Source organism: Xenopus tropicalis, chromosome 5 (genome assembly GCF_000004195.4).
Source record: "Xenopus tropicalis strain Nigerian chromosome 5, UCB_Xtro_10.0, whole genome shotgun sequence".
Taxonomy (NCBI): domain Eukaryota; kingdom Metazoa; phylum Chordata; class Amphibia; order Anura; family Pipidae; genus Xenopus; species Xenopus tropicalis.
The window spans coordinates 128080676-128149492 of record NC_030681.2 but is presented as its reverse complement, the minus strand read 5'-3'; the positions used below and the strand labels follow the sequence as shown (position 1 = coordinate 128149492).

Sequence of the window (68817 nt, the reverse complement as noted above, 5' to 3'; positions counted from 1 at the left end):
CAGTGTGCCTGTGGCAGGATCATTGACTTAACCCTGTGCAAGTAAGCGTTACAGAAAGAAAAGGGCTATAACTGCTGGTGCTTGTCATATACAGGGTTAAGTCAATTTCTGTGACAGCAAAGAGAGACCAGACACAGGCTGTTTAGCTACCTACAGATATCATGGAGTTTGTTTCCCACTAGCAGCAGTGTGCCAGGTCCCCTAGTCTCTAAATTGGTAATATTTGATGGATGTGTTAATAACATTACTCGGTAGTATCAGCTGACAAAAGCCTGCAGGAAATATTTCTATATAAGTGATATAGGGTACGTTGCACACCGCGCAGAATGAATGGGCCGCCTTTGCAAGTTACATACATAGTTACATAGGGTTGAAAAAAGACCAGAGTCCATCAAGTTCAACCCATCCAAGTAAACCCAGCACATATTGCCATTTGGTATTTGCATTGGCTGTTCTGTTGCTAACTGTGCTGAGCTGGGACAGCTGGAGCAAAATCTATTCTTTGCAGGGAGTGCCAGGCAAACATTATGTGCCGCTGGGAATTTGGCTGCTTGAATGACTACAGCACAGTTAAACTATAATACACTTGAATGTAAGACAATTGACTTTAATGGTTTGTTTCTATTATTTTCTATGATATTAGCTGTCAGGCGTTGCTAATATCATGGGTGCCCCCTACTGATTCATTTGGGCACAGGTTGGACAGACCTTCAGAAGCTTAAATTACTGCAGGAAGTATCTCCTCGCACTTCTGCGTTCGGTCCTATCGCTTAAGGTAATAGAAATGAGCAGAGGAGCGTTGGGAGATGCTTCCTGAATCCTTAATGTAAGCTTCTGAGGATTGGTCCAGCCTCTGCCCACAGACAACTGCAGCGGACGTTGCTCAAGAGCAATTTTACGTTACATTGTGCCGGAGGTTATAACCTTTAATTTTCGTCGCATAAGACATGCTGTTTTGTGTAAAATACCTTCTTTAAAGCAGAGGTCCTGTTTTATATTTTACATTTGAGGCTGTTTGCAATCTGTGGCCTTAAAAAAGCCCCTCCTGGCCTATTATGTTCAATGGAGCTTAATATAATACATATGTATCTAATAACTCTGAATATATATGCTGTACACATGGATTATACATAAACTGGCCTCACCAACTCAAATGCAGAAATGGGGCTGTTTTAGAGGAGTTTTATTTCTTGGTGTAACTGAACCTTTCAGATATTTCCCAAACCTCCAATGCCATCTGTCTGACTATTGGGTGCAGGAATCTCCCGGGGAGTCTAGCGGCGAGCTGTCAGTGCCCACAATATGCACGTATGGCTTTATTTATATAGCACTACTGGTATGGGACCTGTTATCCAGAATGCTTGAGATCTAAGGTTTTGCGGATAAGGAATATTCCCATTCTGTGGGAAGCCTATTACAAACATTTAAGAATAACAACAAGCCATGAAGATTGTTTTGACACCAAACAGGAGTTTTATTATTACAGAGAAAACAAAATTGTTCAAAAATGAATTGTTTAAATAGCACTCTATGGGACATTCCTGTATTTCAGAGCTTTCCAGATAGAATGTTCCACATAATGGATCCCGTACCTGAATACACAATGTTGTTAATCATAACACTACATGAATGGCACAGACAGGCATCGATACAATAATAGAATATAATGTAATCTATTTAATTCAAGATTAAGTGCTAAGTGACAGAAGAGTGGCCCCTGTCCTGTAGAGCTTACAATCTAAGTCAGTGTGTAACTGACTTACACAAATTGGGGGGGGGGATGTTAGTAGAGTTTATAAGTGCTAAAGTTTATAGTGGTTGAAGTATTGCTGCCTAAATACCAGAATCAGATGTTTTGTCACTGGATAGACATGCATAGAAACTGTTTAGATTAAGACCTTTAAAGGACAATGAAAGGTTAATATAAATTAAAAGTAAGTCTAAAGGCATTCTTTTTAAGTACTTACTGCATATCTAAATTCCCAGATCCCTGCTTGCTTCTCTGAGATATGGTGCTGGCAGCCTACAGCGGTGTGAAGCCTACAGTGACATCACTGAAATCTCTCTCCCCTTCCTGTAGGTGCCAGCGGCAGCCTTCCTATTCTCTGAGCATGTGTGTAACTTGATCCTGTCTCCTGTTCTGAGCTACACATGCCCACCAGCCAATCAGAAGCGGATCTGGCAGAGGGGAGGGGGGGAGGGAATGAAACACATGTGCAGTATGAAGCAAGGAGGGAAAGGAAGGGAGAATACCTTTTTAGAGATGGCTGCCTGTTCTAGAAAATGTGAAGTAAGTGTGAGTGAGTAAATATTTGATTAGGTGAGCCAAAGGTATGGGGTTTTTACTAAACAAAAGGAGGACTATTGGGCAGTATGCTTTTTAAATTTTGACTTGCATTCTCCTTTAAGCAAGTCTGCCTGCCCCTACTGACTGCCAATTAATACCAAGCAGGATTCTGTTTTACATGGCATTTTATGGCCAACAGATAACTCACAATAATGAAAGCTAGAAAGCTAAATTTATTCTGCAGAAAGCTTTACCATACCTGAGTAAACAGCCCTAGAAGCTCCCTGTATTTGTTTAAGATAGCAGCTGCCATTTTAGCTTGGTCTCAGTATCTTTTGTGCTGCAGCTCTGACTGCTGGTATTCTGCTGGCTGTATTTACATAGACCTTTCTGATAAAACTTACTTAGTTTTTACCTTTCCTACTCCTTGTAGCTACCAGAATAGGCCTGTGGCAGTCTATGCAAGCAGAAGCTTCAAGGAGTCATGTTGGGTCATGAGGCCTGGACTGATAGTCTGTGAATTTTGGCAAATGCCAGAGGGGCTGCTGTAAGATGCCATAGACAGTCACTATTTATTGGGCTGGTGGGGGCTGTTTGGGCCTCTGTGTACTGGAAATGCCAGGGCCTATTGGTCATGATTGGTCAGCCATGTACAATAAAAGGCTGCTGCAGGTTCAAGGAAGGTAAGATAGTGCAGAAGGCTAAGAGCCAATCACAATGAGAAGGACTGACTAGAGATGCCTTCTACATTGAGAATTATCCTTTATAACACAGACCAATCAGCTGCCAGAAAAAAAGTATTTTAAAGCTTTAGTGCGTCTCTAAATTTACAGTTGGTTTCTATAGAATCAAAATCTATTTACTAAACAAACACGCTAAGGGAACGTATGAAGATTTAGTAGTGGGAAGTCGATTCCTCTCTACAAAGGCACAGAAATAAAATCACACACATGAGCTCGGGGCTTATAGCACCCATTACCCTGGCACCTTAGCTATCATAATGATCTAGCAAGCTGTGTGCCACAAACAGGGTGTCGGCATGAAGGGTGTCACATTTCCTACAGGTGATAATCTCACATTTCGGACACATTCGCTTGGGGCGCTGCATCCGGCCACAGTGTAAATCCATCACTTTCTGTTCTTTGACTGCAGCCCAGCGCACTGGTTTTCTCTTTTCCTCATGGGGTTGAGGTCTTGTCCTAGAAGGAGAATAAAGTATAGAGTTAAAATAAAGGGCAAGCGCAGAATGCACTAGTACTGTCCAATTACTAGCCCATAATTAATATCAGATATGGAAACCTGGGCATCCTATGGGCCACCTAAATTCCATTTTTACTATTCGGCTTCATTGCTACCTACTTCCACCCTGAATATGATTTATAGCAAATAAAGCTGGATGTTGCAGTTTAACCCTATGTATCCTGAGTACTGATCCAGTATGAGAAGTAATACTTGTGAGCTTTCCATGATCCACAAAGCAGTGTAAGGGAAGGGATCTTTTTCCTGAGTAGGCGGTCTCTCTTCTTCCGGGCACTTCTGTCTGGTGTCATGTCTTTCTCTGGGATCTTTCCATTCTGCCAACTCATGTCCAAAACCTGTAAAATACATAAGGGATATGCATTATATAGGGAAATGTGGGCATTTACCCTTGCCAAGAAGGACTACTATGTATTAGTATCAGTGTACTGCCAGGGGTTAGTGAGCCTAGGCTGAGTGCATGGCTGGAGGCGCTGGGGCTTGAGGCTCTGTAGCTCCAACCCTGACAACTACCCCTACTGATCATCTTACTATAAATTAGGGGCAGGCCTATAGCTTGTGTTGATACGCAGAAGCCTACGGGACCCGGTGACGCGTGGTGACAAGTTGTATGCTGTGAACAATAAATCATCATTTTCTTCTACTAAGTCCTGTGAGTGCGGTATTCTCCTTTTGACATTATATATATATATATATATACAAAGGATGGCACACCGCTACATAACATACCTCGGGTGCTCGGTAAAGGGTTCCAATAGTATAAAAAAGACCAGCAACTCCGGGATTTCTTGTGAAAAATCAAAACATATATTCAAAGTAGCATAAACAGCCGACGTAACGTTTCGGTCCCCATCGGGAGCTTTCTCTGAGAAAAGACTCGCGAGTCTTTTTCGGCGATTTCCTGAAATCGCCCCGCCGCGTCTGCCATCCTGCCGGCGACTTACATGTTCGCCGGTGGGATGGCAGGGGTAGGGGGGAGATTAGTCGCCCGCGAACAGGGAGTTTTGCCGCAGGCGACTAATCTCCCTGTGTGCCAGAGCCCTTACAAGTACCTGCAAGTTCTATTGTACTGCTATGGGAGGGCATAGTAATATTGCAGGCAAGGCTGGAATAAATACGTGTCCATCAAGTTCAATCTTTTTGTCGTGAAACCTAAGGGCTCTTACACGTGGGCATTTCACCTGTGTTCCACCACAAAGCAATGCAGGAAGAAACACAGCCCATTCTTCTGAATCTGTCCCTACCCATTCAGGTACACGCACGAGCCGAACGCAGGTGGGACTCAGTTCTATGCCCATGTGTAAGAAGAGCCTTTACTGCTAAGGAAACCAGAAACCCCCTTGTGAAGCCTCTGAAGCATAACGCTGGGCAGAATCAGTCTCCAGATGCCTCATTGTGCTGGAGGGAGGGAATGCAATTTTTGAAGCCGTAGAAATAAACAGGGCACAAAATGTTTGTATAAAAATGCCCTGAACATTGGGAAAACTACAATATTCTCATTGACTGAGCTGTGCAAATAGCACAAATAAGCAGCTGCTTCTCAGGAATATTCCTGCCCCAGCTTCCCTGTCATTCAGATCCCACAGAAGAGCCTTTTAACTATCTTTAGGGGGATGCAGATTGGTCCTACTTCAGGGGGCCCCACATGGTGGGATTGTGCAAAGCAGCAGGAATCATAGGGACAGAGGAATAGGATAGTGACTAACAATTTTTTATCAGGGTTACCCAGTCTGGGGCCCTCCAGCTGTTTGTCAAGTACAGATTACAAAAGGGTGTCACTGGGTGCTGGGAGATGTAATTCAACAATCCCCATAGCCCCTCAAAGTTATAGGGTGCTGATGCTAAAGAGAGAAAAGAAGACACCTTACCAGAGCCTGGGAGCCTTTCCTATTCGCTGTAGTGGGAGCTGTGGAAGGAGCCAGCCCAGCCGGTGGCTCTTATAAACCTCCGTCCCCTGCTTGCACCCAGTTCAGCTCTTCATGGATCCATCTTCATTTCCTCATTGCTATGTTCTTCTGCACATATAATTGTCCTTTTTAAACAAATTATCCCCATCCTGAGTATGATTGTGTAATTTACTAATTGTATTTGGGTCTGGTTGGAATCTCCTCCCTCTCCCCGTGTAATACACTTTAATGCAATTTCCTGCTGTGCTTTTGGTTTCAGAGACACACAGACGAAGACTGGGTAAGTGGCCACGTTAGCTGGTTATGGAAAGGCCAAGCAAAGTACCATTTATTTCTACAGTTGCAAAAATACATTGTTACAGTAGCCCCTAGCAACTGCAGTGGGGTAAGGATATTTAGCCTGTTGTTCAATACCTCCTGTCTCCCCTGATTGGCTGCTTTGACCAGATATGCCCCTTAGCATCCAGTGACTATAGAGCAAATCCGTTACTACTGGACCAGTCAAAGCTATATGCTGATTGGTTGCTAAGGGTAACCCAATCCTTGAACATTTGTACCTGTGGCTAAATTACTATTTAGCATCAGCCTGCCCTGAACCCATGTCCATTAAACATGATTGGGGCCTCTCTGGAATCTCACTGGGCAGTCACTCAGCCTGACAACACTAGGGTCTCACATTTGGGATCCTTGTAACACAGTGAAGGGTTCTGCATTTTGTTTACCAGGGACTTGGCAGATGGCAATGATGGGGCAATTTAAAGCTTTACCCCCAATGCCCTTTTACGCCGGTACTGACAGTACTGAGGCACAGGCTCATGGGTGTCCACCGAAAATGTTTCTGTGGGATGGGGCAAATAAAAGTATTACAAATACGATTTATATCTGTATTTGTATATCTGTACAAAACTAACAAGAGTTTTTCTGAAATATAACGAGTAAAGTTGTATTAAAGGAATCTCTGCTTTATTCATATTCCTATGAAAAATGTTTATGGTGAATTGGAAATGCCGTCATTCATGGGCCAATAAAAGCTGCTGATTTTGTCTCTCCAGAGCCGGTGAGCAGTTTATTTCCTGGGTATAAGGGCCACTGATACAAACAAACAATCCCCTGTATAAGGGCAGGGGCACACAGGGAGATTATTTGCCTGTATCTCGGCTACTGTGGGTGCCTAATGTCCCCAAAATGCCTTCCCACTGGCAATAAAGTGAAAAGCTTCAAATGGTTTGATTTGGGTTCTGGAAAGCAAGAGCAGACTGCGGTAGGAGGGTTGCCTCCAGTGAATGGGGGGGGGGAGCCGGGACAAGAGGTAATTGCCTAGAGAGCAGCACTTTCCATGAGAGAGGGGCAATGAACTGCTGGAGTCAGTGGGCTCTGGGGGGAAAGGCTCTGGAGAGAATGGTTGGAAGCAACTAAAGGCGGCCACACGTGGAAAGGTTCACGCGTTTGACGAGGTTGCAAAGCAAGTGGATATTCCACCGATATGCCCACCTAAAGATGGGCGATATCAGGCTAATTCTCCCTAGGGCCAAATTATCGAATTACAACAGCAGGCATAGGCGCTGTAGGATCGGGGACCATATCAACAAACCAATGCAGTGCCTGATCTGATGACCTGTCCGATCGAGGCCAATTTTAGGCCTATCACAGGTGACCATACAGAGGCAGATAAGCTGCCAAATCTGCCCATGTATGGCCACCTTAACCCCCAACCTGTACTGAGTAAGGTGCCTGACATATTTCCACACATTTGCCTGGTAAGGAAGCTGCTCCATAAGGAGGGATTCTCTGCTCACATTCCCTTGTTCCTCACACAGTTGCAGAGGAAAGGGGCAAAGTTAACTGGGCAGCAGATTTGGCCAGTGGAACAGGCTGCAGACTTTTGCTTATCCTGAATAGTTCTGGTATCAGGGGTGCAGACCCTGCGGTTGCAATTTAGGGAGCCCAGTAAAAGCACTAATTAATGAGTGATTACAACAGGCCACAATATGAATGTTTTGGGGCCCTAAATTTAATTTGCGCTGGGGCCCAGTAACATTTAGTTACGCTGCTGTCTGGTATGGTCCATTTTTTTTTTTTAAAGGTAAATTTTTTATTTGTTTTACAAAAATCAAACAAAACAATAAAATAAGACATGAGTATTGCCATACATTTTGTTATAATAAATCAGTACGATATATTACAGTGTATGCATTATTTCACTTCATGTTAAGGTTATCTACTGTTGGTGGCGAGTCGGTGTGCTGATATGGTTGGTGCTGGTCTATGGTAAAACTACGGGCCCTCGGGGTTTGGGTTGCACCAGACACTCCACACTTTTTCAAACTTGTCCACCACTCCCCTGGTTTCGTATGTGAGTTTAATGAGCGGAAGGGCGTTTGGTATGGTCCATTTTTATTTGTAGGGGTGCTAAAGGCAAGAGGTGAACCTTGATTAAACTTGTTACAGTATTTGATAATCTAAAGAAATGTTCTCATTTAGAAGCTAAAAAAAAGCATGTATATGTAAGGGAACATCCTTTATTATCAATACAAGGTCTATGGGGCGTGAACTTCCCCCTCCTTGTCCTCCTCTGTGGACCCCCCGCTCAGGATCCGTAACTCTGCTTTGCTGCTTCCTATACCCATGCATGCCCCGCACTTAGCAACCCTGCCCATCCACTGCCCGCCTCCTGCCAGTCCCCTCCCTCCCTTTCACGTTCTGGGATGATGAATGTAGTGAAACCTGCAGATCTGCGGGGCTCCCATGTGGAGAGGATCAGAGGGACCAACACCAACCATGTGAGTAGGAAACTGAGAGATTGCCCAGTGCCAGGTCAGTGCCCACCCCCATCAGCAGGGACGCCCCATTCTCAGTGCCCATACCCTCCTCTGTGTAGCCCTAACTCCATTCACTTCTGCTCATCTCAGCTCAACATCTGCATTTCCCATTAGCACTTTCACCCCCAACTACTCAGTACTTCTCCCCCTGCTGCCCATATACTCAGTACTTCGCCCCCTGCTGCCCTTATACTCAGTACTTCTCTCCCTGCTGCCCTTATACTCAGTACTTCTCCCCCTGCTGCCCATATACTCAGTACTTCTCCCCCTGCTGCCCTTATACTCGGTACTTCTCTCCCTGCTGCCCTTATACTCAGTACTTCTCCCCCTGCTGCCTATATACTCAGTACTTCTCCCCCTGCTGCCCTTATACTCAGTACTTCTCTCCCTGCTGCCCTTATACTCGGTACTTCTCCCCCTGCTGCCCATATACTCAGTACTTCTCCCCCTGCTGCCCTTATACTCAGTACTTCTCCCCCTGCTGCCCTTATACTCAGTACTTCTCCCCCTGCTGCCCTTATACTCAGTACTTCTCTCCCTGCTGCCCTTATACTCGGTACTTCTCCCCCTGCTGCCCATATACTCAGTACTTCTCCCCCTGCTGCCCTTATACTCAGTACTTCTCCCCCTGCTGCCCTTATACTCAGTACTTCTCCCCCTGCTGCCCTTATACTCAGTACTTTTTCCCCCTGCTGCCCTTATACTCAGTACTTCTCCCCCTGCTGCCCTTATACTCAGTACTTCTCCCCCTGCTGCCCTTATACTCAGTACTTCTCCCCCTGCTGCCCTTATACTCAGTACTTCTCCCCGTGCTGCCCTTATACTCAGTACTTCTCCCCCTGCTGCCCTTATACTCAGTACTTCTCCCCCTGCTGCTCTTATACTCAGTACTTCTCCCCCTGCTGCCCATATACTCAGTACTTCTCCCCCTGCTGCCCATATACTCTGTACTGCTCCCCCTGCTGCCCTTATACTCAGTACTTTTTCCCCTGCTGCCCTTATACTCAGTACTTCTCCCCCTGCTGCCCTTATACTCAGTACTTCTCCCCCTGCTGCCCTTATACTCAGTACTTCTCCCCCTGCTGCCCTTATACTCAGTACTTCTCTCCCTGCTGCCCTTATACTCAGTACTTCTCTCCCTGCTGCCCTTATACTCAGTACTTCTCCCCCTGCTGCCCTTATACTCAGTACTTCTCCCCCTGCTGCCCTTATACTCAGTACTTCTCCCCCTGCTGCCCTTATACTCAGTACTTCTCCCCCTGCTGCCCTTATACTCAGTACTTCTCCCCCTGCTGCCCTTATACTCAGTACTTTTCTCCCAGCTGCGGCAGCTTCTTCCCGTGTGCCCACCCCAGGGCTCAGACTTCTCCCCATTCTGCCCATGTGTACAGCAGTGCAAGGTAGTGCTGGTACCCCATCCTTTTAAATGTGTATACTGTAACAAACAGCAATTAAAGGGCTAATTAGCAGTTAGTTGATGGTAGTACAAAAGCCCTGCACTTGCTTGTAAACTGCTAATTAGTCAGTAGCCAGTCAGAATGTGCTCTGGGATAATTAGGGGAGTAGCAGCCCCACTAACAGGTAAGCCCCCCCCTCCCCCAGGGCTGCAATGTGTCCCAGTGTCACGGCGCTGTCCGCGTGCTCAGTGCTGATCCTTCCCCCACGGGCAGTGCCCATTCGCTTGTCACCCTGCTGTCCCACCTGCTTCCCGCTGTTACTGACAAGCTCCCAGCGCTCCTGCTAGCCTTGCATTATACATTGTACCAAATGTTTGGGACCCTAGGACAAGCCAGCACTGGGCCAATGACAGCTATTCACTGCCTGGCTTTTCGTGCACCTTGCCCCTGTGTTAGTAAATGTTTATTTACTTGAGTGTTGTAGCTTAGTTTTGCAAAAGTGCACCAGTTGGGCAATCCATAGCAACCAATCAGCACTGCATAAATATATATATAGATATCAGGAACTGCAGTTCTTATCTGCACAGCCATTATATGTATGTAGGACTCTGCACAGGAACTGAGTCAGGGGTGGGAGTTGTAGTTTAATCACATCCTAGTCGACTTCTAGTAAATTGGAAGGGGCCCAAACACTAATCCAACACAGGGGCCCTATACTGTGCATGCTCAGTGCTATCTGGGGGGCACAGATTATTTCTGACAATAAACACATTTTGGAAGAAAATCAAGTGATCTGTATTTCTGCAGCACTTTTGTGTGTTATTCTCTAACAACTTGCCTCCCCTCCAAGCCATGTAGCTAAGATTAGCCCTCTCCTGTGCCTCACACCTTCCCCCTTCATTTCTCTCACCCATACGCCGTCACACCTCCCCCTCTCACCTAGGTGTCTGCCTGTTAATTAGAACTTCACACTGAAATCCACATATCCAATTAGTAAACATAGAGCTTTATATTTAGTTTGCATCATGGCTGCAGAGGAAAGTCCCAGACATTTATCAGGGGGGGCAACGTGCAGAGTGCCATGTTATTTTCCCATCATGCATCTTGCATATGGCATTGACAGTTGCTACCATTAATGAGCACAAATATTTGCAATAAACAGTTCCACACTGTGAGGCATGACTGGCAAGTTGGTTGGATATGGGAGTCCAACTTCACAGCACATGGCCGGCCTGTTATTACTGACAGTCAAGTTGGAGCAGGTGCCTTGTGTATGGCCCTCCAGCACTTGCATCAACCCTCAAGCAAATTCTTAATTCAGTCAAACCAGTTATAAGTAGTGCGAAATCAGAAGTTATTGCTTTTTCTATGTAAGCAGGGCAACCTTTATGGAACTACCACTGGTAATCAGCTTGAAAAAGGACCTAAATATACATAAACGTATCTTAGTTACCATTTTTGGTTGTTTTGTTATTTTTTTATTGTTGCTCTAACAGGGCTGTCCAACTTCTGTGGTGCCGAGGGCTGGAATTTCTCTAGCATACATGGTGGAGGGCCGCTAATGGAAGCCAGTTTTGACCACTCCCCTTTTTAAACCACACAACTTCAAACCACACCTATTTTATCACAATGGTGATAGTGCAGCAAAAACCCAAATGCTTGGTCCTTACTGCGGGGATATCAACTATCATTCATATGCGAAAGAATTATATTATGTCATATTAAGATATACCCTTAAATCCATATGCCTCCTCCTCCCCTGTGGATAGCACAGCAACCCCCAGCAACATAATTACACACCTTAGGGACCATTTAATGGCTATTTCCAACTGCTAACAAACTCCCAGAACAAACCCCTGCCAGGTTCACCTCCCACAGGCAGCATAGGGTAGGCAGAGAATGGCACCCACAGGCAGCATAGGGCAGGCAGAGTATGGCACCCACAGGCAGCATAGGGCAGGCAGAGTATGGCACCCGCAGGCAGAGTATGGCACCCACAGGCAGCATAGGGCAGGCAGAGTATGGCACCCACAGGCAGCATAGGGCAGGCAGAGTATGGCACCCACAGGCAGCATAGGGCAGGCAGAGTATGGCACACACAGGCAGCATAGGGCAGGCAGAGTATGGCACACACAGGCAAAGTATGGCACACACAGGCAGGGATTAAAAGGTGTGAACAACACAGGGGATTACATTTTTAAACAATACAGGTGGATTACAGCCTGAATCTGAGGTGTGAGCAATGCAGGGAGCCAGTTAATTTCAGTACTGATTCCATTTAAATCTTACTCAAAGGTAAACCATCAAAGCAGCCAGACAGGTGGGGGGCCACACAGAGGGGGGCCAGTTGGACAGCACTGCTCTATAACATTCTGACTGGCTCTATATAAGCAAGTATCAACAAATGTCTCATGTAAATTGATCACTAGATGGCGCTGTTTAACTAGAGTCCAAATTAAAAAGAAATTGCCCTCTTGCCCAAACACTGCATAAACATAAATATTCATACTTAACAGAATAACATGAATCCTTTCAAAGGTAAGTTTGTCTTAGAATCAACCTTTAAACTGGCCATACACGCACCGATATTATCATATGAAAAAAGGTTTAGTACGATATTCAGGGGATTGATGAGGTGACCGCTATTGCAAAATTATTGAATATCAATCATCTCGACAGAAAATTTAGCAATAGCACCAAAGCAAAGGCAAGCGTTTAGGGCTGAATCATCACATAGGGATAGAATTCCAATTCTTTCTACCTCCATATCTGATTATTCAGCCCTGAACGTTATTGTAACGTGTGTTGAACACAAATTGCAGTTGGCCTTATTTATTTTTTTATATGTGTGTTTGTTTTTAAATCTATCTTTAAATGTCTTTCTATTATTATAATATTCATATATATTCAGAAGTTTCTGTGGGTCTGATAATCAGTTTCAAAAAATGGCTTATTCCCAAAGGATTTTGCTGTGGGGCCCAGAATCTTATAGTTACAATATTGCGCAATGCTATATTCCCTGCCAGGGCTGCACTTGTGTAGGGTCATTTAACTGCATAGGTATCAATGCAGCTATAATTATCAGTGTCAGTGTGGCTGATGTTTGCCTCAATACTATACAGAATGTTAGGAGAATGAGATAGGAGGCAGGAGGTGGAATGCGTTAATGCCTGGAGCCCCCCTCCCTGCCCAGCCCTTCAGGTTTAACACAGCACAGGCATCCAGTGCCAAATCCAATTGGAGTATTCCAGGCAACATTGTTGTCAGGCAACGTAAAGTGGTAAATCTGGGAAACAGACAATTTCAAAGGATATTTTCCCTAATTTAACAGTAAAATTCTGTTTACTCAGATCTACTGAGCAGTCATTACTGACAGGTTAAATCAATCCTGAGAGCAGTTGGACACAGTCATTACCGACTGGCTAAATAAATTGCCATTGACTCAATGTCTTTTTTAATCAAATGATGCTCATCTAGTTACTGGGCTGTCAGTGCTCTGTTTTCCTGTGTCGAAGGAAAAGTTATAGGCCAGTCACACAGGGGCTTAAGTTTCACAAGAAGGGACCCAGGTTAAAGGAGAAATGAAGGATGCCAGGGTTACCAAATTAAATGGGGAATTATGCAAAGCTGAAGTGTTGTGCTTCATTAAAGCTTGCTGTTCCTCCTGATGTTACATCTCACATGATGACCTGGGTCCTGACTATCTCCCTGCTTCCCTCTAAAGCTGGACACAGTAAGATCCACTTGTTAGTCCAGGATACCAAACAAATGGACTTTTGCCCACTGGCCACCCAAGTGGCAGGCCTGTTTAGACCCTGTTTAGAACTAATCATTCAGCCCCAGGGGCCAAAAGTCAGATATCGGAGAGGATTTTCCAGCCTACACTACATCTACAGTCAATCTGAACCAGCCTGTAAGGAACCCATGCCCATGCAAAGCAGATGTCCAATGATCATACAATTTGTTAGAAAATTGACTTTAGTTTAAAATTAATAACTCCATGCATTAGCCAGTGTAAGGATCTACTACTACACCAACTCCAGTGCATACCCTCATCCAGTCTGGCTGTGCCACTCATCCAATATTTCTATCCAATATTTTTTTCTTTTAGCTTTAACAACTGTAATAAATATTATTCTGAATCCTCCTATCCTTTCTGTAAAATAAACCAGCCACAATAGCTACTCAGTAGCTTCTGCACTTTCACCTGGTTGCCAATGCATCCATCCTGCCTCCTTTGATGAATGAAAGCCAGGGACCCTGGATCTCCCCCATACCCTGGATTTGGTGGTAGCTCCAGGAATATCATAGTGAGTTGTATCAATAGGCACAATACACTTACTTAAATGAGCATTTTGAAAGCAATGCAACATTACATTTGAATGTTACTCACAGGTAGAAAAAGTTGGGGACCCCTGCTTTAAATCATAGATTCTTAACCTGTATGTCAGGACCCAAGATCCCCCTAAATAGCGGATAATGTTTTCCTACAATTTAACATAGTCGTTAAAACATGCTGAATAAGAGATTCTAAACCAGTTATGGGGTCATTAATCTGATTCTGCAACCTGATTTGGTCCCAGTGGGAAAAAAGATTAAGTATGGCGGAATTGGTTTAGAATCACTTATTCAACTACATTGTTCTTTAAGACCCCCCTGTGTAGTAGAAAGGCCTCATTGCCTGAGCCGATGATGTTGCAGTGCCTGATGAAGTTAAGGCAGACATGTTCTTTGTATATCAGCTTTTTACTAACCATTTTTTTTGTTCAATTTCAGGTCAGGATCAGGGGGACCTCCCGCAAGTAGTAACCGTAGGCTTCTACAAACCCAAGCACAAGTAAATGAGGTACGGGACAGGCCCCTTCTTGGCCACAAACCTTTACTGATTGTTATGGATTAAAACTCTACATTTATTATACTACTACTAACTGCTCCTATCAGCTACCATTCCTTGCAGACTGTAAGTATACACTCCCTTGGACTTTGGCTTTAACGGGGATTGTTACAGTTTGATTCACACAACATAATACTATAATAAATTATATCTGTAGTGCAGCTTTAGCTGTGTGTTTAGGGTGATTGCCCTGCTGGAAGGTGAACTTCCATGTCAGTTTTAGGGCTCCTGCAAACTGAAACCAGTTTTATTGTAGATGTGGCTCTCCTCCAAAACTTTATTCCAGACTTTGTAGCTCTCTGGTCCTTAGCTACCGTCTCTAATATACTCAGGCTTTCCAGAAAGAGGAGTACAGCATTTCATTTGAGCTCATGTGAAAGTTTAATTGCAGGAGGGTGGGCTCCAACTGCCAGTGTAAAGGGGGATTATTATACCTCAAATGTAATACCCCTAGATAAACTTGGCATTATGTTCATTGGAAAAAGACTTACTTTTTACACTAAACCATTGGCGGTGAGGTAAAGGAGGGACTAAGAGTCAGGGACTGTAGATTTGTAGAATCTTTTAAGCAGGTAAATATCCAAATGTTTTCATGGCCTGAGTATTTTGATATTTGTTCAATTTAGCCACTCACATAGATAGATCCAATGTCTCCTCATCACCCTATACACAAATGGAATCAGGTTATCAGCCTGTTTAAATTTATCTTGGTCTATTCACTGTGCTGAGATCACCCCTCAGTATGATTGGCCAAATAACTTGGACCATAGAAACTATTGTAATACTTAAAATAGAGAAATAGGCACTTCTCTGTATTACCAAAGTAGGGAGTGGTGCCCAGTTGGCAACAATATCAACAAGGAGCCAAAGCTAAATACAGTTTATGTATTAATATTTACTATGTTTCCGTAGAAAGGTTGTTTTATATGAAGATAACTTTATAAAGGCCTGCAGCTGTCAAACAGTCTTCTCTCTGTTCTACTGATTTTTATGACCAATGAGGTTTGATGGATCTGTCCATTCTCCTGGTGGGGGCAGGTAGTGGATATCATGCGGGTAAATGTGGACAAGGTCCTGGATCGAGATCAGAAGCTGGCAGAGTTGGATGACCGAGCAGATGCTCTCCAAGCTGGAGCTTCCCAGTTTGAAACCAGTGCAGCCAAACTGAAGAGAAAGTACTGGTGGAGAAACTGCAAGGTGAGCAGCAATAAACACTAGAGAGGGAACACTGAGTAGATGTGAGAGAGAAGGATGATGGAGGTGGAAGGAGCTGATGGAGAAGACACTGGGGTGTAGGACTGTGTGCCTATTTGTCTTTGCTTATTTTAATAACCAGGCTGATACAGAAATTACTGACTAACATTCACTAAGTCCTAGCTGGGCCAAGAATCAGCTCTGTGTGGCTTAAGCCTAAGCCTTAGGAGACCATCAGGATAGGTAAATTCACAGCTGGATCATCCGTCCTCCCTCCAGTACCTTGTGGCAATGGAGCCACTGCATCAGGCCAGGTGCAGGCACATTCAAAGGCTGGTCATGGCACAAAAATGCATACTCACATATGTTTCAGCGCCAAAATATGCTCCATGTGCCTGCACCCAGGTTGATGCAGTGGCTCTGATCAGAGCATAGGGGCTGATTCTCAGTCTGCGGATAAATGCAGGACAAGATCAGCCCTTTGTAGCTTAAACCTTAAGGCTATGTCGGTACCTTGTAGCCACTTCACTACAGAAAACCCAGGTGGAACATTCTAATTGTATATAAGTGGCATTAAACACTGGTTGTTTATTCAGTTAAAATCTCTGGTAATTAATCTCCTCACTGTAATGCCAGTTCCTCCCATTCATTGGCTCCTGTAATTAAGGCGGCTTCTTACTGTAAAAACAACTCCGTTTCATTGTTACTGTTATGTCTCACTTTGTAGCAGAGCCAACAGCTCTAGTAATTGTCACTGTAATTACCTGCTCTCTGCAGTGAAAAGCTAACGGCCTCTATTAATGTAATTATTATTGTAATTAGCCCTTATTTATGATGTCAGCACTTCCTTGTTGTGGTGGCTGTTTACATGAGGACATTGGTGTGCTGAATGGTGGGACTTTAGTCTTTTAGGGGTCTTGGTGCTTTTTTTTTTTCTCTCGTAGGGCTATCAGTGGCCCTGGGCAGGTATAATGTAACAAATGCCTGGGTTCAGTTATATCAGTGAGTTATTAGTCCAGACAAGCAGCAGCTTTCATGCATTAATAGTTAAAGGAAAAGTAAGCCCACAAAACAAGTAAATGTAAAATTGCTCTTCTAAGCACTTTTGCAAACTATATTACTTTTTTTTTCTATTTCTAGAATAATTAAAACTCAAATATAATGAATTTGAATTGTCAGCACCTCCTGCCATCATTTATACCGACTGGCTACAGGCGACTGAAAATGAATTTCATGTGAAAACAAATGTTGTGATGTTGTTGTGCTCATGCGCTGTACAGAGGTTGAAGATATCTCTTTGTAACTATAAGAACTTCCAGTTAACTGTTCAAAAACCAGTTGTGTCCAGGTACTGGGTGCTGGGTGCGTGTTGCACCAAAGGAAAAGCAGCCTTGTCTTGTCCTGCGATATATAGGGTGCTAAGTACAGGGCTCCATGGTGGCTTGCACCCACTGCCTGGCAGGTCAGAATGATGCACAAATTAGGGGCTGTGCCTCCCCCATGTTCCCTCCATTGCTGCTGAACTCAGGCATTTGCTGTATTCATGGGGCAGACATTTTTTGCACTTTGCACCCTGCCCTGCACTCTTCAGCTGAGTTGGGGTGAAAGGGTGGGTGCATTGCCTCAGTATGAGATTCATTCCACCATAATCACTTATCTTTCTCTTTCTCCCCCAGATGATGATCATCATGGGAGTATTGTGCGCAATAATGTTCATCATTCTCATCAGTAAGTGAATAATAAATCCTTGCATGGAGTAGAACCCAGTGTTTGCTTGAACACTTTGTATTATTACACTCCCCCTGCACTCACTATATCTCTGGCACTTCTCAAACCACTTTGAGAAGGCTCCCCCCTTTCTGAGATGACTTTGTTTTATATTTTCTTTTGCTTCATTGATTTGCATGCCATATCCTTTGTATTATACAATTTACTCTGCGCCTTACATTTCCTGCTGTCACCCCACACTTATTAAAATGGTGGTTCACCTTTGAGTTAACATTTAGGGAGCTAGATAATGTCCTATTTCTAGCAGCAACTTTGCAGTTGGTCTTCTTTATTTTTTGTTTTTAGCCAAAAATCTATTGCTCTGTGAGGCTACAATTTTATTGTTATCATTACTTTTTCCTACTTATGTTTTTATTCAGTCTCTCTCCTAAACTTATTCCAATCTCTTATTGAAACCACTATCTTGTTGCTAGTGAAAATAAGACCCTAGCATCCAGATAGCTGTTGAAATACCAAAAATAGGGAGCTGCGATACAAAAAGCTAAATAATTGAGAAACTATAAAAAATGATTGCAAACTGTTGCAGAATATCACTGCCTACATCATACTATAAGTTAATTTAAAGGTGAACTAGCCTTTTAAGGCAGCTTAAAATTGCTTCTCTGTCCTGCAGTCTCCTGCATCCTGTACTTGTTTCTGTAAGTCTCGCTCTCCCCTACACACTGCTTTTCCTTCAGTTTGATACTGCCTTTTGCATGTTCCACTGTATATTAGATGCTTTTCTCCTTAAGCATCCCTCACTCCCTTCTGGAGCTGTAAGGAGGATAACGATATAGATAATTAGCAGATAGATTCATGTTGCCCTGGTCTAGTAATGCAGAAAAGAACTATTAATTTCAATGTTCCAGAATGGTTAGAATAATGAAAGCAAACCTCTGTTTGGTAAGTGGGACTGGGCCCAGTGTGCTCATGGTATTTTATACTAACAAAGCACACAGAATCTGTTTGGGTTTGCTGATAGGAGTTCAGTTGTGGATGTGAGTTTGTTCTTTTTACTGATCTGTACTTTTTTCTCTCCTTCTGATCATTTTTTGTTTTACTTTTGCCTCCCACATTCTCCCTTTCCTTAGTTTATTTCTGCACCTGACCTCAGTGGCCCTTTCTCTCTCGTGCTCTTGTTTTTTCCATGTTTATATCCTTCTTGTGTTTTCTCACCATTCCCTGACCTTCTGCCAGCAGTATTATGCAAAGATTCAATGTGAATGGAGGTCTAATAGAAGAATTAACTGGTGGGACACAGGCAAACCCAGGAACAAGCTACACAGTAGACTCCTACCTTAATTCTTGTCAAGACCTTCTGGGCTCCCAGTTGCCAAGTGCTGGCTCTAAGAAATCCCTGTCATTTTAGTGTTTTTATTTATTACTGGTTGTACCCCAATCAAGATCCAGTTTGGTCAATATGAATTGTGAAGGTTAAAATTCATGATTTTTATTTAGTAGGCTGGGCTCATATAAGGATGGTGTTTTAGGGTGTTAGAGTTTAGGGCGATAACTGCTTTCCATTCATCTGAATGGAAGATACTCTGTCTATGGCAGAGACTTCTGCTGGAAGGCAGCCAGACAGGGATTGTTTGGCATCATCTGAATGGGAAACAAATTGCAGCACTAAAGCATTCTGTTACCATGGTCAACAAAAGTTATACATGCTCATGTGCCCAGTTCAAGGTGCAGGGTCCTAATTACTGGGCTGTTTATGAACTGCTACTGTAGAACATGCATGTATCAGTGATGCTGTAAAGGTAATTAACTTGAGTTAAATTAGCTTGTTAGCATAGGCATGATATTTTAGCTTTATATAGCTCTGCACATTTGTACTGGGAATTCAGCAATAATGCCACTTCTGCCAAATATACTTATATAATGCTTGAAACATGGAGACACCTATGCAACACTGGCAGAATGGCAGTCACACTACACACCATGGCTGTCACGTAGTGGGGACTGGCAACTTACCACCCAGAACAGAAGTTACATTGATTCTCACCAAGCGCATGTAACTTAAGGGTCATATAAATGGTGAACAGAAAATCCAACTCTTCCCCCCAAACTTTTATCTTCAAGTTTTTTAGCTAGATATTTTGGCTCTAAGGCAAGAAGAGAGTGAAGCTATTTCTATTTCTGTTTTGCTATAAGGACTCCCCAAAAGGGAGATATAAAAGGGTGATGGGGAAGAATGGCTCAGACCCAACAGAAAAGTTGCTTAGTTGGTGCCACGTCAGTAAGTCTTTAGTATTGTATGTGGGTGCTACCAGAACCGCCATGGGCAAAGCTATATGGGTTGTCACTACAGTTGGGTCCTGGAGTCTAACTACTGCAAGAAAAGAAAATCTTATACACTGTGTACAGGTCACAGTGGGCTCAAGATAATTCATTGTGAGCATAAGTGTCTGGAAGTATCCGTGGACCAAATTTTGCACTGAGGCCTTGGTTCTGGCTTTTCATCTGTGGGTCCAATTGCCCTTCTGTTCAGAAATTGATGCATGTCTGTAAAATGTGTAATGATCTTAATTAAAATTTGTTGTGTGCCTAACCTGTATGAAGAGTTGTGCTTTGCCTTTATTCATTTTATTTTACAAAATCTAAATTACCTGACCTAAAACACACCACAAATAAATTTCTCATGAACCCAGTTGTATAATGGGCACAGTGAGGGGTACACAGCTGTAGGGTAGGATCTTGGGTGTGCACAGAAGTGGAAGGCAACAGGCACTTTTAATACAACCTGTAGCCAAACACAAGGGGGCTGATTTACTAATATTGGTGTGAAATTGCAGTTGGGATGTTGCCCAAAGCAACCAATCAGATCCTTCTACGTATTTATTATCTATCTTACTGCTACTGAAAGCTAATTGCTGATTAGTTGCTAATTATTGATGAGGGAAAACCAATGCTATAAGACTTGCCCAGAGCAAAAAAAAATCATAAGGCTAAGAGCAAATTGTTTATCAAATAGACAGGTTGTGTAAAAGCTGGGATGTCCTGTAGGAGTGACTTGAAGGACACAAAAGGAACCAGGATATAGCAGTGTCAGAATAATTATAAAAATAATCAGTGGATTCAATAAACATAAGTGGTAAATTGTGCCAGATGCATCATAAGGAAGATAGATATTTTTCTGGCTTTGTCAGCAGTTCTACTGGATCCTGTATTCTGATACATAACCAGTAGGTGTCTCTAGTGCTTAACTTACAGCAGGTATTGAATCTTGCCTCTTGTTATTTCTAGCACTGCTCTTTTCCTATAATGATTTACTTTCATCTGATTAACTGGATTTTTTCCCTGCACTTAACCTTTGCTTGTATATATATATATATCTAAAAAAAGACCAGCAACACCAAGTTATATTCCAAAAAGATCAATCGTGTATTAAAAACGCATGAACAGCCAACGTTACGTTTCGGCATGCCTTGAGAAAGGTCCCGACGGGAACAGACCACCCTGGGTTCTCTCTCTCTCTCTATATATATATGCTCTGTATTTCAATGTACTTCTGAACTGAAATAGGTTTATGCAATGGTTGCTTGCTTTTCAGTTCCTGGGTAGTGGGTGCACAAATATTGGATTCCTCTAGCAGTACAAATAAATGTGACTAACTTGTTGAAAAAGTTCCAGTTCCAGATAATTTGGTGTTTGCTTTTTTTTTTGCTATGGGCAAACATATGGAAGTTCCTTTTTGTGTCTTGTCTTTTAACTCTGGTTTCCAGTATTCTGTTTCTCTTTAATTTTGCCACTGTATGGGGACTATACTCTAAATAACCCCAAGAAGGGTCTCTGCATAATGGTGTTTGGTTCGCTTTTATTACAGAACTCCTTGAAAAAATATTCTAGCTCAGGGACGGAATTAGGGGTAGGCAGGTGCCTAGGGTGCAGCAGCTGGGGGGGGGGGGCAAAAAAATACCCCAAATCATGCAGCATTGAGCACATGTACATTGGCCTGGCACTGTTCTAGCTGATTAGACAAAATGACTGTGTTGTTGAAAATAAGTGGACAATCCTATACGGCCCATCTGAAATCCAAAGTGGATTGGTGGAATAAACTTTTGGGCCTGTTTTACCATAGATTGGGTTAGGGCTCAAGGTAATAATAAAACAGTAGCTTGCATTTTATGATAACTATACTATTTGTTTATCTTGTTATGTTTATATGTTTTATAGTAACCTTATGGTATGGTGATCTACATTATGGAAAGACCCCTTATCTGAGAAACAGAGTACCGCACACAAAGATCTTTTTCAATAAATATTTTGTATTCTTCCCAAAGTCCTTGTGTGTGCGGTACTGTTTCTTTACTGTTGTTTTTGGTCAGCACGCAGGGCATTTGATTCTCTGAAGGGTGTGCTCCGTTTGCTCTTAGCTAGGGCACAACAGTGAGGGGTGCAGGGCATGTAATTCTTCTGCCTACCCCTAGTTCTGGCACTTCTCTACCTCTGGAGGCTTGTGAAAGTTCAGGAGAGCTATTGTGCCCTGCCTCTGCCTGTCACTTGGGGGGCGCAGTCAATTTATGGATTTGCCTGGTGTGCCACAGTCATTAGGCCTGCCTCTGCCCACTGCCTTCTAGGGCTCACCACAGAGCTTGAACAAATGGTGTAGAGGTTATATAGGCTTATGGTGGTATTAAAAAAAGGACTAATGGGAAGTTTGCCAGACTGGGGCCCACCAGGAGATCCTCTGGTACACTGGCAGGTCAGTCCTACACTGATTAGAGTTAAGTGGGAAAACTGAGCGGACAAAACTATGAGAGACAGAGAGGCAGAAGCCACAGCTCATTAAGCCAAAAAAAGAATAGTTTAACACCATCGACAAAAATACATTCAAAATATTCTGCCTTTGATTGTGACTTTGATTGTGAATATGATTCTGATCATAAAAAAATCACTAACAGAACAATTGCATCTACAAATGTAATAAAACTCTGCATGGTGGGAATTTTAGCCCTGGATAAACGAGACAAAAAAATATGGATGAATATTTAGCTCTTGCCGAAGGGAGAAAGTCAGTTTTGCAGGGGTAAAATTCCTCTGAGAACTTTGGCAAAATAACAGACACAAATGAACTGCAAAACCACAGTGCAGCATGAGCCTCATATGTTATATTTGAACACAGAGGTACTGGATCTGTTATCCAGGAACCCGTTATCCAGAAAGCTCAAAATTACAGAAAGGACATATCCCATAGACTCAATTTTAAACAAATAATTCAAATTTTTATAAATGATTTCCTTTTTCTCTGTAAAAATAAAACAGAACTTTGTACTTGATCCCAACTAAGATATAATTAACCCTTACTGGAGGCAACATGATCCTATTGCGTTTATTTAATGTTTAAATTATTTCTTTAGTAGACTTAAGGGATAGAGATCCAAATTACAGAAAGACCGCTTATCCAAAAAACCCTAGGTTCTGAGCATTCTGGATAACGGGTCCCATACATATGCTGATTAAACAGGCAAATGACTGGTTTCATATCTATATAAGGTTGTTACCATTTGCGTATAAATCTGTGGAATGTGGTAGGGTGATAGTATCAAAGCCTAGAGCAGTGAAACAATATTAGTTGGAAAGAGGTTGTTGATGTGCATTGGCAGCTTGGGGGACCTGCTGGGGACCTGTCTGAGCAGACGGGTAATGAGTAGGGCGGATGCTCTTCTACACTATAGTGATGGTTACATAGCAGGAATAGAATGGTGACATAACATAACACACACTGATTTCTCAGTTAATACTTATTTTGACTTGAGGTCACAGCTCACTTTCAGATCTGGTGAGGAGAGTGTAATTATGTATGGAAAGTGCCATAGTTATGAAAGCATGAAGAGGCAATGTCTCCACTCCTCAAAATACTCATTCATTCATTGACCGGGACAATGCAAACAGCTGTAGAGAAATTCCAAAGCCTCTGACACAACCCACAACATTAAGTCTAACGGTGATGGCAGATTAGTGACCCAGGATAAATCTGTGGTACTGCGGCAACAAATCTCCCAGAAATCCTTATCTTGCAAGAAAACTTCATGTTCAAGCTTCATTTTCCAAAATCACAATAAGTTTTCTTGCAAGTTTCCTCTCCATCTGCCATCACCCTAAAAGGGATGAGCAATAGAATGTTTAGGGGTGAGCTATATGATCTATGGGTTTGTTTCCAACCAGGACACTATAACCACAAAGTCTGTATACCCCCATGTGTTTCTATCTCTTTGGCATTAGGCACCAAGTTCTCTAAATGCCAGGCTGTACAGGACTGGATTGCCATTTGGCCAATATTTCACCGGCCAGCTGGTAAATAACCTACTAAGGTGGGGGTCAGTATTAAAGATTGACTATGTAGTTGTCCAGTGTTGGACTGGCCCACCAGGATACCAGGAAAACTCCCGGTGGGCCGAGGTGTCAGTGGGCCCTTCTGCTTAACCAACCATTTGCCTTGTATGCCTCCACCACGGCCATTAACAATTTTATATCAGAAGAAATGGAGGAAAGGATAGATAATAGTATGTAAAATGAAGTAATTAAGGAAAGTGAGTGAACAGGGAAGGAAAGGTGGTCTGGAGAGTGGGCCTAAGGTCTAAGGCAGGGGTGGCCAATACGTCAATCGCGGTCCACCAGTCAATCCCCCGAGGATTCCTGGTGGACCGTTATCAAGCCGGGGATGCGGAAGTGCTCCGTGATTGCATATGTACGCTGTGTCGTGTACATACGCACGCCTCACATCCGCATCGGTCCGGTCGATCGCGACTAGACCGAGTCTGGCCACCCCTGGTCTAAGGTTATCTGGTGGGCCCTTGGCACCCCAGTCTGACACTGCAGTTGTCAATAAATCTGCAGTTTACTGCCTTTCTGTTCAGGGTGGGACCTAGGTGTAGACAGGCAATGCATGTGCCTTGGGGGCAGTTGTTGAAGGGTGCAGCTTGAGTGAGAGGGAGTAAGCAAGCAAACAGGGATGGGGGAGCCAGCAGAAAGCTGTGGGGTACTGCATGGACCAAGTGGCAATAGGGGTGGGTTAGGCCAGTGAGGGGCATGTGGGGGCAGCAGTACCAAAGGCACCAGTAATGCTTGGCCTGGCGCTGCCCCACTCATACCAGCTACACCCCTCTCCTCCTCTCTTTTAAAATCCTGAGGGAAAGGAAAGGTGACAAGCCTAGCCCTGGCTGAAAAACTGTGTGCCATAGCCTAGCATTCATAATAATAGTTATTAGTCCACAGCCCCCAATTGGTTAACTGCAACAAGAGGTACAAATAGTATTTATTATTATGCTACATTTCTGGGGAGCTCTCCAGTTTCAAACTAAACAAAAATGTAATTTTAGGGTAAAAAATTATCCCATTAGCCGCAGTCAGCGATCTGTCAACCAAGGAGCAACTGTGCTGCACAGAATGGGCAGAGTTGGCGTTGCCTTCTGAAGAATGCTGGGACATGTAGTTCTGCTAACAGGATTAGCACGGCACAGGAACACACACTGCACAGACACAAACACACTGCACAAACACAAACAGACACACAAACACACTGCACAGACACAAACAGACGCACAAAAACGCACAGCGTTACAAGTTCTGCCACTCGTGAGTTTCCACGTGAATCTTATGCAATGAGCTCGGCCCCGCCTCCTTCCAATCAGGCTTCGCCTTTTTTGGAATGATAAGTGCTTTCACCAATCAAAGCGGACAGAAGGCGGAACCCCATGCAGAGGGCGGGGATGTATTGACCTGCTACCAATCATCGAGGAGAAAAGGTAGGACTTTTTGGGATGCAGCCAATTGGCTTTTCGCGGGGGCGGATCCATTGCTTTGCTCACGTTGAGATCTGTGTGAAGCCGAAGTAAAGCGAAGACTGGAGAATTGAATTATAACGTCACCGGCACTTTACCGAGGGGCCAGGGACCGGAAGTACCCAAGAATCAATTAAAAATTAGGAAGCTTTCTATAAACGAATCGTGTAGGGAACAGCTGTCAGCTGCACTAGGAATTGCTGCTATCGCGCATTAGGACATATCCCGGAATGCCGGCAGATTGGTGAGTGCTATAGTTCAGCCTGAGTCCCTAGTTTAACTATAACTTGCGCTACAGCGGCTCTCTGGGAGTGCTGGGAGTTATCGTTCTGCAACCCTGGCCCCTGCATGATATGAATGGATTCCTTCTCTTTATAAGGAATATTATATGTGAGTTCTTATGTATTTCTCTGTCCTGTCTCTGCATACAGTATAAGCTTATATATCTGTGCCTGTAGCTTGTATTCTGCATGCCATATACTGTTATGGTTATTGCATTGTGCAGTATTATTAATATGGGCTGGCTAGTCCAGCGTGAATTTGGCTTACTGCAAAATATGGAGTAAGTTCCTATTAGTATATTAGCTAATGTATTGGAATATAAAATACAATCTGAACAGCTTAGGTCAGTGCTTCAAGAGGTGTAATATTGTTACATTATACTTTGCCTGAAGCAGGCACATAACTTGAAAGCTAGCATTTTTTTATTCTACTAAATTAGTCAATAATAGGTATCACTTACACTAGGTTATCTGTTTTTGATCTATGGCTAACAGGGTACAGTACCCTCTACAACACCAAATTATGTTTACTGGATTGGTATTGTATTTGTGAGTTGTAGTTCAGCAACAGCTGTCGGGCTCCAGGTTGAGCTTCTCTCATTTATCTATATGCCGCTAGATGATCTGTAGCCTACCTTTACTGCCAGCCCCTGTCTTTCCAACACCAGCGTGGTGGCATCTCCATAAGTGCTTTAATAAGCGCATTTCGATTTCCAAAGATTCTTTAAATATGGAGCCATTTACACATTATATAGAGTAATAGAATCACATAGATTCATCTTTCTTTAATAAGAGTCCCCAAACCCTTGTTCGAGTTGGCACTCCGTATTCTTATTCAGGTTTTTTATGTGCCAGTGTTATTATAATGCATCTGCTAATGGTTATTATGTCTACTTTAATATAATGGATGCATAATACATACCGACCTATGTACTAATTATCTATTATATCTAGGGTTTTCTTATTTAGTTCAGCACCCTGACTATAGCAATGTGCAGCTCTCAGCCCCAGTGCTGTGGCACTTGTGAATGTCAGCGAATGACCTATTTAAGGCTGCACATTACACGCACGGCTCTAGGCTTGTGTAACACCACATCCATAGAGAAGCAGGGCATTCAGAAAAAACAAGGCAGAGTATTGGAGTACAGGCATAAAAGCGACTGCAGATAATATCTAGTTGGCCCTTTTTTCCCCCTTCTATAAAACCCTTATTGTATTCTTGTCTTCTGCTAACTGTATTCGTTCGTCTTGTTGAGTGGTGCTTCAGTCTTCCTGCAGTTGGGGATAAGTATTGCCATATTCCTGGAACTTTGTGATTTACTGGTAATACGTCTTTTTAAGCACAAAATTATATTTGTGGAGATCAGGTATGCATAAAGAAATTGCAAAGAATACATATTTTGCTTATGGATTGTATCAGGAGTAACCACCCTAGTGATTCAAGGAGGGTTTCTAGGCATTTTGACTCGCTATAGCAACAAGTTGGCTACCACTGGTCATTATCATGCGTTGCTAAGCTGTGGGAGATGAACGGATGGTGGTGCTCATGCTGTACTCAGAAAGTGCTTAGTTACTTGTACGTACACATACTCATTGCCTGTTAATTGTCAGTATGGGAATACTGCTCTCCTAATAGGCATTTAAATAACCACTAGTGCATGGTACCGGTAGTATAAGGTTGTTAAAGGGGTAAAGTGCAGAATAGGAATAATGTGAACTACAGATGATTTCTACATCTAAGAAATTACCAAGATGGAGATGGAGAAACTAGATTATGTGTTATTTGATGAAGAGTGTTTTATCTGTATCAAATTGTCCTGTTCTTTTCATGATGCATTCTGTATCTATATATATCTACCTACCTATCTATATGTAAACTCCATTTTAAGCAAATCTCATTTCCCTGTAAAAATAAAACAGTACCTTGTGCTTGATCCTAACTAAGATACTTAATTATTTTGGGAGGCAAAACAATCCTGTTGGGGTTGTTAAATGCTTTTAGTATACTTAAAGAATGGAGATCCAAATTATAGAAAGACCCCTTATGTGTAAAACCCCAGATACCGAGCATTCTGAATAACAGGTCCCATACCTATATATGCTTCACATGTGTAACGTGTTACTTGCCTTATCTGGACCAACAATACAATGTCCTGAACCTAACGGTGGTAAAACAAATGATTTTGTATTAATACATGGGTCACAGCTTGTTTTTGTGTGAATATCCTGAAGCTACTTAAAGGACTAATGTGGAGTGTCTCCATGATTACTGGAAAGAGATAGTTGTAGTTGTTATAGGATATAGGAGTTGAATGATTGGGGGTGGGGTATTGGAGATGCTGTATTGTGTATGCATTCACCTGTGTTGCTTGTCACTGTTAGAATAGTGTCCCATATTGGTGCTGTGAGGTGATGCAGATACACACAACTGATGTTCTGCTCATCAGCTTCTTGCATAGAGGCATGCGTGATATTCATGTGATCCTTGGACATATTGTAAAGATTTTTCTGGTGCCAAAACCATACTATTCACACTCTATCAAGATTTGTATATAAGATTTTCTTTAAAATATTAGAAATACCTTCATTACAACAAATGTTGCCACTTTATGGGTTAATGGGAAGTGTAAGCTGGGTATTTAGATTTACAATGGGAGTCAGAAGTTCCAAGTATGAATAAGCATAATAGGTAAGCATGAATCTAAGAATCAGTCCAAAGGCTAGCCTAGCATGATATAATCACATGCATTCATATACAGTTATGGGACCTGTTATCCAGAATTCTTGGGACCTGGGGTTTTTCGAATAAAGGGTCTTTCCATAATTTCGATCATCAAACCAAAGTCTACTAAAAATTAATTTAAATCTTAAATAAACCCAATGGAATTGTTTTACCTCCAATAAGGATTAATTATATCTTTGGTATTATATCTAGGATTAAGTACAGGTATGGGACCTGTTATCCAGAATGCTCAGGACCTGGGGTTTTCCGGATAAGGGATCTTTCCGTAAATTGGATCTCCATAAGTCTGCTAAAAATCATTGAAATATTGAATAACCCCAATAGGATTGTTTTGCCTTCAATAAGGATTAATTATATCTTAGGTGGGATCAAGTACACGTACTGTTTTATTATTACAAAGAAAAAGGAAATCATTTAAAAAAAATTAGAATTATTTGCTTATAATGGAGTCTATGGGAGATGGCCTTTCCTTAATTTGGAACTTTCTGGATAAGGGATCCCATACCTGTACAAGGTTCTGTTATATTATTACAGAAAAAAAGGAAATATGTTTTTAAATTTTGAATTATTTTATTAAAATGGAGTCTATGATACATTTACCTTTCCATAATTTGGAGCTTTCTGGCTAAATGGTTTTTGGATAATGGATTCCATACCTGTACAAATATAGGATCTATTATCTGGAATTCTTGGGAGCTGAGGTTTTCTGTATAAGGGCACCTTTCCTTAATTTAAATCATCATATCTGCTTAAATGTTAAAATAATTTAAACATTAAAGAAACCCAATAGGGTAGGTTAGCTGCCAGTATAGCAGCTTAATTACTATTAAGTACAAGGTACTGTTTTACTATCACAGAGAAAAAGGCAAGTGTTACAAATTATTGCTTTATTACTTAATTGCTTATTTGCTTAAATTGGACTATATGGGCAATGGCCTTTCCATAATTCAGAGCTTTCTAGATAATGGGTTTTTGGATAAGGGATAGAAAGATTTAATATCACCCAGCTAGTACATGAAAGTTTAGACTGGGGGCATAACTAAAGGAATACAGGTATTGGACCTATTATCCAGAATGCTCAGTACCTGGTGTTTTCCAGAAAAGGGATCTTTCCTTAATTTGGATCTCCATGACTCAAGTCTCCTCAAAAGCATTCAAACATGAAATAAACCCAATAGGATTGTTTTGTCACCAAGGATTAATTATAGCTTAGGATCAAGTACGAATGAAAATCATTTTTAAAAATGAGAATTATTTGATTGAAGTAATGTCTTTGGGAGATGGCCTTTCTGTGATTTGGAGATTTCTGGATAAAGAGTTTTTCTGCATAAGGGATCCTATACCTGTATTTCTAATAATTGCCAGTGCAGGAGCTCTGTGAAGAAATACAACTTAGATACAAATTCAGCTTATAGAAAAAGGGATGGTTGATTCACTGTCTGTTAATGCCTTTAAGAGGGGCCTGGATGAGTTCTTGATCAATCAGAATATCCAAGGCTATTGTGATACTAATATCTACAGTTAGTACTAGTGGTTGTATTTATAGTTTATGTATGTGAGTGTATAGATTGGTAGGTGTGGGTTGGGTGTGCTGGGTTTACTTGGATGGGTTGAACTTGATGGACACTGGTCTTTTTTCAACCCTATGTAACTATGTATGTAACTATGTAACTGTGGTTACAATTTGTTAGGCCCCCCAGTAATTCTAATTTGTTACTTTAGAGATATATACATGCAGTGTTATGCTATGTGCAAAATTGTGTTTTATTTGTGCCACAAACAGGCTTTTCAGAATGCTGCTGTGTATACCTGCATATCATTATACTCCTTACCCTACCCTAGGCTAGGAGTTTACAGCTCTCACACCCACCAGTGACCCAAGCTTCAAGAAGGATTTAATTCCTTTTAATTAAAGGGCTTGGTTACGGCTTATTAGTATTGTGACACTATACAGTTACCAAATGTTACAAAAGCCCCTAGCACAGGGATTTCTAACCTGTGGTTTGGGACAAAACTGGGCCTTGTTTGTGGTGGGTCTCAATAATTCATACAGACAAGGTGAGTAGCTGGTTCTACACCAATTTTGGGGTATCAGAACTCATTCAATAACTTTATTTTCGTCCCCAGACCAAAAGGTAAAGGACATCTAAACCCACCACAAAAAATGTAATTAGTGAATTTGAAATCTTTAAATACCTGCTACTCCGGTTGTTCAAAGGTTGTAAGGCTGCAGCATCCCCTTAATCCCTTGGCATTCCTTCTCCTCCTCTAACCCACTCGGCCCACCTCCCTTAGGATTTGACTTTGACTCTTGGCTACTGAGCATGCTCAGTTTTATTCAACTCGGGTTACCAAACATGCCCTTCAGTCTAGCAGCCAATGAAGAGATGGCACTGTTGGTTTTCATAGAAACTCTGCTCTAGCTGTGCACTCTGCTGGGGAAACATGTTTTTTCTCCTAACCTCCTGTCCGGAGCTCAGCTGAACCGTTACAGTGCTCAATCCAAGCAGCAAGTTCTGCCTGTGTAAGCCTGCATTCTTCATTGCATAAACTTTACAGCGCACATGTGCTATTAGCAGATGTAAATGTCACTGATGATGTCAAAGGGAAAATGGCTGCTGGGTGAAAGCTGCTATTTGTTTAGGAAAATGTGAGGGTGGCTATCGATTGTTTCTATTTTGGGCCGGTGGCAAAGAAAAGGCTGATGAAAACTGCTCCTTTTTGCAAGTTCATTGACCTCTACAGTCACCATCACACACAGAGCAGATTGTAGGTCTAAATTCCACATTTGTTATACAGGTCATTGTGCCAAGCTCGTGGGTTATTCCCATTAACTGCCATAAGAAGTTGTAGAAGGAGTTACTAGGGGATTTGGACATTGCTTGTTCCTATTGGTTATTTCTGGCATAAGCACATTGGTGGTAGACACAGGCTGTAAAGAATATATACGTCCATGTACCACATTTTTTCTTAATGAAGACTTTTCCTGAAGCTGAAAAAGACGAATCAGCACGTGCCATTAACCATTGGTGTAGGTGCAAAGGCCTGGAGCATAACAAAGTTTTCCAATAGCAGGACTATTGCTCTTCAAATATTGCCAGATCTGTGCTGTGTCCAAAACAGGTGAAGGTTGCTCTTGTACAGCCCAGTTATAAAGTACCAGTGGCAACCCCCATTGTGATGCCTGCCACATCCATTATAGAACTTTAAGAAATCTGAAGGCAGGCCGTGGGGGCTTGATGCATGGTGGATATCATTATTTGTATATCATAAATCCTATTTCTGCCATTTTATTTTCTTCTGGACAATTATTCTAATGTGAAAGGGTGACCAAGCCAATTAGTACATTATGAGGCTCCCTGCTACAATGTACATATATTTAGTGTTAAATATCTTTTAGCCTTAAGTATCTTATGGCCTTGGAAGTTAGTTGTTAAAGAGGCTGTTCACCTTTGAATTAACTTTTAGCATGATGTAGAGAGTAATATTTTGAGACAATTTGCAGTTGGTTTGCATTTTTTTATTTGTAGGTTTTTTTTTTTAATTCCGTTTTTGTTCAGCAGCTCTCCAGTTTGGAGTTTCAGCAGCTATATGGTTGCTAGGGTCCAAATTACCTTAGCAACCAGGGAGTGGTTTAAATAGAAACAGAAGATGACCTGAATTAAAAAAGCAGTTATAAAAAGTAACAATAACAGCATAACTGTAACCTCATAGAACAATAGTTCTTTGGTCTATTTAGTCAGTGACCCCCATTTGAAAGTGGCAAAGAGTTAGCAGAAGAAGGCAAATAGTTTAGAAACTAAAAAAATAAACAATGAAGACCATTTGAAAAGTTGCTTATTATGTTACAGTTTGCCATTCTGTAACATAATAAACATAGCTATTGCCCATAACCATGTATTCCCTCACTTGCTAAACAGCCATCCAACCCCTTCTTGAAGCTATCTAATGTATCAGCCAGTACAACTGATTCAGCCAGGGAGTTCCACAACTTCACAGCTCTCACAGTAAAAAATCCTTTTTGAATATTTAAACGGAACATCCTTTCTTCTAATTGGAATGGGTGGCCTTGTGTAAAACATTAGAGAGATTATTATATGATCCCCTTTTCTAGCAGTGGTACATGCTAGAATGTAAATCGATGGCGTACGCGTCGCTGCGATGTCCTGCAGTTGCCCGAAGTTGTCTTCAGAGGAAACTTCAGACGACTGCGGGACATCGCAGCCCACTGGCGATTTACATTCTAGCCGGTGGGATGGCATTGCGGGGAGATTTGTTGCGGCGCGACTAATCTCCCAGTGTGCCACTGCCCTTAAGCGCCTCTTCTCCAGTATAAACAAACCCAACTTGGCCAGTCTTCTTCTTAACTGAGACTTTCCATACCCTTTACCAGCTTAGTTGCCCTTTTTTGGACCCTCTCTAATTCAATAATTCATCTAACGTCCCGTTTGAGCACTGGAGACCAAAACTGAACAGCATATTCTAGATGGGGCCTTACCAGCGCTCTGTAAAGTGGAAGAATAACCCCCTCCTCCCGTGAATCTATACCCCTTTTAATACAGCTCAATACCTTGTTTGCCCTTGCAGCTGCTGTCTGGCATTGCTTGCTACAGCCAAATTTATTATCTACAAGGACTTCAAGGTTCTTCTCCATAATGGATTTGCCAAGTTCAGTCCCATTAAGGGTATTAATGGCTTGCATATTTTTACATCCCAGATGCATGACCCTACATTTATTTAAATCTCATCTGCCACTTAGCCGCCCAGATTGCCAGTTGGTCGAGATCCTGCTGCAAGGATGCCACATCCTGGATGGAATTGACTGGGCTGCAGCCTTTTGTGTCATCTGCAAACACCGATACATTACTCATAATACCCTCCCCTAAGTCATTTATGAACAAGTTAAACTAAAGTGGACCCAGTACAGAACCCTGAGGGACCCCACTGAGAACCTTACTACAAGTAGAGAATATACCATTAACAACCATCTGTACCCGATCCTGTAGCCGGTTTCATATCCATGTGCAAACGACTTCACTAAGACCAATAGACCTTAGCTTAGAAAGCAGTCATTTGTGGGGAACGGTATCAAATGCTGTGGCAAAATCCAAATAGATTATATCTACTGCATCCCCACTGTCCAGCTCCTTACTCACCTTATCTTAAAAAGCAATTAAATTGGTCTGACATGACCTGTCCTTCATAAAGCCATGCTGATTACTGCTCATAATGCCATTCTCCAGTACATAATTTTGTATGTGATCCCTTAACAAGCCTTCAAATAACTTGCCCACCACTGATGTCAAACTTACAGGCCTATAATTGCCAGGCTGAGATCTTACTCCCTTTTTAAATATAGGAATGACATTAGCTTTCTTCCAGTCCATAGGTACCATACCAGATGAAAGCGAGTCTGAAAATAAAGCTAAATTAAAGCAGAACCACCCCTTTAAGATATAGGTATAAAACTGTTTAAGAGCAGCCTGTTATTTCTATGTTCCAAAGACAAGCACTACATGTGGCCAAGCTACTCTACCAAACAATACATGCATATCATTTGTGTGCCAATATGTTCTACAATAGAAAGTGTATATACATCATACATACAAATTACACACAAGGAAGAAACATCACATATACCAGTTAATTTTTCATGCTAGTATGCTTATACTTGGCTATATATATTTGGCTATACCACTGCTATACCACTGACTAGAGTGGATCCTTCATATATTTACTGAGGATTCCAGTCCCCTAATTTCTAGAACAACAAATGGCTATCCTTCCTTTTCCCTATTTAGAGCCTATACATCTGATAAGGGTGCAGCCTGAGCTATTAGTGGGGTGAGGAGCTGGAACAGGGGAATTGGATAAGAGAAAAATATCATTAATGGCTTCATTGCAAGATCCAAAAAACTGTGAGAATGCATATAGTTATAAAGGGCCCATACAGGAATCTCTGCATTCCAGCACTCTCTAGTACAGTATTTGCCCATGCAAGGTCCTGCCCTGAAGGGGTTAACGGGAGTGTCAAGCTGCCAGGAATTTTGTCAGATGGGTCCCTGCAGAGAGAATTTGTGTGATTAGCAAGGATGTGGCATTTGTGTGCTGTGGTCACATGGGTGCGTAGCCTAGTTAGAAGCTGGTTTATATAACGTGTTTATGTGGGAGGGGGTGGGGGCAATTTGCACGCTCTGCATGTAGGTTGACCCACTGCTGCTTACACAACAGCTTATACTGTGGGTCAGCTCAAGCCACAAGATCTGCTGGAGAGCTGCTGTGTGCATTTGCCCTTATTTTTTGGAATGCAGTGGAAGTTATAGAAGTACAGTTGGGTTTTGGTGGTAGATTTGGGAATTACATTGTATAAAAAAAAAAAGATTTTGCCTGAGACTTGCCCTGATGCTGAATGGGGCAGAATTCTTTTTATTCCCTGCGATATAGTATGATATGCATGTTGGGTAATGTGTGGGTAGTGCTGTTATACAGCTAATAACGAGCTAAAGACCATAATGGGACATAAAGTCTTTCTGAAATATTTTGTTATAAAATATGTTATAATATTTTCTTAGCAAAGTAATAAGATTGCTGTGTGTATCTCACTTTCATTTGTTAGCACTTCAAATGTACAGATGATTAGTATCTATTCAGCGCCCCCCGTGTAGAACAGCAGGGCCCCTTGTGAGTGCCATGTAAGTTCAGCAGGGGCCTGTGCCCAGTGGGGCAGCATGGTAGGGATTTATTACATTAAAGGTTCCTATGGCTTGTTCTTCTACTGCTATGGGGAGCCCCTCTGTTGTTGTTCTGAATCCCAAGCAAAGCAGCAACATTGATGTCTTATTCACAAAATTAAAAATGCAAACAATTTTCCTGTTTGGTCTAGTCACTAAACCTAGACAAGCTATCAAAGTCTTTGTAAAATAATTCACACTCTATTCGAAATAATGGACACACTTTACTGACAAAACTGCCTGTCTGGAATTGTTAAACAACCCATGGAGCCATTATATATATGCTAAAGGGACACTATTAAGATGTGCGTTAACAAATGTACTGATAGGGTCATAGTTGCGTGTGATCACGTCTTTCTGACCCCATTTGTTTTGAAAAAGTGCAGTTGCTTGGCGCTTCATGCATTTCTGATTAAACACAGTGGGGACCCTGCAGCATTTCACCTGTTTGGTACACATGTACATGTGAAAAATGTTGGGTGTATGCAGCAAGGCTATTTGGTCTGCACTGATATTATAACTTGACAGAATCATATCCTTCTTATCTGTCACACTGAAAACAAGAAGTACAAGGCTTTATTTCATCTCTCATATATTCTGTAAAGCAATAAAGGTGTTCATAAAAGCATGGAATAGGTTGGCAGGATTCAATATTAGCCTAAGGGTCTACACAGCAATAGTGCATTATTGTATTACTTATCCTTACTTTTATTGGGTAGCTTATTACTTCTGCTTTCTTTTAAAATTATGTTTTCTCTTATTTTAGGTCCCCAAAACTTTGTGCCTGATGGTTCCCTTTATTTGATACAATGCCCACTCAGTGCAGGGAACTGCAGACAGATTGTTTTTCTCTGCAGGGCCATAATTCATCCACTCAACATGGACATTTTGGAGATCCCTCTCTGCAGAGTGAAAATCCATTGATGGATAAGTCTTGCTTGGAAATGACTTCTGCTCATGAGCAAAGTGAACCAGCAAGACATAATGCTATCTTCGAGATGCCATCTATTGATATGGACATCAGTGTTCTCTTTGATCCAAATGACCTCTCATCGAAGGAGATTCAGGAAAGCCAGAGAACTAATCCCAACTCTGTTCAGTCAGTAGACTCTTTACCACAAGTACGCTCTCCCTCCATTGGTACATTTGCTAGTGGCCAGATACCAAAACTGATCCAGATAGAAAAGCCTGAAGAACTGGGAGACCAAAGGATCACCCTTCAAGAAGATGTGGAAATGAGTAATGACTCTATGAGCAATGAGGTTACAGAATCTGATGAAAATGGGAAGGAATTGGCAGAAAAGAGGTACAAGAAATATGGGAATTAAGGGGGGAATGATAGTGAGGTTTGGATATCTATCAGGACTAAAGTACAGGAGATGTAAACCTTCATAAAAAGCTGTTTTCATGTTAAAGAACAATCTCTTTTACAGCAAGTACAATTGCTTATGCGTTGGGCCTTTGGATTGGCACATGTGCAGTAGTACCAGCTGAAGGTCCAGCTTGAGCTAATGCCAAGGTGACATGTACAATTGCTTGTAATTGGTCAAAATGGTAGCTGTGTACTGGGTACTTCTAGTTATATTTCAGCACCTGGTTCTTTTTAAACACCAATACTTGAAAATGCAAGGTATTGTCAGTTAAGTTTCCTGTGAACTTAATGTACATGTAACGTACAAAAGATAAAGCTCTGAATTACAGAAAGCCTGTCTTCCATAGACTCAATTTTAATCAAATAATTCAGAATTTTAAAACTGATTTCCTTTTTCTCTGTAGTAATAAACCAGTACCTTGTAATTGATCCCAACTAAGATATAAATAATCATTATTGGATACATACCAATCCTGTTGGGTTTAATTAACGTTTTATTGATTTTTTAGTAGACTTAAGGTATGGAGATCCAAATTACAGAAAGACTCCTTATCCAGAATACCCTTGGTCCCAAGCATTCTGGATAATGGGTCCTATACCTGTATTTAAAATTTTTGACATGTCAGAAGGTCATTTTATGAAAAATAAGTAATATATGCAGAATTTGCACTCTATTTTTCACTTTTTCATAGACAACATATGATTGCCCTAGTGTTTATGGAGCATGGGATGCACCATTCATACTAGGTAATAACCATGGAAGATGGCCTGTAATTTGGAGCTTTCTAGATATTGGTTTTCCAGATCATACACATTTTGTCTGGATGAGTGGAATGTCTACATAGGGGTCAGCATAGTGGTACATTGAATTGACCTTGTGTAATTGTACAAATTAATAATCCCACATCCGGTTTGCTTTTCTTTTTGTAAATCATTTCTTTAGGTGCATTTTATACAGTGTCTCTTTATTTAGCATTTGTATTTATATGTAGCACACATTCTTTTGTCAGTGCTTATTTCATGGAATATTTTCTCTGTCTCAGTTGCTCTGACATCTGCTCTCCTTCATGCAGCTCCAATGCTTTCTCATTAATGATGGCTGACACTGAACACAACCCATCTACTAGTGGATACAGGTATGTTATTTAATATTTCTAACTATTCAGTGTGCAGACATCAGATCCTGAACAGTAGCGGTGATTTTAGTAGCCTGTTTGATTGATATTCAGCTTATGGCGATAAACATTAAGAATTTCTCCCGATATGCCTACCTAGGGTGGTCAATATCAGACTAATTTGATCATTTGGCCCTAGGAGGTGTTGAACCGAGGACCGCATCAATGAGCTGATGTGGTTCCAGGAAAATCAAACCTGACTGATTGACACCTGAATAATTTTCAGTCAGATATTGATCTGAGGGGACCAATACACAGACAGATAAGCTGTTGATTAGGTCTTAAGGTGGCCATACACGTAGCAATTTCGATCAAATGTCGCACAACAGATTGTTCCCACCCTCCACTGACGTTCAGGGCGGGATCGTCAGATATGAGATAGAAACAATAGAAATTCTACCTCCTTCTGCCGATTCAGCCCTGAACGTAGATTTTGCTTGGGCGCCTTCAATGGTCTCACAGCCATGTTATTTCCTTTCAGACCCTACACTGAACATATTGCTTACTTACACTTTCTCATACACCACTTGCTGTGCATCCTCTTTCTCCCTACCTGTCAAAAATGTAAATTCTTTTATAATAAAAGCAAACTTAAATCTAATCAGCTTTCCAATATATATTCATTTCAAATGTTCAGTGGTTTAAAAGTTATTTCTAAGTGTAATGTCTATTAAAATAAATATTTGTCTGTCTTTTACTGTTCATAACGTTGCTGCTTCTGACTGTACCATTAAGCACATGTAGCCAAAACTCCAATACTCACAGTGCCTTGTGCACTTCTTTACAGGTCTGTTAATCACCAAACATGCAATTTTGAAAACTGGAGTCTTGGCTTGTGGGGAACTGATTACTGCCACGTTGTTTTCATGGTACATACAGGCAGGACCAGTAGTTTACAACCCCTGTAACATATTGTCCTACATAGTGCTATTTTCCTACATGGACTTATATCGGAGTTCAGTTAAGCTGCAAATTGTTACAGTGTGCTATTCAGAACACATTAGATTGAAAAATGATACTGATTTACATTACAGGAGAAGGAAAAGTTCATTCTCTGCCAAATGTTGGCACCTCCCAGTAATTGCAGTCACTTACCTGATACTTGGGTGTGCTTCAGTTACATTCACCACTTGTCACCTGGCTACTATTATGCTCTATTTTTGTGCTGCTTTTCTCTCATTAGTTTTCTATTTGCTCTTTGCAGCAGTGAACAACCAGATAAAGAGAAAACCCAGAAGGACTTGCTGAAAATGCTAAAGGAGCTACGATCCCATCTACCACCCGATAAGAGAAACCGCAGCAAGTCCGGCACTGCTGCTGCACTCAAATATGCTTTACACTGCATCCAGCAAGTTCAAGGTATTGTAGATGCCTTAAATTGGCTAACCTCCCTTTACTTGTGCTTACAAATGGCCTCTCCTGCTCTGTGGGGATAGATAAGCCTGGGGCTGGTAAGGTTATAAAATGCACACAGAATTGCTCAGTTTAAAAAATTGAGCAGTTTGTTGCAGGAAATTTAAACAATGCCCACATGACTATACAAATAATAGGGTTTGTTGCAGGAAATTTAAACAATGCCCTCATGACCATATAAATAATAGGGTATGCAGGAAATTGCTTTCATAATATGCAAGTGGGAACTGATAGTTATCTCAACTCTTCCTATAAAATGTCCCACTATGGCACTGTATTTATCTAAGTGGTATATACTGATAGTAACTTGCCCTGTTTGTGTATCTGCTTTTTTCCTGTTTTACCCAAGTACTGTGTAACCATTAAAGCAGAATCGTGCATCTTCTCTTGCATACATTTCTACAGTCAATGCTTTTTCAAGACTGTAAATCAATGCCAGCCATTTTTAATTCTATGCAGTATTTTCATTATTTAAATCCTACAGCAAATGAAGAGTACTACCAGTTGCTGATGGTGAATGGGGAGCAACCATGTGGCTTAGAAGCGTCGTGCTACTCAGTGCAGGAGATTGAGAATATCACCTCGGAGTATACCCGAAACAACACGGTGAGACAGGATATTCCGATGCCAGATTAAATTCATTTTGTGGGACAGTAAAATCAGCCATTTGTCCTCTATACAGTTCTGTTGTATGTATGAAGATGCTCTGTCTTTTCACCAGGCTGGTGCAGTTATTTTGCCAACCCACAGTGAAATAGCCTTTTCTTTCCCTTTAAAGGGACAGTAACACCAAAAAACGAAAGTGTATAAAAGTAATTACTATATAATGTAATGATGCTCTGTACTGGTACAACTGGTGTGTTTTACTTAGAAAGGCTACAATGGTTTATGTAAATAAAGCTTCTGTGTAGCCATGGGGGCAGCCATTTACAGGAGAAAAGGCACAGGTTACTTAGCAGATAACATATAAAACCCCATTATATTCTACAAAGCTTATCTGTTATCTGCTATGTAACCTGTGCCTTTTCTCCTTTTTCCCAGCTTGAATGGCTGCCCCCGTGTTGACATAGCAGCTCATTTATATAAACTATAGTAGCGTTTCTGTTGCAAACTTACCAGTTTTACCAGCGCAGGGCAACTGTACATTATATTTTAATTACTTTAAAACACTTTCATTTTTTGGTGTTACTGTTCCTTTAAAGAAGAGAGAGAGGCAATAGGAACCTATTGCTGTGGTTTATGTTGTGCGCACTATGTGGATAAATTATTGAAATTGTGTCATTTCTGTGTTGAATACAAATAAAATGTCTTGTCTAATCATTATCACCAATGCTGTGAGAAAGTTTGCTGTATCACTAGCTTATATTTGTTTTTATTTGTCAACAGAGGGAGTAATTCATTTCTGTTTTGCTTCTTGTTGTGTAACAAATTGTGAGCAAGATACTATAAAGCCATTTCTACCTATGGGGCCAAGTGGTTGGTTGGCCTTAAAATGGAAAGCTGCTGAGAGTCAGTGGGAGAACAACTTTTCAATTTTCTTAATTGTCAAATAAATAGTACTTCTTTCCCTTTAGGACATGTTTGCTGTAGCAGTTTCCTTGGTTACTGGAAGGATCGTTTATATTTCAGAGCAGGCTTCTGTTGTCCTGCGTTGTGGACCAGACATGTTCTCACAGATTCGTTTTGTTGAACTAATTGCCCCACAGGATGTCAACGTGTTTTACAGCTCAACCACACCGTACAGATTGCCCTCCTGGAATATCTGCTGTGGAGCGGGTAAGCAAAACTTTACATAAATGTATTCAAGCCTAGTGTATTGCAATGTATTAGTGTTGAGTAGTGTTAAAGGTGTTGTTCATATTAATATTAGATTCAATTTATTAGCTTAATAACAGGTTTATGAAAATATAAAAATTAATGTTTGTTGTTCTTGCTGCATCACGGGCATGTCCAGTAATGTTTGTCAAGGTTTTTTTGTTAGAAGGTATTTTTGTTGCTTAGATTTTTTTTCTTCAAGTTAAGGAACTGAAGGGTAAGAGTTTTCCATTATCCAAAGATTTGTCTTCATAAAAAAAAAAAGTTTTTACATTTGTTACGATTTTCTTCAGTCGTCTCTTCAAGGCAGGTCTTGGTAATGATAATGAATATGACATATTAAACATAGCTATAAGCGTGTTCGCATCCAACTGGTTAAACATTCAGTTGGGGAATATGCACATTAATGATTTAAGTAAAGTTTGCCTCTTGCACGGAAGCATATTTTGGTGGGGTATAAGTGCACACAGAGTGTCACTGCTCTGTTTGCATTGTATAGGAGTTTGAGCTTGCATTTCTGCCTAATAAACTTAATTTTAGTCACATCAAGGCCTATACATTTTATCTTGAAGGAGAACTAATGGTGTCTGCAGTGTCTATTACATGGAAAATTGGCCCTCTTTGTAAACATGACATATAGATGCAGAGTAGTGCAGCAGATTTCACAGTTGCCGCTTTCTGTATCTTTGGATTTTCTTCTATTGGTTCACCGAAAGTAAGCTTTCTGGTGCATGCACAGTTGGAGCTAGTCTGGGATTAACTCCAACTGCGTATGCACCAGAAAGCTCCATTCATCAACAAAGTGTCAGAAGAGGATCCAAAGTTACAAATGATGGCACCGGTGAACTCTGCTGTACTGCTCTGCATCTACATGTCGTAGATACTGTGGGAAGGGAGCATTGGGGGGGGGGGGCTAATGGAGGGCAGAGGAGATGGGGGGGCGTAGTCTTACTTCAATAGTTAAATTTTTTAAAGAAAAAAAGTTTTTCTTCATATGTAAAAAAAACTACTTTTTTGTTTTTGCTGAATGGAAGAATATTTGTTTTCTCTCTTCAGTAAGCTTAGAAGTTCACTGATGAATGACCCTCTCTGTTTCAGATTCTAGTTACGTGGATAGCATGGAGGAAAAATCCTTTTACTGCCGTGTCAGGTAAGTACCCTCTCAGTACTGGTTGTTGCATGCGCGTGAGTTCTTACTTCCAGAAACCATGTATGGGAAATCGGAGGAAACTGTGAAACTCTGGCGTAAATATTGCCATAGGCAGAGCTCTTCCCATAGGCTACAAAGGGAAGTGGCTGCTATTGCTCTTCCTATAAAAGACCCTGAAGATGAAAATGTGGCAAGCAATTGGCATCGCTCTTATTGATTCAGCCATTAGAGTTTCTGAAATGACATGTAAAGATACTTATTTCACAGCAAGAAATGAGGCTTCTGCTATTCATATCAAACCAACTTTATCTCCGCAAAGCTTTAGCAAGGGACCTGACTAATAACAAGATATTGTTGGGGCATTCACAGGGCTTCATATTTTTGGTTTGACATATAAATGGGCCTGTCACAGCAATGTTAGTGCCCTAGTGTTCTAGTTCTTGTTTATGATTATTACATGACTAGAACTGAACCATACCTTGGGAAACTGTTTCTTGCAGCTTGGAAAATAATTACATTCACTAAATAGCATGTTACAGGAGTAACAACAGCTGCCAGTCTGACAGTGTAGCCTTTCATCTAATGGCAAACAGTACTAGTAATGTGGTGCAAAAAACTTATATATAAAGTGATGCAGGAGTCCAACACTATCACTTTACATATATGTTTTTTCCTTTTTCTATCTTATGTGTGTTTGTTTGTGGTTCTGTCAGTGGCTTTATGGGATACCACTGCAGCACCAGTGTTATATTTGGTATGAAAGCTGTAATGGAATATTCTAGCTATTTTGCTATTTTGGGTCATGCTATGAAAATAAAACATTTAGTTGCTTTTATCTGTAGCCTAGATTATTGACGGGTTGGATAAGCACTAGACTCAACTGATTAAATTTAGGCACCTCATGGGGTCATCAAGGTGCTACAGAATTGTCCACATCACATGTGCCCTATTTACTACTTTACCCGGACCATTGAGGGCTCTTTTTATTTATTTTTGTTTGCTATTTGTTTTTATTGGTTACCTGACATGCTATCAAGTGGGATGTGTGATGGCAATGCGTTTATTTTGCTATGCAGCATCAATTCTACGTGCGATCTTAGGGCAGTTTCCGTGAATATTTAGACTCTAGAAAAGCTTCCATCAGAATCTTAGTGGGTTTATTCTAGAAAACCGATGGTTTTTGGGGGTTGTATTTGTCTTAAGAGGAGTGAGTAGTAAGGAGGTTACTTACTATTGCTAAGCATTATAAATAAAACATTTACTGTGGTACAGGGGTCTCCTCCCACCTGTGTCACTAACATGCCACTTAATCTTTGTTATTGTGTATATTTATTTGTATTTAATTGCAGTGTTTGACTCCTGTTAGTACTTATACCGGTACTGTATTTTAAAAATATAAAGCACTGGGCACACAGTAGTGCTATGTAAGTAAAGATATGCATTCATTTCTAGGTTAAGCAGTAGATAAATATAAAGAAAAGTGGCATAGTTTTAAAACATTATATTTTGTCTTAAATTAAAGGTGCTGTTCCTAAAAAATTAATGGACAGTTGTAAATAAAAATGATGAAATATTCCAACAGTATTGGTGTATATTATTCTCTTATTAGTAAAAGGTAACACATTGCATAATTTACGGTTATGTTTCTAAGCTAGAACTTTTGTTAGACAGGCCTAAATATATTTTCCAAATGGAAAGTTGCTCATAGGAAACCAGAAATCTGCTAATTTCAACAGCCCCAAGATCTGATTATTAAAATGCTAGTTACAATCATGAGATGTTAATGCAGGCTTCTGGAAACTGGCATCTTATTTAACTATGTATGTTCCTGCTTTGTCTGAATCTAAAGCTGTGGACGGGAATCAAGAAAAGAAGTTGTGTACCACCCTTTCCGGATGACACCTTACCTGATCTGGGTGAAGACAGAGGAGACTGCTAAGGAGCAGCTGTGTTGTGTGCTGTTTGCTGAGAGGGTTCATTCTGGCTATGAAGGTATGTGTTTCTTACAGGATTTGACAGCGGTGAGTATCTCATTTATAAATGTTGCTTTAACAACATTATTTAAAATAGATTGAACCAATAAATATTTGGAGCCCAGATGATAACAGGAAGATTGCTCATAAATAACTTTGAGTACTTGTGGAAAATCTAGGCCACACTCTTAAATTCAATACTTTTCCTTTTGAAAGGAAGGCAGTGTAAGCAGCACTTAAACTGCCTTAAGAGTCATTATTCACTTGTTATGTGTCATTTACTCACAAATAAATACTCTCTAGTGTACTTAATTCATTATGCCACTTTAGACTGCATGTGTTCAATGATCTATTCCAGTCTAACAACATCACTGGAGTGTATATTTTAGGCATAGCAAAAAAAAGCTACAAAGGCCTTGCACCCATTTAGTTATGGTCTATGCCATCCAAAAACAATGTCGGCAGTATGAAGTGCAGTTTGGGGAGCTCAGTACAATCTAGGTGAATCGCCCATTCTTGGAGCCACAGGGACAGTATTCCATGTGTTAAAATAGCTTCAGTAATATATAATATGGAAAGGCATTTACTTGTATTATTTAGCCTAGTTGCCTTACTAAATCCAATATTGAATAGATGATGTAGCCAGTAAAAAAGGCAAATGGTTTCAGCAAATAAAGCAATACAATCTAATATATACAGGTATCTTTTATTTTATTTTGGTTAAAGTAAGGTTTGCTGGGTAGCCAACCCTGTGTGTTTGCTTTGTTTTAGCTCCTCGAATCCCTGCTGATAAACGCATTTTTACAACTACTCACACACCAAGCTGTTTGTTCCAGGACATAGATGAGAGGTGAGGGGAATGTTGCACTTATTAGGTGGGATATGTGGGATATGTTTGTGTTTCTTCTCTGCTCTTTGTGCCAGCTATTCACCATTTTGTTTCCATAGGGCTGTGCCTCTTCTTGGTTACTTGCCCCAAGATCTAATTGGAAGCTCTATTATGTTGCATCTTCATCCCAAAGACCGACCCTTGATGCTAGCAGTGCACAAGAAAAGTATGTTTGACTTTTGTCATTTGTTTTCTTTTAAGTCATATGTCTGCTATGAAATCTGCCACAATTTGTCATGTTTTTTTTCCAGTTCTGCAGTATGGGGGGCAACCTTTTGATTTCTCTCCAATCCGTTTCTGTGCTCGTAATGGGGAATACATTACTATTGATACTAGTTGGTCCAGCTTCATTAATCCTTGGAGTCGCAAAGTGTCCTTCATCATTGGCCGGCATAAAGTTAGAATGTGAGTATCTGGTGTTGTATTTGTGCTGGTCCCAGACCCCGTTTACTTTCTGCTCCCTGCACAGGAAAGGATAAGATGTACCTCTCCGCTTAATAATTGTTAAATAGTATAAAACTGCTTTGAATAACAAAGGCAACAGACTGAATTATACTTATGTTACTGCTGTTATGATATGATATAGTAAATGTTTTATGTAAATTGTTTGTATAAAATGTTCCAGGGGCCCAGTCAATGAAGATGTCTTTGCTGCTCCACCACACACTGAAGATAAATCATTACATCCTGGAATTCAGGAGCTCACAGAACAAATCTATCACCTCCTTATGCAGGTATATTTACATAGCTGCTTATAAGAAAACATTCTTAATATGTTATGGACTCTGGGTATCTATATTATAGAATTAATTGCTAATTAATGGAAAACGGTATTTGCCAGCCTCTAGAGCAGTGATCCGCAACATGTTGCTCACCAACCCCTTGGATGTTGCTAGTTTTGGTTGAATAAAAACAAGATTACTACAAAATAAAGCCCCTGTAAGCTGACAGTGTGCATAGAGGCTGCCTAATAGCCAATCTTAGCCCTTATTTGGCACCTCCATGAACTTTTATGTGCTTGTGTTGCTCTCCAAGTCTTTTTACATTTGACTATGGCTCACGAGTAAGAAAGGTTGGGGACCCCTGCTCTAGAGAGTCCATTAGTGGGCTCTGGGGCCCTTATATATTGGTCACGATGTACAAATTGTATGCTTGACTGGTAAGTTCAGTAGATTTGCTTTTTTGTATTTATGCATTCTTTTCATTGAGGTAATGTAAAATATAGACGACAGAAATACTTCTTTGCAGGCACCTATAGCCCTCACAAAGCTGTGCACAATACAGGCTGCTGTTTTGCTCTAATATTAGGTCAGATTCTCTGTATGTAGGTCATTTATGCTCACGTAATAAGTTATCTTATTCATTATCTGTTCTATTAATGCAGTGTACTCTTTAGTTAGGGTTTTCTATATTCTGGCATGATTAATACAGCATGATAAATTCAGTTCAGTTTTCAAAAAAGTATTTAGGACCCAAAGTTCTGCATTTTTTTCTGCCAAAGTGTACTTAATAACTACTGTTTAACTGACTTAACATACCTTAGCCTATGGGTTGGAACCCAAAAATAATTCCCCATGCTGTCATTTATTTTCTTTGGAAATTGGGTATGAAATGATTGCCTTGTAACTGAAGCATAAAGAACAATAATTAATTTTAAAGCAAATTATGTTCAAGTGTAAAAGCAATGCTCCTAATCCTCGGATGAAGGTTAGCTCATAAAGCCCTGTAATCTTAATACAACTCAGCTCAGAGCAGGTAGGAGTTAGAAATATAAAGCTCTTTTTCTGTCTCCTCAGCCTGTGCACAACAGCAACTCTAGTGGATACGGCAGTTTGGGCAGCAATGGATCCCATGAGAATCCAATGAGTGCGGCATCCTCCAGCGACAGCAATGGAAATGCAAATGAGGACATAAAGGACAAAAATGTTAGTAGTAGTAGAGATCAAGATCAGATCCAATGATCCAGTCATTGTATTCTCATTCCTACAGATATTTCAGCTGTATAGTAATCTAAAGAGGAAGTAAAATAAACTAATTAATCTAACCAGTTATATACTATATTCTGTTTATCCCAGGGTCCCCTAATTTCTTTCTTTCTTTTGCCTTTTTCTTGATTTTTTTTTCTCTTGTCCTTGTTTATCTTTTGTTCTGTTTTTGGATACCCTCTGATAGACAGCTCTCTTCCATTAATCAGGTTACTTTGACCCCATTCAGTCTGCTTTTCCTTCATTGAATGCCATGCTAGAAATCTGTTTGTTCTTTTACAATCCAGTTCCCATGGCCCACATTCTGTGCTCCTCTGTTTATGTGCCTACTCTTAGGACTGTCCCTCTGTGTGTGGGCAGAGGGAAAATTGTGGGCTTAATTCTCATTCATTGACTGAGCAAAATAATAGGTATTTGAAAAAGTGTTTGCGTCACCATGAATGAAGTGTTATTTTCTGTTGTGCTGTGTATAATAGCTGCTGGCCTTATTCACATTGCCTCTTGCAGGTAGCACAGAAACATCTGACTATATTATATTGTACCTGGCAAAAATTATAGGCAGGGTATAATTTATCATAGAAGCCCTATTCATGCTCAGAGAATGCCATGCATAGATGGCTTACTGGTTAGAACAGGTGTTAAATATAGTCAAAACATAAATATGAGAAAGTTGTTGGTAAAGGATCCTTTACGAAAAAACAAATTTCGTTATACCTTTCTTAAATACATTGTGCACGACTTCCAAGTTTATGTAGTGGGTTTTTTTTGTTACTTACAGAGAATGTTGACCTCAGAATTAACTATTGATAACCAAACAGCTTTTTATTGTACCTTTATTTTTTGGAGGTTAAGGTGGCAGAGGTTTAAAGGACATGGAAACCCTACACTTTCCTGCCATGTATATAAGTTGGGAACACTGCACCCACACTAAATTTTTTGGGGGGGGTTTACATGTCCATTAATAAGCTGCTTCTGTAGTTTTAGGCTCATGGCATGCAAGACAGTTTCCACTGTTTTTAAACTAGCGGGGAAGCCTAGTATTAATGGAAAAATTTTGGGCTGAAGATAAAAGTTTTTCATTCAGCTGATGCCAGGCTCCTTGTCAGTTGTTGCTAATTGTTGTGCAGTATGCTGTTGGCTGCATTTACGGTTGATTTACATTAAAGCAACATTTTTTAGTGTTGAAGTAATTAAGTTTAAGTTCCTTTCCCTGTTTGTCCCTGCTTTATGGAATGGCCACTGCTGTTGCAGATGCACATTTACTCTGTAGAGGGTCACTGTTTATATTTCTAACCTTTTTCTCTGTGTACAGGTTGCATGCCAAGAACTTCTGGGTGAGGAGCACAGCACTGCCTTCCAAGATAAGGAGAAGCAGAAGCTGACGAAAAATGTGCTAATAGGAAGACATACAGGTTTCTTTTATTTTGTATTTCTCTCTACTTCAGCCTTTTAAGTACAGAGTGTTAGTAGTTAAGGTTACCATACATTGGCAGATCCTGTACACCATAAAAAGACAGATACTGTACAAAAGTCCATGCACTTTGTGGCCATCTTTCTGTTGTTGACATGTTCCAGGCTGGCAGTCAGATCAACCAGAACAAGGGAGTAAAGAGGAGCTGCAACTAATGCACAATGCATTGACTGACATGTTGAACTGGCAAAAAAAACATTTTCAGACTTGCTTGACTGACAAATCAACCGGAATCTATAGAAGAAAAGTTCATTTTGCACTGTAATTGTGGTATAAAACAATTGATTGCAACTTCACCCTTATCAAATCCGCTCTTCTGAATCCAAATCAAGTGCACACATGCCCACACATTAAAAATGCTAAATAAAATGTAAGTGCTACTGCCAACTTCGTTTGTGCAAAAACACAAGATTAATGAAGGTGCCAGACTACAGGTGACGGTATCCTTTCAATAGCAGGATCTCCTATTTACCAGATACACAAAGAATCAAAGCCAAACGTAATGCGCATGACAAGCAATCTTCTTCTTAATTCATTTTGTATTTTTACAGTTATTTTTTGCAGTTTATTTTGTGTTTTTAATGTGTGGGCACTTGTGCACTTAAACTTAGAATTGCTTCTAAATAATATGAGCTCCCAGTATTTATTGTGGTAGAATTAGTTCAGTGTCTGGGATAATGCCAGCTATGTGCCAACTATATTTCCAAAAATTAAGAATATGTACATACACTGAAAGTATAGAGACATCAAGCATAGGTGTGTGGAATGACTGTAGTGCATTACTGAGGATTACAATAATGCAGGTATTCCTGTCTGTGGGAAAGAGCAAGACTACTTTTGCTACATGCAGCTTGGATGAGGGGACTGGGAGCCAGGCAATTATTTCTTTATAGCTTCTCAACAGTGTTAAGTAGATAGCACATACTGCATTATACATGAGAGCTGGAGCCTGTGGCTTTAATGTTTACTGCCTTTTCCAACTGAAATGACGTAGGTCTGCACTTGGGGAATATAGAGAAATTCTTTCAGTCTATAAACCTGAGCTTTGCGTGTCACAGTAATTGGGATCATGCTGTCAGAGTAAGGAGCATTATTCATCTGTGTTTCTTGAAATGATACTTTTATACAGAGAGAGATTATGTAGGAGGTTATTAAAAAACAAAAAAAGTAAAGATTTTTGATTAAGCTGTGTGAATATGCACTCCTTTATTTATTGTGGCACAGGCTTTCTACCTTTTAAAAGGTGGTATTTCGGGCCTCTATTAACATTAATGTTATAGGAAATGAAAGGTATAGGTATTGACTCTAGTATTAATATGATTAGAGAAAGAAAGGAAAGTCAAAATTACCCTAAGATAGTGGGCAATAAGTAGTAATCATAAAAGTGGGAGTTGGGTTACATTTGGGGGGAAAGATTATCATTTAGGTTTTCGTTAGAAGAGAAGCTAGAAGGCATTTAAAGATCTGTCTCTGAATTTTAGAGTTTACTACATTTTTGATGTTGGATTGTCTCATTGCCACCATAAAGAAATACGTTTATGCAAGTCAAGATGCTTTGTGCCAGCATTACAACATTTCCAGTTGTGGCATTTGCAGGGACATGGCATATTCCAATGATTTTGTGTACATTAACATGAAGCTTATAGAATTGCCAGACAGTTCATAGTTTCCCATTCCTTTGCTCCAGGGATATTCAGCAGGGACATTTGCAGAAGGACTACAAATCTATTTTTTCCCATAGTGAGGTTTTCCATGACTTGAGGGCAAAGCCTGCAGAGAACTGAACTAGATAACATACTGTATTCATTCAGAAATGATTATTTCAGAAATGAATGATTATTGTAGAAAAATCTTCTTCACTGGTAATATGTCCTTAAATGGAATATAATTCGCAATGAATTGAGTATAGTCGAAAAAAATTATATGTAGAATTCTTTACTGTCTTTACTGAATTCTATGTAACTTTATTTTAGATTATGAGTTTGATGGGCGGTTGTTTAAGAATTGACTTAGTGCAGCTCTTCGTGTATAGCACCTATATGGTTTGCTATTCTTTCTATTTTCCCAGTCATCCTTCAGCATGTCAGTAGGGATACCTTTCCACCATCTATATAAAATAATAAATAATTTACGGTAGAAATTGTGTCCACACTAGACAAAATCCCACCTAGTGTAGCATACCCATCTCAAGGCCTTGCACTCATCTGCTCTGATTTTGTAACAAAGAATGACAAAGTCAAGGTTAGTGATGTGTTGGTAGACCTGAATACTGCGGGTCTGACAGGGTTGGGTTAAAAAAAAAATTTGGGTTAAAAACTATTTTAGGTTTGGGTTGGGCGCAGGTCAAACTTGGGAAGTATACTCCTCTGCTCCTAAAAATTCCCTGTGTGGGAACCAGAGGCACATGCAGAAGTACACAATATGAGAGTGGGAAGATGCGAGTACAGGTCCTATAATGGCACCATCTTGTGGGTTAGGGTCAAGTGCCAGTTAAGGCTTTGAGGGTTCGGGACTGGTGCAGGTTGAGTTTTTCTTGACCCACACATCACTACTAAAGGTAATGAGGTAGGTTTGCTCTATAAAAAGATTTCATAAGGCAATACAAAATGTTAAGATAGATATCGCTATAGTGGAGCAGCCGTACCACAGCAATATAAATTCTCCATTTCCGTTATTGTGTATAATCCAGAAAAAGCTAAAATCAAATTCGACAACATATAATTGTTCATGTCAGGCTGACTGTTTTTAAGCTCATCATACATTTTGGCAGAAGAATTGTTAGGTGCATTATTTTTCTTTAATGAAATCTGATTTAGTGCACAAAAATAGGCCACTTGTCAGGGTCAATACGGTCTCGCATTTCCAGCTTCATTGAGAAAGTGAAAGATGAGCAGCGTTATGCACTGTCCCCTATTTGGGATATGCAAGTCGCACACTTATGTGAACATGTATGGATTTAGAATTAGTGTCAGTAGTTATAACCTGCTGATTGAGTGCCTCAAAGTGGGGCCTCTTATCCAGCAGAAGTAATTAAAAAAAATTAAAAATTTTTAGGGTAAAATTAGTACAGGTATGGGACCCCTTATTCGGAAACCCATTATCCAGAAAGTTCCGAATTATGGAAAGCCCGTCTCCCATACACTCCAATTTAATCAAATTATCCAGAATTCTAAAACTGATTTCCTTTTTCTCTGTAATAATAAAACAGTACCGTGTAATTGATCCCAACTAATATATAATTAATCCTTATTGGATGCAAAATAATTATTTTGGGTTTAATTAATGTTTGATTTTTTAGTAGACTTAAGGTCCCCTTATCCGGAATACCCTTGGTTCCGAGCATTCTTGATAATGGGTCCTATACCTGTATTTTTTTTTAATTCCCTAGCTTTAAGTAGTGGAAGAGAGTGTGCAATAGGTGTATCAGTATTGACACGTGAGTTCTGTATACTGATGTCATGTAATTATTATAACCAGGATTTGCTTCTGCTGATTTGCTTTTTACTTCAGTAGCTCCAACAAAGTGAGAAACATTCAGCCCCTGAAAATTCAATGCAAAGTGCTAAATATAAAGCTATTTTCTAAAACACTGCAAGTGTTAAAATGGGTTTAAAAATTTTAGACACCCCTGGTCTTAGATCAGAAGGGACTAAACCCTATTGCTATATACTGTTTCTGTTGGGCTGGAGTGGCTAAATGAAAATATTAAGCCTCCAAATAAATGGATGTAAAATTGCTTAGAAAAGGAATGTCTTGAGATGTTGCTCTGCTTAGAAAATGACATCAGTGAGTGGGAAGAGTCACAAAAACCACACCCATGTTAGACCAGTTGGACAGCACTGACACAGGCAATTTGATTTTTTTTCAATTATTTAGCTTTTTTTTTTGTTCCACAGGTCTTTGGTTCTAAATTTCAGTTTTGGCTGAAAAAGACTGGAATATGAATAGGTGAAAGACTGAATAGAAAAATAAGGAATAAAAAGTAACATCAATAATAAAATGGTAACCTCACAGTGCAATAGTATTTTGGTTACTTGGGTCAGTGACCCCCATTACAAAGCTGTAAAGATGTAGAAGAGGGAGACAAATAATTTAAAAACTATTAAAATAACTAATGGAAACCAATGTCAAAATTGTTTTGAATAGGACATTCTATAACATACTAAAAGTTAAATTAAAGGTGAACCACCCCTTTAACAGATGTAACTATTTGTATATGTGTACATGCAAGTTATATTGTACATCCATTGTGTAACCGCTCAATGTCTCATTAACAGATAACTCTCCCAGTACCAGGGATTATAGTAAAGATGTCATTAAAGCCAGTCCTGACAGTGGTCCCTGCCCTATACAAAGTGAAGATCTGCCAGCAAAACAGCACCCATATTCCTATCAGCAAATCAGCTGCCTAGACAGTGTTATCAGGTAAGGGCAAGAATTACTGCACATTTTTGAATGTGAGTTTTAGTGAAAGTACCCTATTTCTGTGTAACCTGTTCTATCCTAATTGATTTTACATGATGATCTGATTAAAAAAAAAAAAAAGAAAAATCTAAAACCCATGCAGTACCTTGGGGTTATGTGCACATGTTGATAAACAAGTGCCAGCCCTCTACACCTAATATTATTTCCAACCAGGTCATCCCATTTGAAGCACTGTCCATGTAAAAGATACATTCTGTGACCAATTAGTAAATAATTTGGTTTGGGTACTTTGCATGTGTGGCTAATTGGCCATTTTTCTTGTTGATTTAATTTTAAAGGGGTGACCCAGTAACCCTACCACCTATCATCATAAGAATAATATGAGGGAAATCTGTTATAAGTGGAAATAATTTACAAAGAAATGTTAATTTAATACTAGTGTAATTTAAAAATTATGACCGGACACCCAAGTTCATAGTATGCTGCTGAGTTGCAGTGGATGCCTACTGTTGGGCTTCTAGTATCTGAAATCTTTCATTGATATGAGTATAAATTTTTCATTTGTTTTAATTTGCCTTGAGGCCTGATGCTTCATCTCAGTCCTTTCTATTGTTCACAGAAGTTTATGTCATGGTTGAATGCTTTGTTTAAAATATTAAAATAATCCTTCCTTGTAAAATAATCCTTCCTTGTTATTTAACCTAGGTATCTGGAGAGCTGCGGTGTGCCAACCTCCTCAAAAAGCAAGTGGGATTCTTCTGGCTATAAGGAAACTTCTTCCTCTCACACTGACCATAATCCTCCGCAACACCAAAAAGCCAAGCTTAATAAAGGTACGCTGCCCCCTCACAGATATGTAAAATATGTGGGGACCAACAAAACAGTGTCGGGATGACATTTCCAGTCAAATCCTATTTACTATCAAAGCAACATATAAGGGCATATTTATTAATGGACTATCCTATACATGTGGGAGTTTGGCTCTTTAAGTAGGTTTTAACTTTGTGTTATGTAGTTTAATTTAAGAATTATTGTGATAGATGGGGCATAATGAAAAATGCTAAGTGAAAGCATTCTTAGATTAGTTTTCACCGCAAAGAAGCCCTGACACACTTACCCTGTGCTAGCCATCATTTTTGCTATGTAATTTAGGTTCTGTGGGAAGGAATGTCATTTTGTGTTTCATGTTACCACCTGCTGCCCCTCCAAAAACAATCCAGCTGGAGTAAGTGGTGACCATCATGCTGTCAGGCTATGAGAAATAGTAGGAACTGCAGGAATAGATAACCTTTTCAAGCTCATATTTGGAGCTTCACCCACCTAATTATATATTTAGGCTTTCCACCATATCCACATGCGTAGAAACACAGGCCGAAAATTACGATCTACTCCAATCTGTTCCATGTTACCAGTGCGCTGGCAGGCATGGTGTCAGCCTGTGTGTGCACACAGCACAAAACCTTTTGCTATTCCACTCAGTGTGTGCATTCTCAGGCTAATGCCGCGCATTGATAACATAAGGTGGATTGCCTTTTTTCTTTACCCACATTTCTGCTGAGGGCTAAGACTAGGACTAGACCTGAGTAGGACTTAAATGAATTTTTTTTTTACATTGAGCCAATTTAAATAATAGGTATGCCAAGTAAAATAAATATTTTTTAGTGTTGCTGGTCTTTTAACATATGTTTAAAGGCAAATGTGTGCTTGGAGTTATAGTTCAGCTACTTTTGAGGAATCGAGTTAGAAAAACTTGTGAGATAGAAATATGTTTGTTAAGGGACCTCATTGTTTACTTTGCGATATTTTGTTTCTCCTATATGTTTATTTACAGATAACCAGGCTATGTTGGAAACCTTACCCAAGTTGCCAAACTGCACGATGTGCCCATCCGTCAAACTTATGTCTCAAGCTTCTTCCTCAGGTCCTTGCATCAGCCCTGTGACTGAGGTGCAATCTACTCTTTGCTCACTACAGGCACCACGGTCTCTTCCTGCACAAGGCTCTCTCCCTTGCACCTCCCTCACCTCCATAGCTGTTGCACCTTGTCCTGCACTTACCCCTCTATCTCTGGGCGCCAAGGCTGAAAGTGTAGTATCCTTCACCAGCCACTGCAGTTACAGCAGCACAATTGTACACGTTGGTGACAAGAAGTTGCAGCCCGAGACAGGTACAGTTCTGATTTGTATGACCAGCATATGTATATAAGTATTCAGTAGAGTATGTGTTAGGTGCTTCGCATCAGAAAGCTTTCCTATACTGAGAGTAGGTTCTTGAGCCTTTAGGGAAGCCACTGCCTGTGTTACTTTTTGCAGCCAGGTAAGATACAAAGCATCCTTTATGTCTTTCAATAAAGCTTTAGCCAAAACCCTACCATTGATTGGGCACACCTTACAGGGAGTATTATAAAGCAATGGTGACTTTTTTATTGGAGTATATAGTGGTTGCTAATATTAAAGCAAATGAATATATAAGTAGTATATAAGTGATAAAACCCTTCCTGCAATATAATATTTATTACAGAATTAACATGCATCTGTAGCCAAGTCCCTAACACTTCCCCAAGGTGTGCTCGCATTTGGCCAAATAGTACAGGTTAATACTTTGTAGTGTAGTGCCGTTGAAACTCATATATGCTTCCTGGTTCATTTGTTTTGACATCTGAAGGAAGTATCACTGTTACCTGAAGTATAGTTCAGACTGCAGAAACAGGAGAAACAGAATGGTCTTAAGTTGCACATGCATATAAATACTGTGCTGTTCTTTTGTTACTCAGAGATGGAAGATTGTCCATCAGCATTGGGGGATCCAACACCTGTATCTGCTAGTGTGGCAGAGAAAGAGCCATACAGACAGATGGGGCTAACCAAGGAAGTACTGGCAGCCCACACTCAGAAAGAAGAGAATGATTTTCTCACTGGCTTTATGGATATCAAGAAACTTAGTGCCTTCCAGGCCCGGTGCAACAGTTACCTGCAGGAAAGGCCAGGTGGTGAGTGTACAGGAACTTCTAGCTGCTCATAAAGCTGTACAATGGAAAGAACAGGGAACTCCATTTACTGGGATTTAGACTGGGATATGGAAAAAGTTGACATGGAGGGAGTCTTGAGAGAAGAATGTTAACAACTGCTTTTTAATATGTGGGAATAAATAGAATTAAGCATAATGCTCAGAGACCATTGTTATGATACTGGGTATATGGTGGTCTTGTCAGAATCTGTGAAAAAACGTAGTATCTAATTATTATAATATATTAATAAAGCACCAACAGATTCAGCAGTGCTGTACATGGACGAATACATCAAACATACAGATTACATGCATAAATACAAATGAATACAACAGTACTTGAATAAGATAAAGGCAGGACTGGGGAAGGATAAGCAGTACCAAGGATTGTTTAAACACACCACTATATAGGAGCTAAATATATTGGTGGCATACAATGCAAAAGTAATGTTGGGTGTACAAGTCAAAAGCTTAGAAGAATCCCTGGTTAAATAACAAAACGCTAAATATCAGCGTTGGTTTATTACACTTGACCTGAATTAATAGCAACATTTGCATTGTTGTTTCTACTTCAGCCCCACGCACACGCCGTGCCCAGGGACCTGATACATCCTGGAAGAGAACTGGCAAAACGCGAAAGCCCAAAACAAAGCGAGTGCGCCCAGAATCCTGGGACAGCAGCAGTTCCGGTGCTCACGATGCCCCTCGACACCCTCTCCCTGGTCTCAACACTACAGCCTGGTCACAATCAGATGCCTCACATGCCAGCTATCCTCCACTGCCATACCCTGTGCTTCCTGCTTATCCCCTGCCTGTATTCCCTTCACCACAGATTCCAGTGCCAAATGAAACTGCTCAGATTCCTTCAGCCAATGCATCTACTCCTCAGCCTTTCCCTGCGCCATTGCTGCCCCCTATGGTTGCCCTGGTTTTACCTAATTATATGTACCCTGCCAGCCTACCAACTACTCTCTATCCAGGGCCTCCATCTCAGCCTGCATTTCCTGCCCAGCCAAACTCTTACCTTCCTCAATCCACTTTCCCTGCCGCACAGCCTACTTTTCCTGTTCCTGGCCCAGCATTTTCCCTACAGCAACCTAATTTTACTGTTGCACAGCCTGTATTTCCCACACCACAAAATGCATTGTCAGTTCTGCCACCTTTATATACTCCGCAGCCTGTGCAGAACCCTTTCCCAGCACAACCTGTATCATTCCCCATTCCTGCCCCTACACTAAAGACCAAAGAGGGGATTTCTCGTTCTTCAACTCCCCAAGAACCGCCATCTCCCCCTCTTTTCCAGTCACGCTGTAGCTCTCCCTTACAGCTTAACTTGCTTCAGTTGGAAGAGACCCAGAAAGTGGATCATCCCGAAGGAAACTCAGGATGCACAGATAAAGGTGGTGGAAATAGCTCTGTCTTGGTGAAACCTTCTGACGACTCTCAGCTGGTTAGTGTCATGTATACAGTTATTACTAATGTTGTTATCCATAATAACATGACATTTTAGAAATAGTATTTCACATTTGCCACCTCCAGCACCTCTCAAGAGCAGCATCTCCTGTAGATGCTCCAAACAGCGATGCCATGTCAACCTGCAGTGACCTGATGGACCTTCTTCTTCGGGAGAATGCGTCTTCCGGAACATGTTCTGCCTCTTCTGCCATATCTGACTCCATGACATCAGGATCACATGGTAATGGTACATCTGGAAGTCAAACAGGTTGGTGGGCATATTGACTGTGCTTTTGTTCTGTATTATCTATACTTAAATGCATAAGCCTTTCTGCAGTATTAAATATATTTCTATTCAAATTGTCTGTGATGCAGGGAGTAGTTTGACAAGCCGGAGCAGCAAGTATTTTGGAAGTGTAGATTCATCCGAAAACAAGGAGCATGGGGGGCAGGAGACAGGCTCTTCGAGAAGTAAAAGCATTATGAAATATGTTCTCCAGGACCCAGTGTGGCTGCTCATGGCCAACGCAGATGAGAATGTGATGATGACTTACCAGATCCCAAAGAGGTTAGCCAGTTATAGTGACTGAACACTGCACGCAGTGCTCAATATAGATTCCTCTCTTCTTATGCTTAGTCTCATGCAGCCATATATTTAACTATACCATTTGCTAGCATGTCTTTCTCTTAAGATGTTGATAAATAGTAACTACGTAAGCTAACAAGTAAAGAGAAACAGATACTGGTGTATCAGCCTTTCATTCTTCATCACTTTTTAATTTTTTAACCCAACTCAAATAATATTGTATGGTTTATTATCTCATGTTGCCAGTGTCCATGAAAATCTAATTCATGAAAGTTTATTCCTGATGTTGCACCAGTGTTGATTATCCTATGACTTGAATAACCTGTGGTTGTTCATGGTTTGGTATAAACTTATTTTGAGTCACGAAACAATACCTGACTCCCTTTTTTAGGATAGTTACATAGGGTTGAAAAAAGACCAGTGTCCATCAAGTTCAACCCATCCAAGTAAACCCAGCACACCTAACCCACACCTACCAATCTATACACTCACATACATAAACTATATATATACAACCAGTAATACTAACTGTAGATATTAGTATCACAATAGCCTTGGATATTCTGATTGTTCAAGAACTTATCCAGGCCCCTCTTATAGGCATTAACAGAATCTGCCATTACCACATCACTAGGAAGGGCATTCCCCAACCTCACTGCCCTCACCGTGAAAAACCACCTACGCTGCTTCAAATGGAAGCTCCGTTCCTCTAATCTAAAGGGGTGACCTCTGGTGCGCTGATTGTTTTTATGGAATGGCAGAAGATTGCATGCCATGAGTACCAGGAAATGGACTCTGAAATGAAGGCAGTAAGACATGTATTCGGAAAGCATAGGGAGTGCCCCTTACTGTTAAGCTGTCATATCGTACCAAGAAACAGTTGTAATATCTTTTTCTCAGGGACATCAAAGCAGTCCTCGGAGAGGACCGTAAGAAGTTAAAATCTCTCCAAAAAATGCAGCCTCGTTTCACAGAGGAGCAGAAAAAGGAACTGGAAGAGACTCATACATGGATGCACAAAGGGGGACTGCCGCGAGTAATGGAGGTGACAGTAAGTTAGACATTGTATTGCAAAAATTAAATGTTGATGCTTTTTTACTTTATTGAAAGTTTGAATAGGCAAACTAATGGTGTGTTTGTCTCTGACGTAGGGGAAAAAATGAATCATTATGGCACAATGACTGAATAGTGAATAAAGATGTGTTAGCTAACATTGATGTCTTAATTCGACTAACTTCAAGTAGAGGAAAGGTTTTGCCTTTATGTTTAAATGAGGGCTAATTCCCATAGCAGGACTAATATTTTTAATATTTTTTTGCCATTGTAACATTTGTGGATTTGTCCATAGCCATATTATACACGACTATATTACTTTTTTTAGCTCAATCGTACTGATTTATATATATTTTCATAAATAAAGAACATTAAGAAATCTATGTTTCTAGTCCACTGGTCTCTAAATAACAGCTACAGGAGGTAGGTTCTGCATGGGACATAAATTGCTTAAATATAGCAAAATCTAGAATCTTTACAGTTCACTGTTCCTACACTACACACACTGAAGTTGGATGGCCATTTCCGATTGTGTAGCTTACTTGGAAGTGTCCGTGACCGTGACAGATGAGTAATTTGAAAAACCATGGCTGATTGGTGTAGCTAATTGCATCTGTTCCCACAGACTTTAAAATCATTACAATCTGCCTGGCATTAAGCATATGCTCACACACTTGTAACTGTTGACAGATATTAAAGTTTGTGGCCTTGAATGTGATCTTTGTCAAGTTAAACAGGTACGCTGCTGATCGCTGGATCATCTGGGTGTATATTTAGAATGCAGGCGCAGCTTTGGCTTTGGAGTCTATATTTATATTTAAGTTTTATATAGGATAAGTAAAGCTTAGGACAGGGTTCCAAGAATGTTAGCCTGTTTTTGAACACACCAGTTTGCACCATATGCTAGAGGACAACAGAGATGTCAACAAAGTGCTGAATGTTAATCCATTAATCAGATTGTCCTCAAGAGTGTTCTATAATTGGCCACAAGCTAAATCTAGTCTTGAAATAGCTCAGGCTGTCTGGGGCATGCTGTGCAAATTTAGAACACGTTGGGCATGACCTCAGAACACCAATGGCAGGAGAAGAGAAGCCAGGAAGTATAAGTGACACTAATGGAGCCAGGCTGTGTAGCGATTGTAAGTTGTAGTGTGCAGAGTAAAGATGGCCCTACTCTTGAGGTGGGTGATGTTGGATTGGAGTGATCTGATTGGCCATCAGGACAAGGACTGCATCACCAGTAATGTTTGTCTCCAGTGTTAATAAATACTCCCCTATGTGTATGGCCAGTTAGCGTACAGTCATATGCCCATTTTAATGCTGCTCCTGCCTTCTTTATTCTTTTCTCTTTGTTAAGCCTTTTGTTTATCACTCAAAAATAAGTTCAGTTATATTATGTTATATGGAGTCTGTCTTCAACATATGGAGTGGTAAATCCTGTAAGGGATTCAGCCTGATTGTATTTGCAGATTCTGCAACGTAGTCTATGTCTGTACGACCTCCATTTCATATAGTTAATACATAGATGTATTCTCTAAAGTAAAAAGAAAATGTACGTTTCTGCCCCAGTATAATGATCAGTTACAATTTCCTTACCAAAGGAATTGGGTGTAGAGCCTATTTTCATCCCAGTGAATAACATCTTAGCGCCACATAGTTTACATAAGGAATGCTTGAAAGTTTCATATAGAACAGGTTCTAGGTCTAGGTTGCAGAGACCCCACCCCGCCCAAGCTGGCTGAAAATGGGAAGTTGCAGTGACCGCCAGATGCTCCCATGATGTTAGTTTATTTTATATTTTCCTGATAGCTGCTATAGAAGCACTTTTTCCACCTTTAATGTGACCTATAAAATGTACCACTCAAACTGAAATCTTTTAGGTGGAGGGAAGAAAACCAAAAAAACTAAAATAATATGGTTGCATAAGTGTGCACAGCCTCTTCTAACTGGGGATGTAGCAGTTTTCAGAATTAAGCAATCACATTCAAAATCATGTTAAATAGGAGCCAGCATACACCTGCCATCATTTAAAGTGCCTCTGATTAACCCCAAATAAAGTTCATCTGCTCTAGTTGGTCTTTCCTGACATTTGTTTAGTTGCATCCCACAGCAAAAGCCATGGTCCCCAGAGAGCTTCCAAAGCATCAGAGGGATCTCATTGTTAAAAGATATCAGTCAGGAGAAGGGTACAAAAGAATTTCCAAGGCATTAGATATACCATGGAACAAGTGGATAAAATATGGCACAACAGTAACATTACCAAGAACTGGACGTCCCTCCAAAATTGATGAAAAGACGAGAAGAAAACTGGTCAGGGAGGCTACCAAGAGGCCTACAGCAACATTAAAGGAGCTGCAGGAATATCTGGCAAGTACTGGCTGTGTGGTACATGTGACAACAATCTCCCGTATTCTTCATATGTCTGGGCTATGGGGTAGAGTGGCAAGATGAAAGCCTTTTCTTACAAAGAAAAACATCCAAGCCAGGCTACATTTTGCAAAAACACATCTGAAGTCTCCCAAAAGCATGTGGGAAAAGGTGTTTTGGTCTGATGAAACCAAGGTTGAACTTTTTGGCCATAATTCCAAAAAATATGTTTGGCGCAAAAACAATACTGCACATCACCAAAAGAACACCATACCCACAGTTAAGCATGGTGGTGGCAGCATCATGCTTTGGGGCTGTTTTTCTTCAGCTGGAACTGGGGCCTTAGTTAAGATAGAGGGAATTATGAACAGTTCCAAATACCAGTCAATATTGGCACAAAACCTTCAGGCTTCTGCTAGAAAGCTGAACATGAGGAGGAACTTCATCTTTCAGCATGACAACGACCCAAAGCATACATCCAAATCAACAAAGGAATGGCTTTACCGGAAGAAGATTAAAGTTTTGGATGGCCCAGCCAGAGCCCAGACCTGAATCCGATTAAAAATCTGTGGGGTGATCTGAAGAGGGCTGTGCGAAGGGTTTCCCCTCGCAATCTGAGTGTTTCTGCAAAGAAGAGTGGGCAAATCTTGCAAAGTCAAAATGTGCCATGCTGATAGACTCATACCCAAAAAGACTAAGTGCTGTAATAAAATCAAAAGGTGCTTCAACAAAGTATTCATTTAAGGGTGTGCACACTTATGCAACCACATTATTTTAGTTTTTTTGGTTTTCTTCCCTCCACCTAAAAGATTTCAGTTTGTTTTTCAAATGAGTGGTACAGTTTATAGGTCACATTAAAGGTGGAAAAAGTTCTGAAATGATTTATCTTTGTCTTTGTCTCATTTTTGTACAGCACAGAACCCTGACATTTTATCATTTTATGTAGACTTTTTATATTCACTGTATATTAAACTTGAAGAACTGAGAGTGGTTCATCCCTGCATACAGTTATTACTGCTGGGTGTCTTTGTGGTTCACATCTCTCTTCTTTCTGTTTTCAGGACTGTGTTTACTGCAGGAATAGAGGCCCTGAGTATGGGGAAGCTATCCAAGCCCTGGAGTTAAGTGGAATCATGGAGTCATGTGATTAGAATCAAAGATTGCAACTCCCAACAGTTCCTTGAATCAAGCACCAGCTGCTTCACAGCCACCAGCACAGAGGATACAGGGCTTCACATTGTGTGTACCTGGCTGCCTAGAACATACTTGCTTTCACTACTGATTTCCCGCTTTATTTCATATATATGATATTTACCAAACTGGCATAGGGATCCCTAAACAGAGGAAAGAAGTACCAGTACTGTTCTATATAACAGTTTCACTTGTCTGAGCAGAATGACGTCACTATCCTGTAGGCCAGTGGTTCCCAAACTGTGGGACTGGCCCCTCCAGGGGTGGCTTGGAGCAGTGACAGGTGGGGCTCAGCCTGAAGGCCATTTAGGATAAGAATTTGGGAGATTGGCCTTTGGCTCTTGTTGAGAAATCTGGAATCCCAGCTAAAAGGACAGTTATGGTGAGATTCAGGGTGAATATGTATTTTCTCTCCTATATATTCTTGAAATATAACTGAAGGATTGGTACACCAAAATTTCAATATACCTTTACCAAATGGGGCACTGGCCAAAGGTTGGACCTTTAAAAGGGGAACCCTGGCCAAAGGTTGGACCTTCAAAGGGAGCTGCTGAGGAAGGGGGCTTGGACTAAAAGGTTTTGACAACCAAAGCTCTGAGCAGATGTGTTGTTACAGTTACTTAATGTGCATTTTTACATTCTTGCTCTGTTTTCTGTGCTTGCCTGGGCATAGAAACTACTCTCATGCCACTCGTCATATCACCAATAACACAGAGCCTTTAGGTCTAGATAAAACTTCTGCACTGCATACATCATCTGCCCTGGTCCTGGGTCCGGTATGATTGCTGGTTCCGGAGTCTTGGCTGAAGCATCCCAGCATAGGCTGCCTGATCAGAGCTGCAATTACAGGTACAAGTGCTTTGCAGTGCCTACTGGGGAGAAAGCCTAGGCAGCACAGAAAGTGTTGGACTATACAGGCTTTGAATGTCAACTCTTCAGATTGAGTTCCTTCTGATTTTGGATGACAATCAGACTGTTAATAAGCTGTGTGACAAGGCTGGAGTGCAATGCACAGGCACCTTAACCACTGTACCTCATCTAATGAGTCTGTCTCTACTTTACAATATATTGTTGTATCTGTGTAAGATATATGTTACTTGTACAGTGCCCGGTATACAAGTCCAGGCTAGTGTGTCCCTGTCTTCGGGTGTTTTTTACGCTCAGATATAGAACATGTGTGAGCACTACAGTGTAGTTTAGCGTGTGACAAAGTTTATGTACAAAATGCAGCAATACCATGTTTGTATCTTTACAATGTTTTCTTTGTTTCTTCATTCAAAGCTGTAAATGTACAGCACCAGCGGGTGTAACCATGCTATGAGCATAGCAGCGCAGGTATATTGAAGGAGTTACTATTTTTATCTTACTTGTTACTATGTTTTTACGAAACACTTAAACTGTTTCCCTTATATGTTCACGGTTTGTAGCCAGTTACTACACAACTTTCAGCCACAGCTCTAGACTAATAATAGTCTAATATTACATTTCATTCTCTTATTTTTGTTTTTGGTAGATCTTGGTGGTTTTGCACCTGATTTTAGTGACCTTTTTGTCTGGGTGATGCGACTGATAGGGCAGGTGGGAAAGTCTAGCGTGACTTGCCTGTTCAACATCATATATTGCCTTATGTAACGCTACCAAATAAGCGCACTCCTAGCTCCTTACTCGAAGCTGCAGTAACACATTATACACAAATAGGCTATGTGGTTCTCTTACTAACTAATGGATGGCCACATTGTCAAACACAAGCAAAAGCAAAGTCACTTGCAGCTGGTTGCAGATTTCTTGAAAATGATTGTTTTTCCCATCAGTTTTCTTACGAGCGTAACATGTCACTTTCTCTGCTAACCTGTCATTTGGATTGTATGTATCCATATCCACAGAGGCGCAAGTAAACCCATTATCATGTAAAACCAGTATGTAATCAGCTGCCTTGTTGCAATTCTTGTGGCAGATCACTGGCTGGTTACTAGGGCATTGTAGGAGCATACTGTGAAACTATAAGAGAGGCCAGTAAAAAAATGACATGGGTCCATGCACTTTATTACATACCATCCATTGCCCATAGTAGGGGTAAATACATGCTCACTAACCAGGGATGTTATTTTTTACATTATTTACTTACCTGGAAAGCTTGGGTTTTCTAGATAAGGGTATAAGTCTCCTAAAATATGGATTCATGGTGCTTAGTTACCATCAAGTACAGGTATTGGGCCCATTATCCAGAATGCTCGGGGCCTGGGGTTTTCTGAATAAGGGATCTTTCTGTAATTTGGATCTCCATACCTTAAGTCTAGTAAAAAAATCATTTCAGCATTAAATAAACCCAACAGGATAGTTTTGCCTCCAGCAAGGATTATTTATTTCAGGATCAAGTACAAGGTACTGTTTTATTGTTACTGATAAAACTTATAACTATTGGCTTATATTGGAGTCTATGGGAGATGGTCTTCCTGTAATTGGGATCTTTATGGATAACAGGTTTCTGGATAACAGATCCCATACCTGTACAAGGTACAGTTTAGTGTTACAAAGAAAAATGAAATCATAAATATAAATTGTTTGCCGAAATAAGCCCAGGAATGGCATTGCTGTATTTCAGAGCTTTGGGTTTCCACGTAATAGATTCAAATTTGCCTTTTTTCTCTCCTTAGTTCTTATGTGATGCCCTACTGTAATCTCAGCTATCCTGGGCTGGGAATATGCAGCAGGGTTAATTGTTGGAGGGTGGGTTAGCTGCAGGTTTGACTTGCAAACGTATAACATGAATCCATAATAGAGAAGCTGCCCCTGCTGTATTCCTGTACAATTCCAGATAAAAATATCTGTCTGACATTCATGAAAATACTCATTAAAGCAAAGCAAGGAGAGGCGTCCCTCTCTATATCTCCTTTGCCTCAGCTTTCATTATCGCTCGTATCTTCATTCAGTCATTTGCTGCCTCCAAAGCAATTAGTTCTTGTGTGAATTGCCTACATGCAGGTTACGCATACAAACCCTGAACTTTACCAACTAGAATTTCCAATCACATGGACTTTTTTTTACCTGGATTTTATCTGTGACTCTTTAAAGGATAAGTAAATATTTAAAATTGATCAGAGTGCTTTTCTAAGTTTTTATGATTTGACAATATTATGGGAATTTGTACTGTTTATATGAATTTTGTGCCACCTGCTTGTCAGATTTCTGACCGTGATCCAGTCGAGTTGCTGGGAGAAGTACAGAGTGCTAGCCTGATGTTCTTCTGATTAGCAGAAACAAACCGCAGATAATGTTTCTCACTTCTCACATCAGCCAAGCCCTCTTTCTTCCTCCTGGCAATTTCCTTAACTGGATCACAGTTTCATGTAAATCAAAATTTATATAATTCGTATGTTCGAGAAAAAAAAAGTGCTTAGACTAGCACCCTTATCAATTTGACATTCTCTTATTTTTAAGGTTACCTTATACTTTAATTAATCTTTTATGAACTGAAGAATGAATACATTTAATCCTGGAGTGATACTGTATTTTGTTTCAGTGAGTAATGAATGAGTAGGCTGGCTAACCCCTGTTTTTAATGTGTGAAAATAAATGCTATTTGGCACTGTAGGGCTTACCTTTGCCATTAAGCACCGTGGGATGTGTATTGTTGCAGCCCCTTGTGTGCCCTTTTTCTTTCCAGTAAGGTAGAACTTACTGTTATGTACTGTATTGTTGTCCAGTTTATTATATGTATTTGCCTGATTGTTTCTCACACAGTGGGTTCGAGGGCCTCATGTCATACAGTAAACTGGAGCCTATGAGCAGACTGGGGGCCCTAAGTTGGACAATCTGCTGCACGGAATAACCCATAACCAGGACACTTAGAATTTACAGTGCTGGCCCCTGCTATCTGGCAACTATCTGGTTACTGCAGTCTTATTAAGCCTAGTAACCAGGCTGTGGTTTGAATGAGAGACTGCAATATGAATAGGAGAGAGTCTAAATAGGAAGATAAGTGATAAAAATTAACAATAAAACTGTAGCCTCACAGAAATCCAGCAAAAGCCTGGAAGAGGCAGAAAAGGAGGCAAAAATGTAAAAAAAAACAAACAAAAAAAAAACATATAAAAAATAAATAATGAAGACCATTTGAAAAGTTTCTAGGAATAGGACATTTTATAACATACTTAAAGTTATAGTAAATGTTAAGCGCCCCTTTAATACTTATTACTAATAAGACAAGTCCAGTCCATTTAAAAATGCAGATAGGTGCAACTCATAGCAATCAGTTGGGGTTTTAACCAAAAGTTACTTACGGTCAGTCTCATTTACTGTTTGAGGGAGAAATTTTCTTTAAAGTAGCGTAGTAGTGAGCTTGCCCTATTTATTTAAAGAAAATGAACATTTCCCACAGTCCCCATGACCCACGGTGTAGGTACAGGCGGCACAGAGCTGCATTCTGCCTCTGTGCTGCACTGCATCCCTACTGGTATGGGCAAGCAATGTGGTGTTTCTTCCATCAGTGAGACCCCTTTTCTGCCACTGGTGGAACATTTCAATTCCAAAGGATTTTACAATAACCACCGGCCTTTGAACTGTGTGATATCTCTGGGCTCTAGCTGGGCTCTTATTTTATATATGTTTAAAGGAGAAGGAAAGGCTGATAAAGAGTTAATCTCAAGCTGCAGGCATACCTTCAGTTGTCTCAATAGTGCCCTTAAGTCTCCCCATATTTCTCCTGTTCAGATGATCAGAAGCCAAACAGGAAGAAAAAACGCTGAGCTTTGTAAAGAAAGTTCCCATAATACCTCACATTGGCTCATAAAATGTATGGCACACTGAGCAGCTTATGTTTGAATGATTGGGCTTGCTATATCAGTAGTAAGTATTAAATCTTAATGTTCCATGCAGAACAAAAGCGTGTAATGCTGATTGCAGCCGGTAAGTGTCAGTCAGGTAATGTCTGATGTTTAGCAAGAACCTCGCTGGTGAGTGACTTATTGTGTGTCCTGCCTCGTGCAAAGCTAACGTCGCCTATTTGCCTCAAGCTAAAATCACTGTGACTGATGTCTGCCAGTGAAGAAGCCATTGGAAACAAAGCAAACCAACTACTGAGGGAAATGCTTGGGTTGCTCCCCTGGGAAGGCCTCAAGCAGCGGATGAGCGCCAGTGTATATATTCTATTGGGCGCTAAGGGAGCACCTGGCCAAATTGTAGACAGGAAAATGAGTTTTCAACCCAATTAAGCTGAAAACTTTGGCTTAAGACAGAAACATAGCTGTGCATCTGCAGTTTAATTTCATTTGCTTGAGTCACAGAGCCCTGCTGAGTTTTCTTATCAGATCTCTGGCTGACTAGGGTTGGTCACGGCTATGCCAAAGTCACTTCCAGTGCCAAGTCCTGCTCTTCTCTCTGTGAATGTCCTTCTTATAAATGCACTGCTCAATAGTGAATGTCCATATGAAATAGCAAAGCAAGTAGAGATGGTAGAAGTCCTTGGAACCAGTCTTTACCCCAAGGAGAATTCCCCAATGTTGGTTATGGAATGATCTTTGGACCAAACTATACACTGTAGTTTCTGTGACTTTGAACAAAGGTGTGAATGTCACCCCTCAATGTTCACTTTGTCTTATGGCCTGTCCTGTTACCCAAAACTTTGTATCTGAATTTCAATAAAATTATTGTTTTTAATAGTGTTGAGTCTTTTCTATTTGGTCACAATTGTATTATCCCCCCTCCATCCCATGTAATGGATTCACTTCAGCTTTATTCGGTATGTGTATACATATGGCACAAAGGTTGGAGGAAGTGCCCACTCAACAAGTCTCAGCTTAGATACAGGGCTGAATATATAATAATAAATCCAAACACATTTATTATAATATAAAATATATTTAACTTTTTAAGCTATGCACCACCCGCACTTATGAAGATGGATTTGTACCTTAAGGCAAAAGCTTACCTGTGCACTAAGGGATGGTGGTACTTCTGGTCTTAGGTACTAATTGTTGAACAGGAGCATGCACTTAGACAGTGGTTCAGTTCAGGCTACCAGAGTGCATGCCACTAGTCAACAATCTGCGCCAGAGAATGCAAGCAACATAGGCATACATGGCGGCTGCCAACCCCGCAGCCTTTTGGTATTGGGGGAATAACGGAACAGGGATGTCTTTGGGCTCCACAACCACTATCCTCAGTACCCCTGTTTTTCAGGGGGATCCTGGGATCCTGAATATGTCCTGGTATTTCAAACAACCTCTCACCAGCCCAATAAATAGTGAATGACTATGGCATCTTACAGCAGCCCCTCTGGCATTTGCCAAAATCCACAGAGTACCAGTCTTAGCCTGCTGTTTTTCATAAACCACAAGGTAAAATGAATGTGTAACAACTTCCATAGTGTCTTGCAAAGAAAGTGAATAGCACCCCCTTTTGGCCAAACACCATACAAGACCAGCACAAACAA

At 40.6% G+C, this 68817-nt stretch overlaps 2 protein-coding genes across 7 annotated transcripts; both read left to right on the top strand.

The window, feature by feature from the left end:
- Positions 1-8176: 8176 nt before the first annotated feature.
- On the top strand, positions 8177-20078 carry vamp1 (vesicle associated membrane protein 1). Its single transcript, NM_001112930.2, is given in 5 exon segments — positions 8177-8231; positions 14444-14513; positions 15600-15758; positions 17432-17483; positions 18614-20078. Coding segments are annotated over 5 exon segments (333 nt in total). The 5' UTR covers positions 8177-8196; the 3' UTR covers positions 18631-20078.
- A 5242-nt stretch (positions 20079-25320) lies between these two features.
- Positions 25321-63639, top strand: per2 (period circadian regulator 2). 6 transcript variants are annotated; one of them, XM_012970109.3, is made up of 23 exons: positions 25321-25550; positions 35828-36367; positions 37477-37569; positions 38813-38967; positions 39506-39627; positions 40596-40797; positions 41935-41986; positions 43836-43978; positions 44731-44809; positions 44908-45014; positions 45100-45253; positions 45474-45582; positions 46645-46773; positions 48146-48245; positions 52582-52729; positions 53435-53562; positions 54561-54896; positions 55503-55718; positions 56311-57185; positions 57275-57458; positions 57566-57758; positions 58677-58821; positions 62258-63639. In XM_012970109.3, exons 2-23 carry the CDS (start codon positions 35871-35873, stop codon positions 62345-62347), a joined length of 4257 nt encoding a protein of 1418 aa, XP_012825563.2. In that variant the 5' UTR covers positions 25321-25550; positions 35828-35870; the 3' UTR covers positions 62348-63639.
- Positions 63640-68817: the final 5178 nt, after the last annotated feature.

Excerpts from the sequence above, each read along its gene's own strand:
- per2 (XM_012970108.3), top strand. The coding sequence starts at position 35,871 with ATGCCCACTCAGTGCAGGGAACTGCAGACAGATTGTTTTTCTCTGCAG. Across the intron at positions 40,798-41,934 it reads GAATATCTGCTGTGGAGCGG|ATTCTAGTTACGTGGATAGC; the intron begins GTAAGCAAAACT and ends TCTCTGTTTCAG. Across the intron at positions 57,186-57,274 it reads CTTCTGACGACTCTCAGCTG|CACCTCTCAAGAGCAGCATC; the intron begins GTTAGTGTCATG and ends TGCCACCTCCAG.